The sequence below is a fragment of the Myiozetetes cayanensis genome, unplaced genomic scaffold, assembly GCF_022539395.1.
Source record: "Myiozetetes cayanensis isolate MyiCay16 unplaced genomic scaffold, myiCay2020 scf2-11, whole genome shotgun sequence".
NCBI lineage: Eukaryota > Metazoa > Chordata > Aves > Passeriformes > Tyrannidae > Myiozetetes > Myiozetetes cayanensis.
In genome coordinates, this window is record NW_026087411.1 from 112,016,950 (window position 1) to 112,077,897 (window position 60,948).

A 60,948-nucleotide genomic window follows, 5' to 3' on the forward strand; every position below is an offset into this window, starting at 1 on the left:
ACTACCCACCAAACCCACCCCAGATGTCTCAGAGTTCCCAGCACACCTTCCCAGCACACCGTGGGTTGTCCTTTCTACCTGCAAAGAGGTAGAATTTCACCATTCTCTCACCAGACACCTCAGTCTTCCTTTGAGTGCAGCCCCCTCTCTGTGCAGTCCCACCCACACCCTTCCCAGAGCCATGGTAGGGGCTGATGTTATCATCTGCTCCCAGGACATCTCAGCAGCACAAGTGCTGAAGCTGAGGGTCCCTGCTGGATTCAGCAGTAGCCCAGTCTCCTGGGACATCAAACCCTGTGTCCACATCAGCTGGGCTCTTTCCTCACACCCACCATCAAGATCCCACCCTGTTGTCCTGGAACAGCACAACAGGTTCCCACTGGCTTTGTAGGATCATTCCCTTCACTTTCATTCATGTATCCTTTAAGTGAACATTCAACAGTCACCATGAATATCACTGATCTCAGCAGCTCAAAGCTGTTCTGCTGTTCTGCTGTTCCTTTGGCCCAGAACATCTTGAACAAGACTGATGGTGTTGTGGAGCATCATCCATGAGCTTAATATAGTAAAGATAGAGGAGAAACAGCAAGAAGAGGAGAAAGATCAATTGATAAATTATATTTTTCTTACCCATGATAAGACATGACTTCAGTGGAAGCAGTGAACTGGAGATGTTGGTCACAGAATCAGAAAATCTTCAAATAAATGCAGAGATGAAACCCCCTGTTATAATACTGAAAGTTAAGGAGATTTAAAACTCCTTGTGCTCTTTCACTTTCCATGCTACCTCATTATTTTGTCAACTTGGAGGGCTCAAGGAGAGAAGTCTTATTGACTCTTTGAGACTGTTTGCTGCTGCTGCTGCAAATTCCAAGCAGGTCATGCCAGGCTCCCCCAGCCCGTGTGCTGCTGTGCAGGGGGTGTCACAGGACATGTTGCAGGAGGATAACGGTGACATTGCAACAGCCCCAGGAGGCACCTCAGCTTCTGCCACTGCAGCAGGGAGGGACGAGGGGCAGCCCCAGCACCCCCACACTGATGGGGCACTGCCTGGTTGGCCAAGATCAGTTGTTTCAGTAGCAATAAGTGCATGTCCCACCCATCGGGGCTGAGTACCCTTCACAGGAGAGGTGATTACCCTCATGGAGGTAGAGTCCTGGGAAAATAAGCCTCTGACTATGAAAACCAGGACATGGTTCCTGCTTCCCGAGAGGGAGCATCTTCAGGGAAGCTCCATCACTCCCACAACAAACCCCCTGCACCAACAGGAACTGACAGGCTCTGTGTTCCCACTCACTGCAAGGCAGGAGCATCCCCAGGGACACACACACTGGGCACCCCCAGCATCCCCACCTGCTTCTCCTCACAACAACCCACCTTTGCCACCCCCACAGCCAGCAGGCACAGCACCCCCTCCATCCCAAGGACACACACACACGGCCGGCCCACCCCTGCAATGCCAAACTGCTCATCTTTATTCAAGCTGGCAAAAGCAGCCTCTGCCCCACAGAGCCCACGGCTGGGACGAGATGTCTCCAGCCCAGCAGCAGCCAGCAGGAGCAGCTGCCACTGCTGCTGTCCCAGCAGCTGGGCCTGGCAGAGGCAGGGAGGGGAGAGGACATCAGGAGATGGTTCCAGGAGCCAGAAGCAAGAGGAATGTCCTGCTTGGAAATTTCAGGGCTTCAACCCCACACACTGTAAGTAGAAAGCATAGAAGCACATTCTTTACTTTAACTTTTCTTCCCACTCTCTCCCACCTCTCCTTCATTGCCAACAGGTGCATGGAGATAACTTCACAGAGGTGAATTCCAGTTGTCTTGGCCCTGGGCTCTCCTTAGTGGTGGCAGCCTTGGCTTCAAGACTGTTTACAAATATCAGGAGCAGGATTCTTTTTCCTCACACTGTCCCAGACAGAGATAACCTTCTCCTTTGGGCAATACAGCTGAGTCCTCTGCTTTTACAGTGGGCCAGCCTTGTGGGGCTAAAGGCATGTGGGAAGGCACTGCCTGATCTGGAGCTACTTCAGCCCCACTCATGGCACATCCAAACGCACAAGGGCTTTTCCTTTCTTTCCCTGGCTTTTATCTCTGAGCATGAACACAAGAATCTGTGAGGTAGGAGCTGGTTTGAACGAAAATATTAACTTTAACCACCAATAGGAACAAACCATTTCCAGAACTTACAGTTTGCAGCAGTGACTGAATGCTGTACAAGTTCCCACGTATTTATAGGGGAAACGACAGCCCCCAAAAACGCAGAATCCTCCTCGTTTTATGCATTTGTCTGTTTTTCCAGCTGCCATGGAAAACAATGCACAGGGAAAGAGTTAAACAATAATCTGGGAGGGAAGTGTGTGACTGCAGAAAGGTTAACACCTCACCCGTCTCCCCTTTCCCCCTCTCACCTGCAGCTCCCTGGACCAACAGGAGGAAGAAGGGGAAGAGCAGGTACAGGATCCGCATGGCTGACACCTCTCCCAGGGCTTCACAGGGTTGCTGAGGGGACACACCAGAACTCCTGGAGAGGAGAGCACACAATAATATGCCAAATTGCAGAGGGACTATCACCAGTGACAGGGGACAGTGTCCTCTGTGGCCTGTTCCAGAGGATGGTTGTCAGATAAGCACCTCTTGTATACCCTGGGAGCAGCTATGGAAGTCTTGGCCTGTTGGGCAATCCATCAGATGATTTCCCATCATGTTATTCTCAGTGAACTCCATATGAATTCTCTTAAAGGACACATGGCAGAATTAATGCCATACTGTTGGACTTGTAAGCAAAACAGCATTCAAAGGCTTATGGAAAATGCAAACAGAATATTTTGCCTTGGAAACTGTACTCCTTCAGGCCTTTTCCATCCAACACTTACCTCTTGAGGAGCAATAAATATGTTTCTGGAGAGACAAAGGCAAGGATGGGACAAGACAGACTTGCAAATGCAGTTACCAGATGAAACACAGAATTTCTACTGCTGTTGTTCTCACATCTCTGCCTCTCCTCATCCAAGGGCCAAAGCAGAGAGGGTTTGCCTGTCGGGAGGTGCTTTTGCCAACACTCAACACAAAGCCAATAGTCAAACCAGGATCGAGAACTGACCTAGGTTCTGTAGTTGAGGGAAATTCATGTCCCTGGAGATGCCCAGCATTTGGTGAGGGAGGCTCCTTGTGAGTCATTTATGGTCAATAGAACCACAGAATGGTTTGGGTTGGAAGAGACCTTTAAAGATCATCCAGTCCAACCCCCTGTAATGAGTAGGGATGCCTTCCCCTAGATCATGGAATCATGGAACAGCTGGGGCAAAGTAACCTTCCAAATTAATGGCAGCCTGAAAGAATGGAAGCTCTGTGTTGCTGTTTGAATAGCATCTCCCTACTCTCTCCAAGACAGTCCCCATGTGTCACAGAATGTGAGGTCTCATGGACGTCCCTCAAGCCTCTGGACACGTTTCCAGTCCCAACTGAAGTCAGGAAACCAATTTACTTCCAGTACAGTATGGGCACTGATAATCACTGTCTCATACAGCAAATTATTCCTCTTTCATGGAAAGCTCTGATGGCTTAATTCGACACAATTAGAAAATTTCAGGAACTGAGGAGAGAGGTGTAATGGGCAGTTGTCCATAAAGAGTCCCTGCAGTCACCTACCTGATGAGGATCTTGGTGTTCAGGCAGTAATAGGATCCACGTGTGTTCAGATGCCCTTGGGGTCAGGGAGTGCTGCTTTACCTAAAACACCCTGGTTTTATACCCCTCCTGGTGGGTGGGACATGCACTCATTGCTTCTGACACAACTGCCCTTGGCCAACCAGGCAGTGCCCCATCAGTGTGGGGGTGCTGGGGCTGCCCCTCGTCCCTCCCTGCTGCAGTGGCAGAGGCTGAGGTGCCTCCTGGGGCTGTTGCAATGTCTCCCTTTTCCTCCTGCAACACATCCTGTGACATACAGGGCTGGGCAGGAGCTGCCTGGGATGGGCAAGGCATCCTGGTTGGTGCTGGGAATGGTAGCAGTGAGGAAAGGATTTCCTTCTTTGTGTCCTCTCATTTCAGAGATTCTATAAATATTCAGGTAGCCTGAGGTGTGCAAGGCCAGGCTGAATATTGCAAACCTGCAGATCTTCGTACAGTGAGAAGAAAGTTTTACCTTTCATTTCACTTTAAGAGATCTGTCTGGGTTTTTTGGAAATAACATGGAGAAAAGAAAAGCTCATGTACTCTAGGAGAAAAGGGAGTCTTCTTCTTCCTCTCCCTCTTTCCATTTCTGTGTCTACCCTCTGCAACTCATGAGCTGACTGTCCACAGCACCATCAGTGCAGCTTGAAATGTTCTGGGCCAAGAAGCCCCTGGGATGGGGGAACAGCTTTGCTCTGCAGAGGTGAAGGGTGCTCGTGGTGACTGCTGTGAGGTCAGGAGAGGAGAAAACAGGGAAGGAAAGACCACAGCAGGATTGGACCCAATAATAGGAACAATTTCTCCAGTGAAAGCATGGTCAGACACTGGCACAGACTGCCCAGGGCAGTAGTTGTGGCCCATCCCTGGAGGGATTTAAAACCACGTAGATGTGGCACTTGGGGACATGGGTTAGTGGTGAGCTTGGCAGTGCTGGGAGAGTGGTTGGACTCAATAATCTCAGTGGGCTTTTCAAATCTTAACAGTTATGTGGTTCTATGATTCTTGAAAGTGAAAGCATTCTCTGCACATGGACACACACATGTATGGAACAAATCAGAACTAAAGTCTGGGGTTTAATTTTGCAGACAGGAAGAGGCCACTGCCTTTGATTGTGCACAGCTCTGTCATCCCAGACTGCCTGCACATAGGCAGAGAGGACAAGACAGCCTGTTTACTCCCCTTGGGTAAACAAATTTGAACATCTCCAGGCCAGGGGCAGTTTGAGACATTCCACAGCTCACCTAGACCAGCAGGTCGATGCCTTCTTCCTCCTCCTGCCTGGTGCTACAGGATATGGAGCAGCACAGCTCCTGCACTGTCCGCAGCAAGGGGGGCTGAGCACAGTGGAAGAGGACAAGGAGCAGCATCAGGGACAGGTCGTGTGGGCAACCATGGCCATGCCCACCCAAAGGAAACACCACCCAGCACAGCTCTGCACATGAACCCGTGGTTTCCAGTGCCAGGACACACCTGTGACTGGCAGGAAAAGGACAAAGGCCCCACTTCCCAGAGGGAGCATCTGCAGAGTAGCTCCATCACTCCCACAACAAACACCCTGCACCAACAGGCACTGACAGGCTCTGTGTCCCCACCCCAATGCCAGGCAGGAGCATCCCCAGGGACACACACACTGGGCACCCCCAGCATCCCCACCTGCTTCTCCTCACAACAACCCACCTTTGCCACCCCCACAGCCAGCAGGCACAGCACCCCTTCCATCCCAAGGACACGCACACACGGCCCACCCCTGCAATGCCAAACTGCTCATCTTTATTCAAGCTGGCAAAAGCAGCCTCTGCCCCACAGAGCCCATGGCTGGGACGAGATGTCTCCAGCCCAGCAGCAGCCAGCAGGAGCAGCTGCCACTGCTGCTGTCCCAGCAGCTGGGCATGGCAGAGGCAGGGAGGGGAGAGGACATCAGGAGATGGTTCCAGGAGCCAGAAGCAAGGGGAATTTCCTGCTTGGACATTTCAGGATCTCAGCCTCACGTGCTGTACAAAGAAAGCAGACAAGCATATCAGCTGTGGTAACTTTTCCTCCCACTCTCTCCCACCTTCCCTGCAAGAACCATCCAGTCTGTGGTGCAGGAGACTCAGGCTCAGCACAGGTGAGGCCCAGTCCTTCATGCAGACAGTTCGGACCTGGCTTCATCATCATGGCTGGGCTTCGTGAACGAAGATTTGAGAAGGGCTCTACCCACGCTTGCTACAAGCGCGCTGATGGCTAAAAAGGCCAATGCGAGATAGACAAGTCCGGTTGCAGAAGGCACAGCAGAAAGACTCCCCAGGTGATATCGACGAGACGCGATTCTTTCTGCGTTGCCTTTTCTCCTCGAGAGTGACCCTGCGTGTGTTCTCAAAAGCAGCAGCAGTGTTATAGATGGTGTGTCTCCAGGCCTCCCGATTGGAGGCCAGGGTAGACCAATGGTGGTGATCAATATGGCCAAAGCTGAGGGATTGTTTCAGGCAGTCCTTGTATCTCCTCTTCGGGGCTCCTCTCTTGCGGTAGCCAGTGGCAAGTTCCCCATAGAGCACGATGTTAGGGAGGCGGTAGTCCTGCATCCTGGGGATGTGCCCTGCCCAGCGCAGCTGTGTTCTCAGCAGCATGGCCTCAATGCTCGTGACTGCTGCCTGTTCAAGGACAGACGTGTTGGTCACATAGTCAGTCCAGTGGATGTTTAGGATTGTACGGAGGCAGCGCTGATGGAAGCGTTCTAAGAGACGCAAGTGGTGCCGGTAAATGACCCATGATTCGGATCCATATAAAAGAATAGACAGTACAACGGCTCTGTAAACGCTGATCTTTGTACTTTTCTTCAGGTGTTGGACCTGGCTTATCTTAGTGGTGGCAGCTGTGATGGTTCAGACTTGGTTCCCTACCAAATGCCCAAAGACTCAGTAGCAGCCCCCCCCTTTCCCCTCCCTTCTTCTCCCAGAGTAAAGGAAAAAAAACTATGTAAATTGAAGAACCCGAAAATTCAGCTAGTTATATAAAAAAATATATATTTGATGTATATTACAGTAAGATGCTATGTACACAGCAAAAAGGAATTCAAACACCTCCTGAAGGGATAGGGAAAGGGGAAAGGGGAATAAAAGGGAACAAACAAGGGACACCGAGCAGATATATGCAATCAAACCCGAGAATTAGTAAAATAACTAGTAAAACTAATCTCACCACGTCCCTTAGAAAAAAGTAGGATTGGCACACACGGCCAGCACTCTGCTATCCTCCACGTGGCAGGCCAGCGGTCGCTGCAGGCCTCAGCCTTAGATAAGCGAGACCAACGCAAGGACCCACTGTTCCCATACCCCGCTGGAAGAGAAGAGAGTGAAGGCCTCTCTTCCCTTCTTATTTATACCCCGATTTACGTGAAAATCCTATGGAATACTGGGAACACTGCCTCTTCCTTGGTTACAAACTGGTAACCAAGGAAGGCCTAGATTAAAACCACCACAGCAGCCCTGACTCCCAAGTCTGAGCAGATGCTGCAAAACCTGGATCATGTCCCGGGTGTTGCCCAAGGACCACAAACTTTTCACTCTTTAGTGATTTTGGTGAGTCCTCTGGAAAGCCTGGATGAGCCTCCTGGCACTGGAGGAGATTGGGGAGGCACTGGCTGACCTGGGGCTCCTGCAGCCCCACTCAGGGCTGGCCCAAACCCACAAGGGCTTTTGTCTTCCTTCTTGGGCCTCTCCCACAAACCATAAATGCAGGAGATTATTTAGTGGGCATTAGCTAGAGATAACTTTGTAACAAACCTTTCTGTGGAAAAAGGAGTAAAAACTTTCTTCAGCCAGGGATCTCTTACTTACCTTTTGCAACACACACTAACTGTTGTACATTTTCCAGCAGGTCTTGTACCAGAGGGGCATTTCGCCACTGCGCAGAATCCCCCGCTTAGTCTGCATTGGATTGTGTCCATTGCTGTGGGGAAAGACTCAGAACAATTAAATCAACAGTCTGGGAGAGCTGTGTATATTTGCAGAAAGGCTGACACTCCCCGTGCATCTCAGGCCAATATTCGTGCTCAGCTCCAACCTCCCCGCAGAGGAGGGGGCATCTTCAAGAGCAGCATGTCTCATCTAGAAGGACTCTTTCCCCCTAAATTGGTGCACACAAGAGCAGAGAATGGGAAGGACCAGCATGAGGTCAAGGAGGAGCCTTGCTGGCTCCCCACAGCATTCCCAACATTACCTGCACCAGCACAGCTGGAAAAACAGGGGACTCCTCACATCCCACATGCCTGTCCTGGCTGTGCCATGATTGGTGTGACCTGTGAGGGAAAGTCCTTGCAGAGCCCTTGCAGGGATCATGCAGGGATCAACATGTTTTGGGACACGTGGTTGATGCAGCACTAAATGAGAAGGGACAGCTCATGCCCCAGGCAGCCCACCAGTCAAACCACCCCTGGAGCTCTCTCCCATCCCTGTACAGGACAAGAGAACACCCAGAGACACTGAAACAGGAACATCTAAGTTGAAACCTGAAACCATCCCTCTTCCTGAGTCACAGAAGAAGCCTGACTTGTATTTGCAGGAGCTCCATGCACCCCTTGTTTATGTCTGTTGGAAATTCACTTGAAAAGCTCCAGTTTCCTCAATTCCATATAACATTTGCATCCTTCCAAGTAATGTGATCACTTCTCAGGACATGGAAGATTCCAGGGATGGGGCCAAGAGCTTCCTCAAATCCCCTCTTGCCCTCTCACCTGCAGCACTCTGGACCAGCAGCAGGAGAAAGGCGAAGAGCAGGTACAGGATCTTCATGGCTGATCCTCCTCTCCCAGGTCTTCACAGGGCTGCAGAGGGGACACCAAGGCAATGAGGACATGAAGGACCCCAGGGGGTACAGAAGCCTGGGCACTGGGGTTCCCTGAAGTGCAGATGGGCTGCCTCCAAACACAGCACATGATCTTTCCTCCACCTTTCTCTTAACAATTCTGAGGTCTATGCCACCCTGCAAACCTTGGGAGTGTTTCCTCCTGTCTGTCTCTGGGAAATCCATTCCCTAAGATGATCCATATCCAGTAATTTTCTCTAAGGTGTTCCATAGGCTTTCCCCAGAGAACAGACTGCACACCTCGGGCCAGTTGTTGCCAATTCAATTCAAATAAATGTCCAGTCAAATTTGGAAACTGAAGAGATGACATTGCCATCAACAGTTACAGAAGTAAAGGACTTTTACTCCCTCAGGATTCATGAATCAAACCCATGCCACAAACACTCTGCCAAATAACCTCTGCTTCCCTGGGATCAGGAAAGTCCTCCCAGCTTGGCTTGGCACTGCCCATCCCCAACTCCAGACCTGTCCCAGGATTCCCAGCAAGGACACTCCCCAGCTTCACTCTGGCCACCCCTGCCCCATGCAGTTCTGATCCAGGGATGAGCCAGAGGGCAGGGAAGTCTCTTGGTGCCCAAAAATGGAAACAGAAATCAACCTTTGGAGTTACTGACACCTGAAATGGTAGGAAATCTCCCTACAGCTGTGGAAAAAGTATCTCCCTACTTTGCTAATGTAAGCCCCTACTCCACCAAGAAAGAGGATCTCAGGTCCTTCCTGCAGCATCCAGGCACATTTCCTCTACTTAGAAAACCTTTGTTTCACCTTCCATATGTTCTCACCTCTTAGATTCATATGAAGGCTTTTATTCTTTTTCCCAGACATTTCTGATGGCCCAATAACACACCTGGATACCTCCAGCTGTTTGTCCTTTAGGTGAGTCTGTGGAGATGGGCTTTGAGCTGAGAACCTGAATGGGGAGGTTTCCAGAAAGAGACCCCACAGTCACCTACCTGATGAAGTTCTTGGTTTTTAAGAAGCACCAAACTCAATGGGAATCCCTTGTATCAAGATTCCCTTGGGATCTGGAATTCTGCTTTGCCTAAAACCCCTGGTTTTATACCCCTCCTGGTGGGTGGGACATGCCCTTATTGCTGTTGACACAACTGCCCTTGGCCAACCAGGCAATGCCCCATCAGTGTGGGGGTGCTGGGGCTGCCCCTCGTCCCTCCCTGCTGCAGTGGCAGAGGCTGAGGTGCCTCCTGGGGCTGTTCCAATGTCACCCTTATCCTCCTGCAACACAGTCCTTTGACACAGGAACTGGACAGGAGCCTGTGGCAGGAAAGCCCCACTCTGATAAGGTCTAAAATCCAATCAAGGAACACATACTGTGCAAGTTATCAACTGCTGGCGCCCCAGTGTTGATTTGGTGTTCAATTAGGCTAAAACCATCCTGTTTCAGCAGACTTTGAATACACCCCGTGACTTTGAAGCAGGATTTGACAGATAAACAAGCCTGCAGGCTTGTAAATCTGTGACTACCACTCTCTCACTTCATAACTATAAAATCCCAGTCCAGCTTCCACTTGGCAGACTCTTTCAGGTACTTCCTCGAAGTCTGGAGCTTCTCCCATGAAGCAGGGACACCTCTTTATGGTTACTGCCCAGGGGTTAAGAGCAAGAGCGATATACCCGCTATCTCATATGGTGAGTTATATCAATCTCCACCTAATAATTGTTTCTTTTGCTTCCTTCAATACAATTGCTTTAACATAATTGCTTTGCTACACTGCACTATATCACTTTGTTATGCAATACCCTACTAGTAGTTTTTTAGCTTTTAAACTGTGTAGTAAAGAATTCTGATTAAGATCTTTCGTCTGTTCACCTGTTTGTTAATTTGCCATAATAAATAATTCATTTGTATAAATGTATCCGTTTTGCCATCATTAAAACCTGCAGGACAACATGGTTTAATCACACCTCTATAATTCATTTAAATTTAAACTGTTGACACAGTCCCAGGCTAAGATAGGATTTAGCCACATCTAAACCTTTCTCTGAAAAGGAGTTCGGAAAGCGAGGGAGTCCTTTCTGCACCTCGTGATTCATCAGCAAGGCTTTATATTAACATTGTCTAAGCCTTCCACTCTCCCGTGACTGAGTCCCTGGCGTGGGGGAACAGCTTTGCTCTGCAGAGGTGAAGGTGCTCGTGGTGACTGCTCAGGGTCAGTGTCAGGAGAGGAGAGCACAAGGGGAGGAAAAGCCCATGGCAGACAGGGCTGATCTGAGCATTCCTCACTGATCTCTCCAGTTCTGGAAAGCAATGGCAGTGGATGATCATTGGAGACAGTCTCTTCTACCAGGTAACAGTCATCAGGACCAGAGAAAATGGCCACTAGTAGCACGAGTAGAGGTTTAGATTGGCTATTAGGAACAACTTCTTTGTAGAAAAGGTGGTCAAGTATTGCAATACTCTGCCCAGGGCACTGGTGTAGTCCACTTCTCTGGTGGGATTTACAAGTTATGTAGATGTGGCACTTGAAGATATGGTTTAGTGGTGAGACACAAGGGACACCTGTGACTGCCAGATCAGAGATAAAGGTCCCACTTCTCAGAGGGACCATCTGCATAGCAGTTCCATCACAAACCCTCTGCACAAACAGGCACTGCTAAGCTCTGTGTTCCCACCCCAATGCCAGGCAGGAGCATCCCCAGGGACACACACACTGGGCACCCCCAGCATCCCCACCTGCTTCTCCTCACAACAACTCACCTTTGCCACCCCCACAGCCAGCAGGCACAGCACCCCCTCCATCCCAAGGACACGCACACACGGCCCACCCCTACAATGCCAAACTGCTCATCTTTATTCAAGCTGGCAAAAGCAGCCTCTGCCCCACAGAGCCCACGGCTGGGATGAGATGTCTCCAGCCCAGCAGCAGCCAGCAGGAGCAGCTGCCACTGCTGCTGTCCCAGCAGCTGGGCCTGGCAGAGGCAGGGAGGGGAGAGGACATCAGGAGATGGTTCCAGGAGCCAGAAGCGAGGGGAACGTCCTGCTTGGACATTTCAGGGTCTCAGCTCCACATGCTGTATAAAGAAAGCAGACAAGCATATCAGCTGTTGTAACTTTTCCTCCCACTCTCTCCCACCTTTCCTACAAGAACCATCCAGTCTGTGGTGCAGGAGACTCAGGCTCAGCACAGGGGAGGCCCAGTCCTTTGTGCAGACAGTTTGGACCTGGGTTATCTTAGTGGTGGTGGCAGCCCTGACTCCAAGTCTGAGCAGATGCAGCAAAACCTGGATCATGTCCTGGGTGCTGCCTAAGGACAGCAAATGCTTCACTTTTTGGTCACTTGGTTGAGTCCTCTGCAAAGCCTGAATGAGCCTCCTGGCACTGGAGGAGGGTGGGGAGGCACTGGCTGACCTGGGGCTCCTGCAGCCCCACTCAGGGCTGGCCCAAAACCACAAGGGCTTTTGCCTTCCTTCTTGGGCCTCACCCATAAACCATACATGCACGACATTATTTAGCGGGCATTAGCTAGAGATAACATTGTAACAAATCTTTCTGTGGAAAATGGAGAACTATCTTTGTCAGCTAGCGATCTTTTACTTACCTTTTGCAACACGCTCTAAATGTAGAGCATCTTCCAATTGCTTTTGTACCGTAGGGGCATTTCCCAAAATTGCAGTGGCCCCCGCTTAGTTTGCATTTGAATTTGCCTCCTGTTTCCATGTGGAAAAATACACACAGAGAACAATTAAATCAAGAGTCTGGGAGAGCTGTGTATATTTGCAGAAAGGCTGACACTCCCTGTGCATTTCAGCACAATTGTGCTGTTGTGCTCAGCTCTAACCTCGCAACAGCCACATCTTGAAGAGCAACATGTCTCACCTTCAAGGACTCTTTCACCCTAAATTGGGTGTACACAAGAGCAGAGAGTGGGAAGGAGCAGTGTGTTGGCTCCCCAGCTGCTTTCCCAACACTGCCTGCACCAACACAGCTGGAAAAACAGGGGACTCCTCACATCCCACATGCCTGTCCTGGCTGTGCCATGATTGATGTGACCTGTGAGGGAAATCTTTTCCCAGCCCTTGCAGGGATCATGCCTTGGGGTAATGAGGTTTTGGGACACTCAGCTGATGCAGCACTAGATGAAAAGGGACAGTTCTGTGCTCCAGAGACCCAGCAACCCAAACACCCCTGGGGCTCTCCCAGAGACACTGAAAAAGCAACATCTGGGTGTAGAGTTGGAGCTTGAAACAAATCCCCTTCTTGACTCACAGAAGTAGCCTGGCTTGTATTTCCAGGAGCTCCACACACCCCTCGTCTGTGTCTGTAGGAAATTCACTTGAAAAGCTCCAGTTTCCTCAATTCTGTATAACATTTGCATCCTTCCAAGAAATGTGGTCACTTCCCAGGACATGGAAAATTCCAGGGATGGGGGCCAAGAGCTTCCCCAAATCCCCTCTTCCCCTCTCACCTGCAGCACTCTGGACCAACAGGAGGAGCAAGGCGAAGAGCAGGTACAGGATCTTCATGGCTGATCCTCCTCTCCCAGGTCTTCACAGGGCTGCAGAGGGGACACCAAGGCAATGAGGACATGGAGGACCCCAGAGGGTGCTGAAGCTTGGGCACTGGGGTTCCCTGAAGTGCAGAGGGGCTGCCTCCAAACACAGCACATGATCTTTCCTCTACCTTTCTCTTAAGAACAATTCTGAGGTCTATGCCACCCTGCAAACCTTGGGAGTATTTACCGGTGTCTCAGCCTCTGGGAAATCCATTCCCTAAGATGATCCTTTTCCAATAAGTTTGTCTAAAATCTTTCAGAAACTTTCCCCCGAGAACAGACTGCACACCTGACCCCAATTCTTACCAATTCAATCCAAAGAAAGTCTCCATTTGCCCAGCAAAGATCTCATGTACCTCCTGCACCATCAAAGCATCTTTCCAACCTCTCCTATACTCAGGCAAGCTTCATTTCACCTCCCACATATTCTCAAATCTTAGACTCATATGAAGGCTTTTATTCTCTTTCTCAGACATCTCTGATGGTCCAATAACACACCTGGATACTTCCAGCTGTTTGTCCTTTAGGTGAGTCTGTGGAGATGGGCTTTGAGCTGAGAACCTGAATGGGGAGGTTTCCAGAAAGAGACCCCACAGTCACCTACCTGAGGAAGGTCTTGTTGTTCAGGCAGCAGAAAATCCAACAGCAATTGTTCAGCTACAGATTTCCTTGGGATCATGGAATTCTGCTTTGCCTAAAACAGCCTGGTTTTATACCCCTCCTGGTGGGTGGGACATGCCCTTATTGCTGTTGACACAACTGCCCTTGGCCAACCAGGCAGTGCCCCATCAGTGTGGGGGTGCTGGGGCTGCCCCTCGTCCATCCCTGCTGCAGTGGCAGAGGCTGAGGTGCCTCCTGGGGCTGTTCCAATGTCACCCTTATCCTCCTGCAACACGTCCTGTGACACACAGGCTGGGCAGGAGCTGCCTGGGATTGGGAACAGCTTTGTTTTGCAGAGGTGAAGGGTGGTGAGGTGCAGAGGTGAGGCTCAGGGTCAGTGTCAGGAGAGGGGAGCACAGGGGGAGGAAAGGCCAAGGCAGACTGGCCTGATCTGAATGTCTCTCACTAAACCCTCCAGCTGTGGAAAGCAGTGGCATTGGAAGCTTTTTTGAGATTGATCCCTCCTCCCAGGGAACAAATGTCAGGTCCAGAAAATGGCCCCAATTGCACCATGGAGGTTTAGGTCAGGCATTAGGAACAATTACATCACTAAATGTCCCATCAGGAACTGGCACAGGTGCCCAGGGTATCGTGGAGTCCTCATCTCTGGGGGGATTTAAAACCACGTAGATAAGGCACTGGGGACATGGTTTAGAGGTGCTGTGGTTGTCAGGGACAAGGGACAAAGCTCCTACTTCCCGGAGGGAGCACCTGCAGAGCAGCTCCATCACTCCCACAACAAACCCCCTGCACCAACAGGCACTGACAGGCTCTGTGTTCCCACCCCAATGCCAGGCAGGAGCATCCCCAGGGACACACACACTGGGCACCCCCAGATGCTTCTCCTCACAACAACCCACCTTTGCCACCCCCACAGCCAGCAGGCACAGCACCCCCTCCATCCCAAGGACACGCACACACGGCCCACCCCTGCAATGCCAAACTGCTCATCTTTATTCAAGCTAAAGAGGCAAAAGCAGCCTCTGCCCCACAGAGCCCACAGCTGGGACGAGATGTCTCCAGCCCAGCAGCAGCCAGCAGGAGCAGCTGCCGCTGCTGCTGTCCCAGCAGCTGGGCCTGGCAGAGGCAGGGAGGGGAGAGGACATCAGGAGATGGTTCCAGGAGCCAGAAGCGAGGGGAACGTCCTGCTTGGACATTTCAGGGTCTTAACCCCATGTGCTGTACAAAGAAAGCAGAGAAGCACATCAGCTGTTGTAACTTTTCCTCCCACTCTCTCCCACCTTCCCTGCAAGGACCATCCAGTCTGTGGTGCAGGAGACTCAAGCTCAGCACAGGGGAGGCCCAGTCCTTTGTGCAGACAGTTTGGACCTGGCTTATCTTAGTGGTGGCAGCCCTGACTCCAAGTGTGTGCAGATGCAGCAAAATCTGGATCGTGTCCTGAGTGTTGCTCAAGGACAGCAAATGCTTCACTTTTTGGTCACTTGGTTGAGTTCTCTGCAAACCTGAATGAGCCTCCTGGCACTGGAGGAGATTGGGGAGGCACTGGCTGACCTGGGGCTCCTGCAGCCCAACTCAGGGCTGGTCCAAACCCACTACGGCTTTTCCCTTCCTTTCCCTATAAATGCAAACCGTAAATACAGGTCATTTAGTAGGCATTAGCTAGAGATAACTTTGTAACAAATCTTTCTGTGGAAAAAGGAGAACTATCTTAGTCAACCAGGGATCTCTTACCTACCTTTTGCAACACACTCTAAATGATGAGCATCTTCCAATTGGTTTTGTACCGTATTGGCATTTCCCAAATCTGCAGTCTCCGCCATTTATTTTGCATCTGAATTTGCTTCCTGTTTCCATGGGGCAAGACACACAGAGAACAATTAAATCAACAGTCTGGGAGAGCTATGTGTGGCTGCAGAAAGGCTGACACTCCCTGTGCATTTCAGTCCAATAATTGTGCTCAGCTCCAACCTCTCCACAGCCACACCTTCAAGAGCAACATGTCTCTCTAGGATTCTCCACCACTAAATTGGGTACAGACAAGAGCAGAGAGTGGGAAGGAGCAGCGTGAGGTCAAGGAAGAGCCTTGTTGTCTGCCCACAGCATTCCCAACACTGCTTGCACCAGCACAGCTGGAAAAACAGGGGACTCCTCACATCCCACATGCCTGTCCTGGCTGTGCCATGGCTGGTGTGACCTCTGAGGGAAATTCCTTGCCCAGCCGTTGCAGGGATCATGCCTTGGGATAATGAGGTTTTGGGACACTCAGCTGATGCAGCACTGCATGAGAAGAGGCACAAATGCTTTCTGCCCCAAGCAACCCACTGAACAGCCCTGGGGCTCTCTCCCATGCCTGTACAGGGCAAGAGACCATCCAGAGACACCCAAAAAGAAATGGCTGGGTGCAGAGTTGGAGCCTGAACTCAAGCCCATTCTTGACTTGCAGAATAAGCCAAGCTTCTACCTTCAAGGATTCTCTCAGTCCCAAGTTTGTGTCCTACTGGAAGATCGCTGGATAAACACTTTTCTCATCAATGCCCACTGATATTTGCATCACTCCCACTAACACTGTAACTTCCAGGGACATGGAAAACCCCAATGATGGGGGAATCACAGGTTCCCCTGACTCCCCTCTTGCCCTCTCACCTGCAGCACTCTGGACCAGCAGCAGGAGCAAGGGGAAGAGCAGGTACAGGATCTTCATGGCTGATCCACCTCTCCAAGTTCTTCACAGGGCTGCAGAGGGGACACCAAGGCAATGAGGACATGGAGGCACCCAGGGGGTGCAGAAGCCTGGGCACTGGGGTTCCCAAAACTGCAGAGGGGCTGCCTCCAAACACAGCACATGATCTTTCCTCTACCTTTCTCTCAAGAACAATTCTGAGGTCTGTGCCACCCTGCAAACCTTGGGAGTGTTTCCTCCTGTCTCAGTCTCTGGGAAATCCATTCCCTAAGATGATCCAACTTCCAACAACTTTCTCTAAGGTCTTCCATAGGCTTTCCCCAGAGAACAGACTGCACACATGACCCAAATTCTTACCAGTTCAATCCAAACAAAGTTTCTATTATTTGCCCACAAAGAAGATCTCAGGCCCGTCCTGCAGCATCAAGACACCTTTCCAGTCTCTCCTCTACTTAGAAAACCTTAGTTTCACCTCCCACATGTTCTGGGCTCTGAGACTCATATGAAGGCTTTTATTCTCTTTCCCAGACATCTGTGATAGCCTAGTAACACACCTGGATACTTCCAGCTGTTTGTCCTTTAGGTGAGTCTGTGGAGATGGGCTTAGAGCTGAGAACCTGAATGGGGAGGTTTCCAGAAAGAGATCCCACAGTCACCTACCTGATGAAGGTCTTGGTGTTCAGGCAGCAGCAAATCCAACAGGAATAGCTTGTGTCCAGATGCCTTTGGGGTCTGGAGATGCTGTTTTGCCCAAAACACCCTGTGTTTATACCCCTCCTGGTGGGTGGGACATGCCCTTATTGCTTCTGACACAACTGCCCTTGGCCAACCAGGCAGTGCCCCATCAGTGTGGGGGTGCTGGGGCTGCCCCTCGTCCCTCCCTGCTGCAGTGGCAGAGGCTGAGGTGCCTCCTGGGGCTGTTGCAATGTCACCGTTATCCTCCTGCAACATGTCTTGTGACACCCCCTGCACAGCAGCACACGGGCTGGGGGAGCCTGGCATGACCTCCTTGGAATTTGCAGCAGCAGCAACCACTCTCAAAGAGTCAATAAGACTTCTCTCCTTGACTCTTCCAAGTTGACAAAATAATGAGGAGGTAACAGGGAATGGGCACAAGGAGTTATAAACCTCCTTAACTTTCAGTATTATAACAGGGGGTTTCATCTCTGCATTTATTTGAAGATTTTGTGATTCTGTGATCAGCATCTCCAGTTCACTGCTTCCATGGAAGTCATGTCTTATCATGGGTAACAAAAATATAATTTATCCATTGATCTTTCTCCTCTTCTTGCTGTTTCTCCTCTATCACTACTATATTAAGCTCATGGATGACGCTCCACAACACCATCAGTCTTGTTCGATATGGTCTGGGCCAAAGGAACAGCAGAACAGCAGAACAGCTTTGAGCTGCTGAGATCAGTGATATTCATGGTGACTGTTAAACGTTCAGTTAAAGGATACATGAATGAAAGTGAAGGGGATGATCCTACAAAGCCAGTGGGAACCTGCTGTGCTGGACCTGGACCACAGGGTGGGATCTTGATGGTGGGTGTGAGGAAAGAGTCCGAGCTGATGTGGACACAGGGTTTGATGTCCCAGGAGACTGGGCTACTCTGAATCCAGCAGGGACCCTCAGCTTCAGGACTTGTGCTGCTGAGATGTCCTGGGAGCAGATGAAAGCATCAGCCCCTGCCATGGCTCTGGGAAGGGTGCCTGGCCAGCGGGGAAGCAGAAGGTGTGGAAGTCAAGGATGGAGGGCTGAGGGTGATCTGTGCCCTTGGGATGGAAAGGATCCATCCCAGCCATGGAATCACCAGTTGCTGCCATACCCTTGTGTGCAGGGACACACACGTGGTGTGACTGCACAGGGCAGGGGATTGCACTGACAGGAAGGCCGAGGTGACTGGTTGTTGGGGGAGAATGGTGATGTAATCCCTGTTTCCTAAGGCAGGCAGGGAGGAGAACTCTGCTTTCTCCCTGTTGGAATACATTTCTGGACTTTTCTAGGCTGGAGTCCAAGGGACCCTTTGGACAGGTCACCTACTGGAAGACCTGCTTCCCTGCAAGGCACACAGAGGTTTTCTGAGGGCTGGTTGCAGGATCAGGCTCCTCCAGGAGGGCTGTGGAAGGGAGAGGGGCTGTGGAGCTGGTAGAGGGGTTGATGCTGTAGGGCTGGAAACAGGAGGGAGCCAAGTGGGAACTGTGCTGCAGCACTGAGCTCCACTGCAGATGAGGGAGGTGGAGGTTCCCAACTGGGAGGTTTGCTGGGAACTCTGAGACATCTGGGATGGGTTTGGTGGGCAGTCTTGGCCATGCCCACCAAAGAAACACAACACCCAGCACAGCCCTGTGCATGAAGCCATGGCTGTCAGGGACAAGAGACACACATAACCAGCAGGACCAGGGCAGGGCTCCTGCACTCCCAGATGGAGCATCCCCAGAGCAGCTCTATCACAGCACCACCAAACCCCCTGCACCAACAGGCACTGACAGGCTCTGTGTCCCCACTCACTGCCAGGCAGGAGCATCCCCAGGGACACACACACTGGGCACCCCCAGCATCCCCAGATGCTTCTCCTCACAACAACCCACCTTTGCCACCCCCACAGCCAGCAGGCACAGCACCCCCTCCATCCCAAGGACACACACACACGGCCCACCCCTGCAATGCCAAACTGCTCATCTTTATTCAAGCTGGCAAAAGCAGCCTCTGCCCCACAGAGCCCACGGCTGGGACGAGATGTCTCCAGCCCAGCAGCACCCAGCAGGAGCAGCTGCCACTGCTGCTGTCCCAGCAGCTGGGCCTGGCAGAGGCAGCGAGGGGAGAGACATCAGGACATGTCCATCAGAAGACATCAGGAGCCAGAAGCAAGGGGAACGTTCTGCTTGGACATTTCAGGGTCTCAACCCCACATGCTGTATAAAGAAAGCACACAAGCATGTCAAGCTGTTGTAACTTTTCCTCCCACTCTCTCCCACCTTCCCTGCAAGGACCATCCAGTCTGTGGTGCAGGAGACTCAGGCTCAGCACAGGGGAGGCCCAGTCCTTCGTGCAGACAGATTGGACCTGGCTTATCTTAGTGGTGGCAGCCCTGACTCCAAGTGTGTGCAGATGCAGCAAAACCTGGATCATGTCCTAGGTGTTGCCCAAGGACCACAAACGTTTCACTCTTTAGTGGTTTTGGTGAGTTCTCTGCAAAGCCTGAATGAGCTTCCTGGCACTGGAGGAGGTTGGGGAGGCACTGGCTGACCTGAGGCTCCTGCAGCCCCATTCAGGGCTAGTCCCTTTCCTCCCCTGGGCTCTGCCTTGGAGCACGTAGATCACTAAGCCATTAGCTTGTCATGGGCACTCAAAGAACTTCTGCCATAACAGTACCTTTTGCAATTACAAAACTTACTTTTTGCAGCAAAAGAAAAACCTTGAACATTTTCCCTGGATGATAAAGGGGAAAGAGCACTTCAGAAACCCGCAGTAGCCATTTTCTCGCTCACATTCCTTCTTATTTCCTGGGGCCAGGGAGGATCCTGCACAGTGAAAGAGGTTGAATAAAATGAGTATGGGATAACTGTCTTGTTCCAGAGCAGCTGGCAGTGGCTCTGCATCTCAGCCTCCTGTGGGCATTAAGCACCAATCCAAACATCTTTACCTCTCCAGTCAGGCTTTATTTTTTCTGCAGCAACATGAGTGCATGTGGAGAAACACAGGGAAAGAGCAGTGGGAACTATGGGAATTGCTGTGATGAGTCCTCATTTGCCCAACTCTTTGTAAGAGACAATCCCTCCCAAATATTATGTATATCTGAGAAATGTGGTCGCTTCTCAGGAACTGGAAAACCCCACAGATGGGAGCTCAAGCCTCACCCATGTCCCCTCTTTCCCTCTCACCTTCAGCACTGTGGACCAACAGGAGGATGAAGGGGAGGAGCAGGTACAGCATCCGCATGGCTGGTGCCTGTCCTGGGTCTTCACAAGGCTGCAGAGAGGACACACCAGGAACCAAACCATGGTCAAGAATTTAGGGCAATCCTTGTACCAGAGATGCCAAGCTGGAGTCTCACCCAGCACTCTCCAGTACCTCAGCCAGCCCAGGGCTGGCTGTTTCAATCACCCCTGCTTCATTGAGCTCAGGAAAGTACCTCCCAGTTCACCTGGGGAGTGCCCATCCCCAACTCCAGACCATTCCCAGGATTCCCAGCAAGGACAGTCTCCTACCCGGTGCAACAGTGAGCCAGGGAAGAGCAAGAGAGCAGGGAAGGGTCTGAATGTCCTGGAAGTGACTCCTCAGTCACCTACCTGATGAAGGGGTTGGTTCAGAGCACACCAAGGCAGCAAAGGGCTGTAACAATCTGACCTGGAGTCACACACGGAAGAGTCACAATTGAGGAGTATCACTTTGCCCAAAACACCCTGGCTTTACACCGTTGCCAGAGGGTGGGACATGCCCTTATTGCTGCTGACACATCTGCCCTTGGCCAACCAGGCAGCGCCCCATCAGTGTGGGGGTGCTGGGGCTGCCCCTCGTCCCTCCCTGCTGCAGTGGCAGGGGCTGAGGTGCCTCCCGGGGCTGTTGCAATGTCACCCTTTTCCTCCTGCAACACGTCTTGTGACACCCCCTGCACAGCAGCACACGGGCTGGGGGACCTCCTGGAAAATCTTTGGGATGGAGACAGTAATTAGTTGGTGCAGACACAGCACCAATCCAGTCTGAGATGAACCGAGTCCTTCTTTCATAGAATCATTCTGGAATTGTTTGGTTTGGAAGGGACCTTAAAGACCATCTAGTTCAATCCCCCTTGCCATGACCCTTCCACTAGCCCAGGTTGCTCCAAGCCCCATCCAGCCTGGCCCTGAACACTTCCAGGGATGGGGCAGCCACAGCTTCTCTGGGCAACCTGTGCCAGGGCCTCACCACACTCACAGGGAACAGAAACATTTCCTTAATGATGTGGCCTGCTGTGGATAATTAGTCAACTTAGAGGTGTCTTCCTAGAAATTGAGAGCTGGATTAAGTTACCCAGTGACACAGGGTGGAGGTAAAATGCCAAGAAACAAAAGCCTGGCATCTCTACCAAGTGCTGTATACCCAGTTGGAAGTTTGGAAATGGACAGGGTGGCCTCCTTGGACAGAGAAATCTCTACCAGCACAAGCAGAACCACATCTTATGAACACACATATTCGTGGACACCCACATGTATTTACCCACAGGGGGATCACAATCACTTAGGCACTTTGCAGAGAGGGTGAGGACAGCCTTGGCAGAGAGCTGCCAGTCTAACCTCAGGCTGTGTCCAAGGGGTTGGAGGGGAGAAGACCCCCTGCTCACACCCTGCAGGGTGGCCCTTCTGGTCCATGGGACCTCTTCATGATATTCCCTTGATAGGGAGCTGGACAGCTACCCTGGCAGACCTATTTCCCTGTGGGGTCCACAAAGATCTCACTGAGGTTGTCCATGGGATCATCTGAAGTTCTTTTGAGGACAAGGGAATCCCTCCCTGCCATGTGGTGGGATGGGACATGGAGCAGCACAGCTCCCAGCAAGGCCTCCAGCAAGGAGTGTTACAGTGTGCTGGAGCAAGACGAGGAGGAGCCCAGGGCCTCCAGGGTGGGGAGTGAGGGGTTTCAACTATTTCTGTTTACCAAGAAAAGATTCCTGCACAGTAAGAAAAAAAAAGGATTTTGCCATCTGAACCCAGTTCCACAAAGGGAAGCCTCAGCCCTCTGGGGTTTGTGTGTCAAACCCAGGTGGGATCATGACCTCAGCCCATGCAGCAGACACCCTTGTTTCAGTGATTTCAATGCAAAGTTTATTTAGGAGGAGGGGGAGCAGTGCAGAATACATTTGGATTTACTCTAAAGCTTTTTGCATTGGAAGTGAAAGGTGCGTTAGGCTTTGCAGCAGGATCCAGTGGTTTTAGCAGTAAGGAGATCCCAAGTAAATTCCTAGGTTTAGAAGAAATTTTCATTGCTCTTCAATGTTTGGTTCATTGAAGTCTTGTACATCCCATGGCCTGCACAAAGAAAAAAAAATAAATTCAGATTTTCTTTCTGTTTATAGTCCCTCTCTATTTATTCTCAATCCATGTGTATTTTCCTCTTGAGTATAAGTGTTTTCCAAAATATATAATATGTGTAGTCATGCTGGGACAGCCCTGTGCACTCACACCTATGAGTAAGAAATATTTCTCTGTGGCCTCAGGAAAAGCAGGGAATTGATATCGGGGTGAATGCATTCATTCCTGAGTGAAAATAGAAGGCTATTTTTCACATGATAATTTCTTTTTACAACAGCGTTGCTCTTTTTGCACACACTTGAAGGCACTCAGGCACCTGTGGTCACCCACAGCACAGCAACCCAGTTCTGGAAATACCAGACTCTGATATTTCACTCTGGCACAGGAGCTGGAAAGGGATCAAACAGAGCTGAGATGACACAAGGTTGACATCTCTGATGGTATTTTATCCTTCTTGCTGGAGCAGAGCACGATGCACATCTCAGGAGAAACAGCACTGTTCATACAATCATAGAACATCCTGAGCTGGAAGAGACCCCACAAGGATCATCAAGTCCAACTCCAGACCCTCCACAGGACACCCCAATGATCCCACCATGTGCCTGAGAGCTTTGTCCAAAAGCTTCTTGGACAACGTGCAACACTTGATTGTCCTCATGGCTTTTTTTCCCCTTTATATTTAATTTAAATTCTCAGTAACCCCTTGGGATTTAGGACACAGAAATAATATTTGTCTGTTCACGCTTCAGATGTGCCTTGGGTGAACACGAAACTCACCATTTACAGCAGGAGCGGAACCCAAAGCAACTTCCGACTTTAACCAGATGGGTGGGGCATCTTCCAAAGTGACAGGTCCCTTTTCTACAGAGAAACATTTCCCTCCGGGGTGAAGACAAACCTGCAACAATAACAAAACATTTCCTTTCCTCTGGCTCTGCAGGGCAGGGCAATGCAGTGGAAGGGTTTTCCATCCCTGGAGCTGCCTCGACCACCAAGTTGCCTTAAGTGGCCCAGATTTCGGTCATTTTGAAAGGCCATGTGAGAGGTGAGGTTGCAAAGCAGGTCTACACCTTCCAGAGGTGGGATCCTCAGCTCACAGTGCATCGAAGTGGAGGTGGAGAGTGAGACAGACTTCCTGACACACTCTCAGGACTTCAGAAGCTGCAATTTCTCCTCCTTTGAAAAAGTTTTCAGCACTGAGTTGTTTGATTAATTCCTATCTGGATTCTAGTAGTTTTAACCAGGAGCAGTTAAAACGTGCTTGGGAATTTTGCTTCAGGTGCACAAAAACCCCTTTCTTGCATCTCTTTCCCATCTTACCTGGAGAAATATGGAGTGTCAAGAAGAGGAGAGAAAAGAGCAGATAAAGGATCTTCATGGCTGTGGATTCCCCCTGTGTAGGGAAAACGACCAAGAAAGATGTTTGACAGACAGTCCCTGGGATCTGCAATCTCCTGAACTGTACAAATAACTGTGTTAATAAAAAAAGCAACTATATGGTCTTTTTCTTCAAGCATTCAAAAATAATCAGTAAGACCCATATGACATCATGAGTGCTTTGTGGGGCAACATGTTTTCAGGACGTGATCGTTAACTTGCTCTAATAAGTTGATTGCTCACAATTCTTTCACATTTTGAAAACAGATCTTAGCCAGAAGAGAATCATAGAACCCCAGAATGGTTTGGGTTGGAAGGGCCTTTAACGATCATCTCGTTTCAACCCCCTGCCATGGGCAGGGACATCTTCCACTATCCCAGGTTGCTCCAAACCCATCCGACCTGACCTTGAACCCTTCCAGGGCTGCAATCATAAGTTTATTTTTAGCTAAATGTTTTATCTAGTTGATAAGAACCATTAGGCAAAATGAGGTGATGATACAGGCAAACTTATAAAGTTCAGAAAAACAATTAGTTCATTATGCAATATCAAAATTTGTCAAGACATAACAGCTGGAATAAATGATTTTTGTCAAAATCTTCAGTCTTGGTCTAAAGGTAGAAGTTCTAGAATGGAAATGTACAACCAAATCAGTTCCCATTTGATAAATAAAATCTGAAAAAAACCGTGATGCTTTCATTGAAAGAGTTAATAGTTTAAACCATTATCAGCAAACTAGGATAAGATGACCAAGAAGGGACTTATGGATAAAGAAGTGGCAGTTAATGTTGTATATCTTGGCATTGGGGAATGTTCTGATCTGTCACAAATTATGTTCTCTTAAGCAAGGAAAGGAACGGAGATTGTCTTGAAATGTCATATTTCTGTAAACAAAATTGACAGAAGATAGCCTAAAACTATTTCAAAATTAATTAGAATGTTTACACAAATTAGAATTTTACACAAATGTCTATATATTTGAAAATATCAGGAAAAACAAGGAGATACAGTTAAAATTCTGAAAATGAAATAAGGATAAAATATATATTATATATTATAGAATATAAATATCTATAATATGAAAACTTATTATATATTGTGTTAGTATTATATAATTATTTATAATATATTTAATATTAAAATATTATGTATATTTAATGGAGAGAGATATATAGAGATAGATAGATTTCCATTGAAGAGGCCACCAATTTTTCTGGACCACAGACCTCTCTAAAGGAACCTGACCCAGCCAGACATTTTCTCTATGAATTAGTAGGCAGAGTATTTTTATCAAAGTCATCTAGATATTAGTACATACTTGAACTACTTATTCAACCTTTCCAATTTTCAGAAAACTTATATTTACCTTTTCCATTGACATACAAATTAAAGTTAATAATGCAGAGGTCTGGGGTTTTATTTTGGGGTTGGATTGTTGAGGGAAAGACAAAAGCTTACTTTGAAAAAAAAGACTAGAAAGAACTGAGATGTTACCAGGTATCAGGTGAGCCCAGAAGCCAAAAAAGACCTGCTCTTGGTCCCTTCCCTCCAGAGGACTTTGGCTGTGGGGCTGCGATCCTCTTTTATAAGGTGTTTCCAAAAGGCACTGAAAACTGCTTTCTCTTCTCAGCTATACATCGAACCAATCAAAAACTTACACTTTTTTTCAGTGGCACCTAATCCAACCAGAAACAAGCTGCTTTTTGCTTCCCGATGGTAAAACAGGGTTTCTCTCTCAACCTGTTGAAACTTTTTTCCTGGAAAATCCCAGGTTATTCATGCAACACTTCTTGTGACACCCCGGTTTGTGTAAGATCCGTTAACCCACCACGGTATGTGTCAAACATCTTGGGACACACGTTGAACTGTCCCTGCTTAGGAGCAACATAATCCATTGCAATGCAAAGCATCTGCCAGTTCCTCTGCCCTCCCAGCGAGTTTATTCTCTGTTCCACAAGTATAGAATCACAGAATGGGTTGGCTTGGAAGATCATCTTGTTGCAACCCCCTGCCATGGGCAGAGACACCTTCCACTAGTCCAGGTTGCTCCAAGTCCCGTCCAAACTGGCCTTGGACACTTCCAGGGATGGGGCAGCCACATCTTCTCTGGGCAACCTGTGCCAGGGCCTCACCACCCTCACAATGAAGAATGTTTTCCTAATACCTAATCTGAACCTACTCTCTTTCCAATTGAATCCATTCCCCCTTGTCCTGTCACTCCAGGTACCTTGTAGTCTCTCCCCATCTTTCTTGCAGGTTCCTTTCAGATACTGAAAGGCTGAAATTAGGTCACACCAAAGCCTCCTCTTCTCCTGCTGGACAATCCCAATTCTTTCAGCCTTTCCTCACAGCTGAGCTTCTCCATCCCTCTGATCACCTGGGTGGTTTCCTCTGGCCTCACTCCAACAGGTCCACATCTTCCTGTCCTGGGGGCCCCAGAGCTGGAGGCAGCTCTGCAGGTGGGGTTTCGCCAAATTAGATATTAGGAAGAAATTTTTCTCTATGAGGGTGGTGAGGCCCTGGCACAGGTTGCCCAGAGAAGCTGTGGCTGCCCCATCCCTGGAAGTGTTCAAGGTCAGGTTGGATGGGGCTTGGAGTAGCCTGGGATAGTGGAAGGTGTCCCTGCCCATGGCAGGGGGTTTGGAATGATGTGACCTTTAAGGTCCCAGGTCATTCTGTGATTCTACAATATGAAATAGTTTTTTAGATCATATTTTAGTTTGCAACTCACTTCAGTCAACAAATATTGTTCATTCAGTATTTTAATGTGACACATAATGTAGTTAATAATAGGTAATGATATATTTACCGATTTGAATGACAATTTGGTGTTTCTAATTGACCAAGAGCTCTGCAAATGATACCATGCCTTGCAGAACATTTAGTGTCAAAATTAAACTGAAATATTTTAATTGCTGCCTGATTCATCAGTTTAGTTACTAGTGTTGTAATTTTTTCAATTCTTTGATATTAAATTCTAAAGTACAATCATAGAACAGTTGGAATTAGAGGGGACCTTTCAAAGGTCATCTACTCAAACCCTTTTGCAATTAGCAGGGACAACTTCAATTGCAGAAAAGGCTGTTCAGAGCCCTGTCCAAGTATACAGGTATCCAGAAATGTGCAGAAGTGTGCACTTATAGATATATACATGCATGTGAAAACATGCCTAAAAATTATTTCCCTTAAAAGCATACCATGACATAGCTGTTTATTCTCTCTATATTTTTATAAGTGAGCTCTTTCTGCAGTAGGAAAAAAAAAAAAAGATAATTGAATTTTTGGTGTGTCTGTGAACTTCTGGACACAGAGCTGAAAACAGAGGGAATAAAATTGCAAAAGTTGCAGTTTCTTCACCTCTTGCCAAGTGTTTGTGGTTAACTTGCCTGCCAACTGTTACTGTTACTCAACCCAATTCCTCAGGGAAACAGAGGTGCAGCAATAATTTTTACTGCCTCTGTGGTCCTGTGTTCAAGTGATGTCAAGGGCTTGGTTCTAACACTGAGCATCCTTGACACTGTTTAATATAAATTCTGCCTGGTCACAAGGCCCACTGGTGCCATTAAAATACCTCTGGCTGGACATGGGGAAGGAAGAGGCAGAGGAGGGATGGAGCATCTTTGGTTGCCCAAATCTCACAGGGGCGAGGGAGGCCTCAGCAGGATTTTAGTTTGTGGCTCTTCGAGTGGATAATCTTTCCATTTCCACCTGAAGCTCCTGTTTATAGGAGCAGAAAATAGACAGTTTTATACATCAGCAGGGGCGTATCAATGTTTTGCCCTTCACATTCTCAATGTTTTTCTCCAGTGCCTTTTGCTGGTAGAACTGTTTTACAGCAGGATCACAGTAGTACCAAGTGCTATGTTGGTAAGTAATTCTCTCTACCATTTACTTTCTCTCTTTTCTTTTTTTCTTTTTTTTTTTTTTTTTGATGCAGAGGGAAACTCTTTTCATGGAGAGTTTTTTTTCCTAAATCACATGTTTCTTTTTTCTTGTTTCATCATAGTTTAGAAGATGATCCAGCTAGATTTCTCTCTATCTCCAGGGCAAGTTTTCACTCCAAGCTGTAGTTCACCAGTGATGTCACATTCCCTCACCCTTTTCAGGTCCAGGTCACTCAGTCCTCTTTGGAGGAGGAGAAACACTATGATGGGGTCAGCATTTCATGTACTAATACAGTGCTGAAGAGCTGCTCTGCCTGATGCAGGAGGGATCCACTATTAAGGGAAGTGTCCTCCCAAAGAGGTTGCAGAGTGTCAGCAGGAGAAATGTCTTTCACTGTTTTTAAATCGAGATGTTTGGGCAATTTTGCCAAGATCACTTATGAGAGAAGAAGGAGGATCTTATCTCCATCTTAGGAGTTTGTATCTAGCACAGAAGATGAGTCAATTAGGAGCAAAAAGGAGAATATCAAACTCTGCTCCTAGTAGTTTTCTCTTTAAAAAAAGGCAAATATTAGGGATGTGTTTCAGTAGCATTACCCCTATTTAAAATGCCACTACACCTGTCTGCTGTTTCATCCCTTACCTCCAGAGGACACTTTGTTCATGGCAATGATCCTCCAGGCACCTGGAAGTCATCATATGCAGGCATGGATGGAAGATCAGGAGTAAAAGGAGGCTGAGCCCTAGCAACCTGCCAAAGGGCAGATGGTTTAATGTGCTCCAAAGAGGAGCTGGGTTGAACAACACTGGTGGTTGGGGGCTGAGTTAGCCCCAGACTGCTCCTCAGTGACACAGTAACATCACCCCTTTTAACCTCTTTCATGTGCACCAATCCAAATTCCAGCCATAAGATACAGTCAATGCAGAGGAGACCAAGATATGCTTTGATGGCACTGTAGAGTGTTTATTAGAGAAATTCAGACTCCTCTAGAGTAGCTACAAAAGCTGCTAGCAGCAGTTTCACTGCCAAAGCAGATCCACCAAAAGGAGGATAACCAGTATTTAGATGTTCTATAGTGGTGGATTTGCAAGGCACGTGCTGCATTACAGTTAACAGGTAAAGTTCTGACCCAAGTCACAGAATAAACTGAGTTGGAAGGGACCCACAAGGATCATCAGTCTGACTCCTGGCCCTGCACAGGACATCCCAGCAATCCCACACTGTCCCTGAGAGAGTTGTCCAAACGCTGCTTTGAGCTCAGGCAATCTTGGGGCCGTGACCACTGCCCTGGGGAGCCTGTTCAGTGCCAACCACCCTCTGGGGGAAGAACCTTTTCCTAATATCCAGCCTAAAACCTCCCCGACACAATTTCAGGCCATTCCCTTGGGTCCTGGTCCTGGTCACCACAAGAAGAGAGCATTTGAATCAATAATAAATGCATGCACAGTCATGAACTTCAAACTGTACACAAACTGTACTTAATCAAGCTCAAGACTTTAATCATGTTGTTATCTTGAGTAAACAGGGAGAATTTATTAGATTAACATATATATGAACAAATCTGACTTCCTTATTGTTTTTGACTGGACATCTAATTAAAGGTACAGGGGGACCAGGGCAGAGTCCAGTCTCTTGGTGTAAGTACCACACCATGACTGGCGGGTGTGTACGTGATCAAAGTTCCTTGGCACGGGCCACGTAGCCTAGAGTTCCTAAAATTCAAAGAATCCCTGTAAACTGAATTATATTTTCTAGAGACAAATGGCACGAGTGATCTCACCAAACTTCTAAGATGTCCTAAAGATGAAAATCTTCCTTTATAGACAATGGATTGGAATTGTTCTATAGATTTTTAGTTGGAGTGCAGACATTTAGAATAAGATTGCTAGAAAAAAAAGATTTAAAAAACACCAAAGTAATAGTAAGGACAGAAGCAACACAGAAACGTTGCATGAGGAGATGTTATGCAACAGCATCTCCTGCAGACTGAAGAGCCATAAGCACTAATTCTGCAGAACACCATAAACAGGAGCTGTGTCGGTAACAGAGGCAGCATTTCCCCCTCAGAGGTTTTTTACATATGTTGGCACCTCTCCTATCCCACCCAACAAGTCAATAGGAGTCAAACCCTCTTCAGTTTGGCAGTGTATTCCACTGGGCACTGATCTGTGCACATTCAGCAACTGCTCCTGAAGGGACAGCAGCCAAGTCACTATATTGCACATCCATAAATTTTGGAAATGTATTTCTTAGACCCTTTCACTTTCCTTCTTTGTACCTTTCTTTCTGGTTTGTGTTGCTCTCAGGGATTTGATGTAGTCCAAAATGATCCTGTTTTCCCCCTGCATAAGGTCCCCTAAAAGTGGTACTTCTCAGATGCCTCCAAGACTTCTGAAAGAAGCACCTGGAGATACCCTGGCTTTACCTACACTGCTGGGCCATGAGGGTGAGGGAAAAGAGACAGAAAGCACAGATTCTGTCTCTGACATCTCACTTTAAAACATCATAATACCTTCAAAAAGCAGCCTGGAAACTACTGGAATGTATAACACAAACACCCATCACAGAGAGAAGCAGGGGTTCATCCCTGACAGATACAATGGTCACTACAGGATTGTTCCAGGAATTTGGTCATTGGGAAGCAGGGGATGGGATGACCTACCCTTTCCCTGATGGTGCACCAGGATGAATCTTCCGGCTGTAAAAGCCACCAGCCCAACTGTGTGTTACTGCCCATGATGGGAGCAGTTCTATGAACTATATCCTCCAAAAAAAAAAAACCCCGAGGTTCAAGCACACAGACATCACCAGAACTGATTTTATTAAAGGAGGGGAAAGAAGTTGTTGCCTGGTTCACATTTGTGCTGACATTTGCTTCACTTCAAGGGAAGACTGTGAGAGCCTTTCATTGCAGCAGGAACGGGTGTCCCCAGGAGCGATGGGTCAGGATGTTTTAGAAGCCATTGGATAAAAGCAGGAAAGGGTTTCCAAGGGGAATCTAGGGAGTCCTCAGCTTCTCCACCCCCTGCATGGTAAAGAAGAGTCTCAGGTTACCTACCCACAGGTTTTCTACTGTTCCCCCTATCCCATGGCACCACAGCAGAGGCTGCCATGGGATGTGAATTCCCCCTGAGGACCCCTCTGTGCAGCAAGTTTGGCACTGGAGAAGCGAGACACGATGGTGGCAGGCAGGAGCTGTGCCTCCAAAATGCTGCTCTGGAGAAAAGACAAGGAGGATATCAGTCATTCCCACAGCCATCCCTGCGCTTCCACATACCTTCTGCAGCAAGAATATCCATTCTGACATGTTCCAATCCAGTAGTATGGACGGCGACATATCCCTGGGAAGCAGCGTCCATTTTGGGCCTCACAAGGATCACGTCGAATGAAGGGCTGACCTGCCCAGCAGAAAGAGAAGAGTCATTTACTATGAATAGGAGTAGAAGTGGATGCACTCTCTCTACACAGCTCACTCCCTTACCTGCAGCCCCTTGGAGCATCAGGAAGAGGACAACCAGGAGCTGGTAAAGGATCCTCATGGCCACAGCTGGGATGTGAATTCCTTACCTGTAATGAGCAGAGAGCACAAGATCAAAAGACACTGGATGGAGGGTCCCCTCCTGACTGGGAGATGAGGAACTGATTAAAACATGCCCTGAGAGACCAAAGCCAAAATCTCATAAAATACACTGGGTTTGGACAAAGAACAGAGTGGAATCTGCATCCTTGGAGATATTCACAGTTTCAGTGAATGCATCCCTTAACAACCTGTCCTAATTAGCACCATTTTGAGCACAGATCCAGACTAGAGACTACTGGGACTACCTTTGAACCTAAAGTATTCTGGGATTTTATGATGTTTTGGTGTTGTTTTTTTGGTTTTGTTGTTTATAAAATATTTGTTTTCTTGCACTGAAAAAACGATACCCCGGATCTGTTCAACACCAGGCAGGTTACTCTGGTACCAACATAGACCCATAAATTATTCCCCTTCAACCTACTGGAGTTTACAAAGAGTTCAGAGACCCAGCCAACCATAATCCTCAGAAAACTCTAAAATAAAGACATCTGTATCAACTAAGGTGACAACTCACTCAAAATGTTACTGGCATTCTGGTAAGATTTGTGGCTCAAAAGGCAGCACTCAACTGCTGTGCTGGATGGGTCACTGCTTCTGTAGGAAACTACACAGTTCTGTCCCTGATGCCTCAAGGGAAGGTTTCTAGATCTCCCTTTCTCTCGGAAATCAGCAACCCAGTGTCCTCCTTCCCGCCCTGCAAGCAACCAACCAACCCTTGGCCCTGTAGAACACACAGAGATCAGACGCATTCACTGGAGTAATAAGAAGGAAGGGGTTAATCAAAGCTGAGACTCAGACTTGAGATTAACAAAAGAAAAAGAAGTGTGTAAAGATGAAGAGGTGACAGTGCCGCTCCAGAACCAGGCAGAGTTACCAGTGCAGGAGGTGAAGGATCAACGCTGCTCTCTGTCTGTTCTTCTCTGGGTGCACCAGCTCCAAACTTGCATATAAAGGGTTGAGCATGTGACAGCACAGTCATGGGCCAATGAAAAAAGAGCCTTTTCTGGCCAAATTTGTCCTGTATGTTGGTTTCTTTCAATGAGAAATGAAGGTCCACTTTGAGACTGCTTTCACCACAAACTCCCTGATCTTTGTGCAACCCATCTTGGACCATCCACGTTTGTGTAAGATACGTTAGACCACAGGGTTGCATGAAATATCTGGGAACATGCAATGACTGCTCCTTCTGATCCTGCAAGCTCCTTTTCTGTAGAATCATACAATTCTAAGGAAGGGACTTCAAAGCTCATTTCATTCCAACCCTCTGCCATGGGCAAGGACACCTTCCACTATCCCAGGTTGCTCCAAGCCCTGTCCAGCCTGGCCTTGAACACTTCCAGGGATGGGACAGCCACAGCTTCTCTGTGCCAGGGCCTCACCACCCTCACAGACAAGAATTTCTCTCTCCTTATGAAAGAATCACTCAAGGTTCAACTGCATGAATACCAGCAGAACTGGTTTTATTAAAGGAGGGGAAAGAAGCAGTTTCCACAGCGTTGCCTGGTTCACATTTGCTCACATTCGCTTCACTGCAAAGGAAGATTGTGAGAGCTTTTCATTGCAACAGGAACTGGTGCCACTGGGAGCGATGAGATTAGGATGATTCAAAAGCCATTTGACAGAGGCAGAAAGGAGAATCCAGGGAGTCTTCAGATGCTTCACCTGCTGTGTGGTGAAGACGAAAGAGTCTCAGCTTCCCCACCCTGCTGTTCTCCCTATCTCATGGTGCCACAGCAGATGCTGCCATGGGATGTGAATTCCCCCTGAGGACCCCCTGCGTGGAGAAGTGTCAGGCAGGGAGGTTCCTGGGGTGTATGGAGGATAATTCACGTTGCAGCTGACAAGTGAACCTACTAAGGGTGAGGCCCTGCTGGACCTACTGTTTACAAACAGAGAAGGGCTGGTGGGAGATATGGTGGTCGGAGGCCGTCTGGGGCACAGTGACCATGGAATGATGGAGTTTGCAATACTCAGTGAAACAAGGAGGGGCACCAACAAAACCTCTACCCTGGTCTTCTGCAAGGCAGACTTGGGCCTATTCAGGAGGCTGGTTCTGAGAGTACCTTGGGAAACAGCCCTTACAAACAAAGGGGTCCGGGAAGGGTGGACATGTTGGAGTTGGTTTTATGTCTGTAAAGGGCATAATCATGGTGGTTAAAAGAACCTGTATTATAAGTGATTTTTAGGTGTGATATTAACGTCGAGCTGCAGCTGCAAGTATCACCATGTAGCAAGTGGTTGCCATGGACGTCGAGCCCAAGAGCGAGTGTCAGCTACTATTGGACAATTCGTGGAACCACAGCAGCTCGACCAATCCCTGTTATTCCCTGTTGTCATGTTATCCCTGCATACATATGTATGTCCTCCCTATGTTTATGCATTACCCTGTACCCAATCCTAGTTGGAGGATTAGCATGCTTCTCCTATTCTCCTCCCATATTCCTGAACCTTCCTTCCACAACCCTATATAAACCCTCCATTTTCTGTTAATAAAGATTCAGCCTCGTTGTTGCCCCTGCACTGAGCTAGCAGGTTGTCGTCTCTTCTGTTATATAACACCAACATGGACAGACCTCAAGAAAGAAATCTTGAAGGCACAGGAACAGCCTGTCCTAATGTGCTGAAAGATGAGCCGGCAGGGAATGCTGGCCTGGCTGGGCAGGGAGCTTTTGCAGGAACTCAGGCAAAAAAAGAGGGTGTATCACTTTTGGAGAAAGGGGTAGGCAACTCGGGAAGTGTTTAAGGATGTTGTTAGGTTATGCAGAAAGGAAATCAGAAATGCAAAAGCTCCATTAGAACTTAACCTGGCCACTTCAGTAAAGGAGAAGAAAAGCTGTTTTTATAAATACATCAGTAGCAAAAGGAGGAGCAAGGGAAACCTGCATTCTTTATTGGACACAGCGGGGAATGTAGTCACCAAAGCTCGATTCCCAGGGCAGGATTTCCTCAGTGGTCCTGCAGCCCCGGGTCTCATCAGCACTGGGATTCACTGTTCTGGACACAGCAAATCCAAAGGGCACACACATGTCCCACGACTGGCTCCTTTGCCACCAGCACCGGGAGTGCAGCACCCAGACTTGGGGTGCCCTGGCAGGGGCAGCCCCATCCCCAAGGGTCCCAGGGAGAGCACTGGGTCCCCCCATTTTGGGAGGGGATGAATGGCAGGATATGTGAGGAGCTTCCAGGGTGGAACTGTGCCCATCCCCGAGGCATCAGGGCGCCGAGCACCGGAGAGGGGATGGATGAGGCCGTGGCTAGGTAGATTAGGGTGGGCAGGCAGCCCTGGTGCCAACAGCAGGAACAGCTCGTCCCTTCTTCCCCCCAATTAAGCGACAGATTAGGAGATCCTCGTGCTGCCCGCCAGAGGGGGCCGAGTGCTTGTTTGATTGTTCTCTTTCCTAATGAGCTCCCGAAATAAAGCAGCATCCCCAGGAGGGTGGGAACAGCCCGGGAGGGTGGAAGCACGGCAGGAGAGAAGGCGAAGCAACTCGGTAGGTTGGCTGGAGCCCCTCTGCTCTGGATCCAGTCTGGGAATGCTGGGGTGCTCACCTGGAGCTGGAGAGGGACTTGGGACAAGGGCCTGGAGGGACAGGACAAGGGGGAATGGCTTCCCACTGCCAGAGGGAAGGGTTACCTGGGGTACTGGGAAGGAATTCTTGACTGTGAGGATGGGGAGGCCCTGGCACAGGTTGCTCAGAGAAGCTGTGGCTGCCCCATCCCTGGAAGTGTCCAGGCCAGGTTGGACAGGGCTTGGAGCAACCTGGGATAGTGGAAGGTGTGCTGCCCATGGCAGGGGGTGGAACTGGATGAGCTTTGTAGTCCCTTCCCACCCAAACCATTCTGGGGTCTGTGAAAATACATAAGTCAGTGCAAGAAAAGAGGATTTGTTACAATCCCTAGAAAAAGGAATCAAGGTCAACTTTTCCAATCAAGGAAGCCATGAGCCCAAGCCCATCAGGAGATTCCAGATGAAGGAGGCACTGCAGGGAAGGAGGGGGAACGTGACCTCCAAGTTTAGACAGGGCCTATGTGAAAGGCACAAATAAAACCTTTTTTTCCAAACCACATTTCCCTCTGCTTCTCTCTCCCTCCTCTCCACAAAGAGGAAATTCCCAATTAACAGGAAAAAAACCTCACTGACATCCTGCTTTGTGGCAGATGTGGAGCAAAACGAGTAAGTCACTGATCCAAGCCTTGATATCGTGGCCACTTTTGGAGCCAGCCACGGGGAATTATACCTGAATTTCCACAATGCCCCCACTTCTCCTCCAAACTCTCCTCGCAGCCAAATACTTTCTGTTAATTATCAGAGTGACTTTCCTGATGTAACTCACTGCAGCCATTGAACACACCTCAATTGACATTGCAGGAAACTTTGAGTGCAATTACAGGGACCCAGGATGGGCTGCCAAAGCTCGGTCAAGGGATGGCTCTGCACATCTGGCAACACCGGGCGAGCACTCAAGGGAAGAGCTGTGACCCAGCCCTGCTCTGTGTGTCAGGGAGGAAGGCTCCTCCAGCACATGGAAAAGGGTCCAACAGCCAAAGGCACCAGCAGGCGTGACACTGCCACCCACCTCAGCTACTCCTTCCTCTCCACACGCCTGTGGTTGCTTCTTTGGGACCTCTGTGCCCACATTGATCTGGGATGGGGAGATCAGCTTCCTGCTCCTCCACTGCACACCCAGGAGGAGGCTCCTGGTTTTTGCAGATGTCTCAAACCACCAGCTGGGAACAGAAACCTCCTGCTTCAGGTGGGGCAGGGGATATAGAGGGATATGGGCAGCAATAAGCTGGGAAGAGCAGGCGTTGTTGTCCTTCACCTGCATGACAAGGAGGGCTTCTGCTGTGGGATAGGGCAAGGAATCCAGGAAGATGGACACGACCTGGCTGTGTGTGATGGCACGTGGAAATCACCGTGTGCTGGTCTGATCCCACAGTGTGAGTCCACCTCTCATTGATTAACCTGTAACCCCAAACCAGGCAACACCTTCCCACTTTCACTTTCGCCTTTCCCTGGAATAAAACGCCTGATTTACAGGAATTCAGCAGCAGCCGCCGCCCCACGGCCCTTTTAAAAGAGGAAGCAGCAGCCACAGGAGAGCCGGGGCTGGATAACGAGGGGAGCTGCGCTGGGCTTCTCCCAGTCCGGGAGCTTCGGGCACGGAGGGAGACGGTAGGACCTTGGGGCTGAGCTGCGGGGCTGGGAGGCGGGATCAGCACAGAGCGGGAACTTGTTTGTCTTGTGCTTCCCATTCCGCGGGTTTTCCTATGGCTGGGGAGATGGCAGGGAAACCGAAGAGGGGTCTGAGGGCAGCGAGCGGGTGTTCCGTGCTCCGAGCGGGGCTGGAAGAGGCCGCCTGTGCTCGCAGGCGGTTTGGGGGGGCTCGGGGGACCCGTGTGCGCTGCGGGAAAGAGGCGGTGGGGGGCGGGAGCGGGGGGAAGGAGGAGGATCCGGGGGGCTGCAGGGGCAGAGCGGTGTGTGCAGAGGTGCCAAGCCCGGCCCAGAGCCGGCAGCGGGGCTGGCTGGGGACAGATCCCTTGCGGAGTCCCTTCCTTTGCAGCCCCTGCCCGGCTGGAAAGGCTCCCCGCAGGCGGGGCCGATCCTGCCCTTCCCGGGCACCCCCAGCCCCAGGCGGGGTCCGGGGGGCTTCGCTCCCCTGAAGGCAGGAACGGGGGGTGCTGGGGCCGTGCTGGGGCTGGGGGTGCTGCCTGTGCCCCGCGCCGCTCCTTAGGGAGCAGGGCAGCTCCGGGGGGGAATGGGGACCCTGGCCTGGGGGGACACTTTGTCCTTCTCCTCCGCCTGGAGGGAGGGTGGGATTCACCTCTCTTACAGTCGAAACTTCACCCCCAGAGCGCTCGGATCCCCGCTGCAGCCCCCTCAAAAGGCACAAGCGCTTCCAGAGCCCATTCTCCCTGGGGTAGGGCTGAGGAAAACACTCTCGGGCGGCTGTTCCCGAGAAACGGGGTGCAGGCATTCCCATGGCAGGTCCTGCTGCCAGCCTTGCCGCTTCCCTCGCTCTCTTCCAAGGAGGGAAGTGATCCCGAGTTGTCCTATAAGCATGCTCAGTGGTTCTCTGCACTAACACAGTTGCATGTGGCTTTTCCCCTGTTGCCTAAACGGCTGTGGGGAAAAAAAAGACTCCAGCCAAATTAGGTAGGAGATAAGATAAGGATACAAAGGCTGTAATGAGCCCCCAGGCTTTCCGGAATATCCCCTAATGTGCACTCGAGTACAGGTGTTTTCAGTTTTTATAATGATTTTCACCCAATCTCCGTCTGGCCACTGCCCAGGTTCTGCCCCCTCCACACCCCCTCTTCTTCATCTTCATCTTCCTCAGAGCACGTAAGGTTCTTGGAGATCTTCCAGAACTCTAGGCCTGAAGGTTGTTGCGTCTATGGCTATATCTTCTTGCATAGATTTTAGGGTGTTCTCTACAATTCCACCTTGAAAATGGGACTAAATTGTTGCGGGTTGAGGCGGGACACGACACGAAACCCTTGTGGATCCAGAGGCTGGAACCCTTTATTGCACGATGTCTGCTACTTTTATACACTTTTTAGGCTACACATGTCAACTCTCCACTGGTTCCCACATACATAAATATTCTTCCATTGGCCACTAACGGTGTTATATAACTCTGCTTACTGCACATGTCACGAAACACATTTTGCTGTGTTCAGCACATTTTACCGGAAAACCATATTGTTACAACTTCCGGGTCCAGGCGTAATTCTCCCCTGAACAAAGGTTCCTCCTAACTTTAACTCTTCCTGAATCCCCCAGGCCAGCTGGGGGAGAACCACCACACTAAATAGGCCAGTGGAATTTAGGGGAATTGATATGGGAATGGGTTATAGGGTTTGCTTTGTGTGGTTGGTGTGTTAAAGGGTAAAAATATTTTAAAATGTATTGCTACTTCTAAAATCTACATACACTATATTACTGCTTCTAAAATCTACAAAATTAAAAAAATCGAAACTCCAAGGTATCACCCTGATGCTGAAGCAATAGGAAGCTGTGCTGGGCCTGCAAAGAGTGCCTGGGGGCTTGTTCAGGGTCTAGCTGAGCTGCAGTTCATGATCAGCAGCGCAGCCTCCAGCACCTGAGACTAAGCCATTGCTGGCAGTGCTGCAAGGGGAGTGCAGCTGGGAGGGGACAGAGCTGGGACAAGTGGCCTGAGGGGACAATATCCAGCAGTGACTGTGACCCAGCAGTTGCCTTCCCGAGCAGCCGCCCCGCACCCCGAGGCTCTGCTGCCCAGGGAGCAGCAGCACATCTGCCCCCCGAGGGGAATCAGTGACTAAAGTGCCTCCTTTGCTCTGCCAGCACTCCCGGTTTTCCTCTGGTTCCTGAACTCCCCTGACCTCACCCCAGCCGTTTTTCTTTGCTCTGCTTTTCGCCTTCTCTGCCCCGTCCCGCCAGCAGGAGTGCAGGAGCTGCTGGGGAGGCTGAGAGTGTGGTGGGATCCAACCCCAGGGCCATTTCCCTCTTCAGCTCTCCTAGAGCCCCTTTAGGCACTGGAAGGGGCTCTCAGATATCCCTGGAGCCTTCCCTTCTCCAGGTGAACACCTCCAGCTCTCCCAGCCTGGCTCCAGAGCAGAGGGCTCCAGCCCTCGGAGCATTTCCGTGGCCTCCTCTGGACTCGCTCCAGCAGCTCCACATCCTTGTGCTGTTGTTCCCCTGAGGTGGAGGCGGCTCTGCAGGTGGGGTCTCAGCTGCGTGGGGCAGAGGGGCAGAATCCCCCCTCCCCTACTGCCCAAGCTGTGGGGCACACAGAGAGTTTCTGTTCTGGGTTTAGCCTCTCACCCACCAGCACTCTGGAATTCTTCTCTCCAGGGCTGCTCTCCATCCATTCTCTGCCCAGTCTGTCTTTGTGCCTGGGCTTCCCAAGACCCAGGTGTTACTGGTCCCCACAGAGCAGAGATCAGTGCCTGCTCCTCCTTTATCCCTTAGGAGGAAGTTGTAACTGCAGTGAGATCTCCCATCGGTCTCCTCCAGCTGAACACACCAAGTGCTCTCAGTGTCCTCACGCAGTTTTCCCTCAAGGCCTTTCCCCATCCTCATTGCCTTCCTTTGGATACTCTCTAATGGCTCAATACCTTCCTTACATTATGTCACCCCAGACTGCCCCAGTGTTGCAGGTGAGGCCTCCCCAGGGCAGAGCAGAGCAGGACAATCCCCTCCCTGGCTCATCTGGCAATGCTGGGCCTGATGCCCCCCAGGACAGGGTTTGCCCTCCTGGCTGCCAGGGCACTGCTGACTCAAGGCCAACTTCTTTTTTTTGCCTTAGCTCCAAAAGGTTCCCTGCTTAACCAAGCTGACCTCCTGCGTCATCTGCTTGACTTCCCACATTTGGGAATTTCCTGCTCCTGCCCTGAGGAGGTGGTGCATAAAATGGAACCAGCACTGATGGAGCCCAGCACCTTCCAAAGCCTCTTCCCAGGGGCCCTCCCAAACTCTCTCCCTGAGCAGCCTGGAGTCTTTTCGCCTCATGTTCAGGGTTGAAGGTTTACTGGCACTTTTCCTTCTGTCAGCAGAGATTTTACACTCGATAGCTTTGTGGTGGCTGTGGCCAAGACGGCTGCAAAGGTCGCTTCCCTCATGAGACCCTCTCTCTAAATGAGCAGAAAATCCTGGGGGGCACCTCTCCGAGTTGGCTCCCCAAGTCTCCAGTCAGTACTGACGGGCCAACAGGATGCCCCTGACACAACTCTGGGCAGGGACACCTTGGATTTTCCTCATGCCCGGGGTAAGAACCATGTGTGTCCCAAGGAGCAGCTCCTGGGGGAACAGGCACGAGTGGGGTGAGTGAGGAGCAGGAGGAGCACCGGTCCCACCTGTGTGCCCGTGCCAGGGTTGGGGTGAGTGTGTCTGGGGACGGGGGGTGCCTGTGGGCTGAGTGTGTAGGTGCTGCCTCTGTGTGCTGGGAGCACCAAGGCGGAGCAGCCAGAGAGCAGGAGAGCTGAGGGGCTGGGCAGAGGGTGCGGGATGCAGACAGGAGTGTGGGATGGGCAGAGGGGCTGTGCTGGTGCTTGAGGAATCCAGGAATGCCCTCGGCTCTCTGCACTTATGGACTTAGGAGTCCTGTTGAAAGGATGTGGGCTCTGTTGAAGGCGGCACCTTGTCCATGGCAGGTTGTGTGGCCAACTTTGTGTGTGTTTCTCTGGGATACACACTCAACTTCAGGGCTGACCCCACAACAGGCACATCCATCGTCCTGGGAAGGAGACCCTGGGTCTTGTGACATCCCAGCCTGGGTTGCAGCAGATGGGTAGGAGCATCCCCAGGGCCAGAGCTGCTGCAGAGCCTCTTAGAGGAGCCTGGGCCCTCTCACAACAAACCTTAGGGAATATCTCTTTTCTTCCCCCATAGCCATGGCTTCAAAGGATGACACTCGAAACGTGCTTGAAAAACTAAAGAATCCAGTAAAGAAACTTCAGAAAAGACTGGAGGCTGAAAATTCACACCCCAAACTACAGGGGACAAACAACTTGAGCTCCGGTAGCCCCCAGTACAAAGAGGATGTTGTCAGGATGCAGGACATACTCCAGGACCTGAAGGACACTTTTCAAGCAACTGAGCCTTCCAGTCAGTCCAAATCCACGTCAGATGGCAGCGAATCCAAAGCAAATGAAGCCACTGCAAACCAAGAGTTCCTCCATTTGCTCAAGCGCCTTGGACTAGAAAGTCACTATCCAAGAAGAATGGGGACAGGAGATTTCCTCACCATCCACAAGACATCTCTGCATGACAGCCAGCCCAGCAAGGACCAGGAATTGCCATTTCACTTCTTGCAGAAGCTCTTAACCGTGGATTATCAGGTGAGGTACCTGACTTGCAGGGATGGGAGCAACTCAGGACTTGCCCCCGTGCCAGAAACCACAGAGCGAGAGCCCGAACCCTCAGATTCCTTTGAAAACTTTCTCCATGGTTTAAAGAGAGCAGCCTCTGAAGTTGCAACCAGGGAGGGCCATGTGCACCCCATGGACCTGCAGATGGCAATTTTCCACTGTGCTGATGACTTCTTGAGACAGTCCATTGCAACCAAACTCGCCTTCTGCCAGCTGGCGCTGCCTCTGCTGGTGCCCATGCCGGGCACTGCCCAGATCGAGTTCCCACTCTGGGCCCTCAGCCAAATCAAAAGGAGCTGGAAGGAGGTGGAGAAGTCGGGACAGCAACCCAGAATGAACAGTTACAATAACAAACTCATTCGTCAGGCAGTGACATCCATTGTGTCCTTCATCCGCATTGGCACCTCTGCCTCCTCTTCCAAGTCTCAGCTCCTCAATGCTCTGCTGAGCAAACAAAGACACGACACTTTTTTCCACCGCCATTGCAGAGGCAGCACCAGGGAGTGTTTGCTGATGGGAGGTGTTGTGGAGATCGCCTGGTACTGTCCCCGGGGATGCCCGGACGACACCTTTGAGCGCTGCGTGGCTTTCTGTAACCTGCATGGAGACGCCAGGGATCATGGAGCACAGCTGCAGTTCTTACAGGAGATCTCTGCTGTGAACGTGGCTCTTGTATCTGAGTCTGAGCACATGGACGACAGAGGGAGAAAGCTGCTGCGTGAGCTGTGGCAGTCGCAAAGGCCTCTGGTTTGTCTTCTCACTGAACAAGAGAAGGCTGCAGATGGACAATCCAGCAAAAACATAACAATAGGGATCAAGAACAGAAACGAAGCAGAAATGTTGGACAAGCTGAGCAAAACAATCAGGAATCTCCTGGAAGGGTCCACCCCACGTTTCAGCCTGGAGGGCTGCCTGGACAAAGCTCACCAGCACGGATTCTTAGTGGATGAAGATCGACCCGAGTGTGTGACAGCCAAAGCCAAAGCAAAGGCAACAGAGCTAGTGACCCTTCTGAAAAAGAGAAGTTGTCTGAGATCAAATCCCAGCTTCTACCTCTTCAAGGAAAACTGTGGCACCAGTGGTGCAAAAAGGACAAAGAACTCACTCGCTTGCAGGAGAAGGGGAACAGAAGCATCGAGCACCATCGCAGCCAAATTGAAACCGAGAAGGCAGCAATAAGAAGAAAGCAGCTAGAGCAAGCTTTCCCCCTCAATCAGCTGATGAAACCATTCCTTGGCTTTCTCCATTCACAGGCAGCAGATACGCAGAAATACTTCCTGCAGTGGATGAAGGTCTTTATGGACGACCTGTCTTCTGGTCGCCTTGAAGAACTGAGGAGAGACTATCACAAGTTGTGGTCTGAAATCCGCACAAGAAAAGAAGGCCAGGAAAAAACCCATAAGTTAAATGCCCTCTCTGAAGAAATCAAAGATTCCTTCATTGGCCTTGAGCACCTTTTGAGAGAGGTAGGGCAGATTTATGAAGCTCTCCAGTCAATGAGCTCAAAGCATGAAAATGTTGTCTACCTGCCCAAAATTGCAGCAGATCTGATGGTTTCGGGGTATCCTGTGGAGCTGATGGATGGGGATGCTTCTTACCTCCCCCTGCGCTGGGTGGCAGCAATCTTTGACAGCCTAATTGAGAGGCTGGGGGACAAACGAGTGTTTGTTCTCTCCGTGCTCGGCATCCAGAGCACAGGGAAGTCAACCCTGCTGAATGCCATGTTTGGGCTGCAGTTCAACGTCAGTGCGGGGAGATGCACCCGGGGAGCGTTTATGCAGCTCCTTCCACTGGACGAGCAGCTGCAGGAGGACGTGGGCTTTGATTACATGCTGGTTGTTGACACAGAGGGCCTTCGTGCCCCAGAGATGGCCAGTAAACAGTCCCTGAATCATGACAACGAGCTGGCCACCTTTGTCATTGGCATCGGCAACATGACCCTGATCAACATCTTTGGGGAAAATCCCTCAGAAATGCAGGATGTTCTTCAGATCACTGTGCAGGCTTTTCTGAGGATGAAGGAGGTAAATCTTTCCCCAAGCTGCCTCTTTGTCCATCAAAATGTCGGAGAAGTTACTGCCAAGGAACAGAACCTGGAAGGACAAAGATGCTTTCAGGAGAAGCTGGATGAAATGACTGTGGCAGCTGCCCAGCAGGAATTCTCTAACGTCTCCTCCTTCAGCGACGTCATCCGCTTTGATGTGAACACCCACGTTCACTACTTTGCTCAGCTGTGGGAAGGAAATCCCCCAATGGCACCACCCAACCCCACCTACAGCCACAACGTCCAGCAATTAAAGAGGAAAATTCTCCAGGCCGCCAAAGAGGAGTCACAAGGCAGCATTTTGAGGCTCTCGAGCCTGAAGGTTCGTATTGGTGACCTCTGGAATGCTTTGCTGAATGAGAACTTTGTTTTCAGCTTCAAGAATTCACTGGAGATTGCTGTGTACAGGAAACTGGAAACTGCCTTTAGTCAGTGGACCTGGAGGCTGAGGAGTCACATTTTAGAGGTACAAATGACACTCGACAACAGAATTCGGAATGGGGACTTGCAGAAAGTCACCAGAAAACACCTTGAAAGGCTTGTGCAAGAGACAAGTGATGCCATCATGAGAGACATGGAAAAGTATTTCAGGGAAGACAAAGACTCTGAGATACTGGTCCAGTGGAAAAGCAGCACAGAGCTGAATCTGAAAAACCTAAAAGAGAGACTTCTTCTTGAAACTGAAAAGAAATGTGAGAGTCTTATTGAACTGCAGAAGACCCAGAGTAAACTGGATGCAAGAAAGTTAGAATATGAAGACGAGCTCCTGAGAAGGAGCAGGGAGTTGGCTCTGACTCTGAAAGGCAAGAGCCTCAGTGAGAGAGAACTGAGAGAACACTTTACTGCTGTCTGGGACAAGTGGGTTGATGAAGTCTCCTGTGCTGCTCCCCCTCCGGAAAGGGTGGATATTGATGCAGATATAGAAGAGGTCCTTCTGGAGCACTTTAAGGAGCCTGGTTTTCATGCACGGATCAATTCATTTCCCAACACCGGAGAATTTCGTTTGGATGTGAACAAACATATCACAATGAAAGAATTTTTTGACGATTATCCCTATCAGGAAAGCATTCTCTATGATGATGTGAACAACTTGAAGGGCATCACAGACAACATCATAACGTGTGTGAGGGCAAACATTGATCAGAAGGAACAGAAGAAAATGGATTACAGTCCAAATTTTATTTATGAAATATTCAGTGAAGTTCAGAAAGGTGTGAACTCCATCCCCAGAAATGCATCATGTACATTTAACAGAGATTACAGCACTAGATTTATGTCTGTACCTGTGCAGAATGGCAGGCAAAAGGTTTAAAGCCATGCACGAAGCATTCCAGAAGGCAAATGACCCAGTCACATACCTGAGCAACAAGAGAGAGTATTTCTTCACACAGTTCCAGATTTCGTGCCAAGGAGCCATTTCTGTCACAACTTTTGCTGGTTTCCTTCGTGAAAATATTTCCCTATCTCTCCTCTATGCTGTTTATGAGAGAACGGCTAAAGCCATTGCTGGAGACATGCAGGGGAGATTCCCAGATTTCCAGGGCAACAGAGCCAATCTGGAGGTTTGTATCCTGAGATTCCTGGCACAAGAAGAAAATTTTGAGTATTTCAAGCAGTACCTTAATTGCCCAGAAGAGTTTTTTCAGAGATACATTGAGAGACGTGTTGCAAGTTACTGTTTAGATGAGAACAGGAGACTGGAGAAGTTTTTAGCCTCCTCCCTTGATCTTCTCTATGGAAACATCCTGTTGGCTGTTTCTTCTTCATCCAAAAAGGTCAAAGACAGAAAAGACAGAGAGGACAAAACCTCTGTCTGGCTGGATGAATTTTGCAGGGAACTGAGAGAGGTGATCAACTTGCCCAGAAGTGACCTGAAGTGCATTGAGCATCAGGAGATCACAGACATCGAGTTACTGAACAAAGCCATGACGGAAGCACTGGATGCCCTGAGGGACAATCTCAGGAGAAAATTTGCTGCTGCTGATCTGAGCTGGTTTGAAAGGCAGCCTCACACCATCCTGGCAGAGCAGTTTTCGGGATGCTGGGAGCAGTGTCCCTTTTGTGGGGCTGTCTGCACAAACACCATGCGGGGACACGATGGGGACCATCAGCTTGTCTTCCATCGACCAGAATTTTTGACAAGACGGAAGTGGCAGGGAACGGAGCACCTGGTCATTGATATTTGTTCCAGCAGCGTTGCAAGTGACTGTAAATTTGGCTTTGATGGTCACAAAATGTGTCACTACAAGAGGTACCGGGATGCAGGACCTCCTTATTCCAATTGGAAGATTCTTCCGGATCCATCCATGCAAGCGTACTGGAAATGGTTTGTGTGTCGTTTCAGAGAAGATCTAGAAACCTTGTACAATGGGAAATTTCAGGGCAAAGGAGAAATCCCCGAGGCCTGGCAGAGCATTACCAAGGAGGAAGCACTTGCCGAGCTGGAGAAGCGTTAGGCCAGATGGATGGGAAGGAAGAACCTCCATGGCTTTGCAGTTTAGAAGAACAGAGTACAAGGCTGTCCACAAAGTCCTGCTTCAATGCTTACTCTCTCAAGCCACATGAAGACAATAGTATCCAACTGCTCACAAATTTGGGTGAAATAAGGCATGTTACTCAGCCATCGCTCAGAAACTCCCTCGCTCCATGAAAACCCTTCTTCCCTTCCTGCCATAAACATTTCCCTCTGCTTTGTCCTTGAGCAATACAAAAACACTTCCTGTGAGTGATCAGTCTCATGTCCAAGATGGAGCCCAAGTGCCAGGGAGAGATCAAAGGCAACACTAGGAAGCACCAACTTGATGAGCTGCTTCAGTGTAATCCCTTGGAGGCTTTGGTAATGAAGGAGCTGGTTTGGACCAGCCTGGTCCCTGTGTCTTTTCTGTCCAGGGGAGCCCCAGCTGGGGGTGACTCCAGCATCTGTGCTGGTGACAGAGGGGTGGCCCTGGGCCAGGGTTTGGGGGAGGGGGTGTGGCAGGAGAGGGTCTGCTCAGTTCAGGGGGTCTGGTCAAGGACCTCCCTCACTGTCTCCAGGGACAGTAAATAGGGCATGAATCCACAAAGCAGGAGCTCCAGGGAAACCAATGTGAGTGGCAGGTGACAAGGGAGGCAGCAGTGGAACCCAAGTGTGGTGTGTTCCATGGATGGAGGGCTGGGAAGGTTTATCCCAGCCGAGGTCTCTGACCAGGAACTGCTCAGCTGGGAAACCGCAGGACAAAAGGGAATGAGCCCAAACTCTCCCCAGCCCCAGAGCTGAGAAAGCAGCCACGGAGCCAGGGACAGGAACCAAAGCTGGGCAGGGGGAGCATGTGCTGCAGGACTGAGGGTACTGGGGGGATCTGGGTTGGGAGCAGATTTGGGTGCTACTGGAATCAGACTGGGAGTGCAGGTGCCCGTGGCCATGGTGTCAGCTGTGGGCTGAGGGGTCCCAGTGCAGCTACTGGAGTGAGTGGGGGTGGCCTTTGGCCTGGGCTGGGCTATCAGGCAGTGCAGGGTCCCTCACTTGGTCCCCTCACATGTGCCAGCAGCTCCCAGCTCCTTCTCCAGCACAGCTGAGATGGTTCTCTGCACCTTTCCACGTCTCTGCCAGGCCACCCTGGCCACCGCCTCCCTCAGGGGGATCGTCTGGCACCTCCTTCCTTGCAGACATTGCTGTGGGAAGGAAAAGAAGCAGCTTTAAGGCCTTTTCCTACCTGAACAATTCCAGAACTTGGTGCCTTCCAGCGACAATGGGATGCAGCAGCTCTGCCGTTCTGCAAGGGTTGGACCTGAGGTTGTATAAAGGACTGATAAAAGGTAGGATCTGCTTTGCCTTTGCCTGGAGCATGGAGCTAAAAAGGCCTGCTGCAAAGGCCAGGCTGCTGCAGGAGCAGAGCTGCCTGCAAAAGCTACAGGAGGCACAAAACAAGCTACAGGAAGTATCCAGTAAGCTGTCAGAGGCACCCAGTCAAGCGACTTTTATCAAGAAAGATGGTCTGTTGATAAAAAGTTGTTACAATCAAGTACATGGCAAGGGCTTACCCTCCCAAAGGAATACCAGGCAACTCTTGCTTGGATACTGGAGAACCAGCCAATGCACTCAGGTACCAGGCAAACTTTGCTTGGATACTGGTGAACCAAACAATGGGCCCTCAAGGGTCTGCCACTGTTAGGATATTTAAGGCAGTGCCCAGGATGGCATGGGGGGGATTGCTGTGGGACCTGCTGCCACTCTGTTACCCTGCCCACTGGTTTGCTCCTAGGAGGCTACAAGACCACCAGAGAAGCAGCCTACTTTTTTCCTACTTTTCTATCTTCCCTCTTTGTCTCTGCCCTCTTCCTGTTCTAAAATGTTATAAGTTACTTTTTCTCTGGAATTTTGAAGACGGCAAAAATACCTGCAGGACAAAGAAATATAGCAAGAGATTTTTGTTGCAGTGCTGGGTACCCATTTCCAGCACAGGGTGCACCCTTGAATCGTGCAAAGAGCACACTGCTGTTTGAAAACCGTGCTTTTTGTACCCTTTGATATCAGTTGTTGAATATTCATTTTACTGTCTGCTTGTTGCCTTAAAATGTAATTTCTCTGCTTTGGAAGTGGGTGTTATCTTTTGGCTGGTTGTAACATACCTCCCCTGGGCTCGTACAGGGGGGTCTTGCATCATCCTCACATTGCAAGGCATGGAGGGTCTCTCTGTGTATCCACATGGCACAGAGGAATACATTTTTAATCATAATTTGTTCCCTGTTCCCGGCCGCAAAAGGTTCCCTGGTGAGAGGTCCAGATAGGACCCTTCACCTTACAGTCTCCACGGTATGCCTATAAGTTAGTAAATATACAGAAATAGTTCTTTTCTTAGTACCCTCTGTTCATTTTAATTTGCTTGGAATAAAATCAGTTCCTCAATTTTTCACATAAAATAAAGCTGAATTATCATTTTGGAATCAAGCAGCTGGCCTCGTCAGTCTCCACGGTATGCCTATAAGTTAGTAAATATACAGAAATAGTTCTTTTGTTAGTACCCTCTGTTCATTTTAATTTGCTTGGAATAAAATCAGTTCCTCGATTTTTCACATAAAATAAAGCTGAATTATCGTTTTGGAATCAAGCAGCTGGCCTCGTCAGTCTCCACGGTATGCCTATAAGTTAGTAAATATACAGAAATAGTTCTTTTGTTAGTACCCTCTGTTCATTTTAATTTGCTTGGAATAAAATCAGTTCCTCGATTTTTCACATGAAATAAAGCTGAATTATCGTTTTGGAATCAAGCAGCTGGCCTCGTTTTGTGCCATAATCTCGCTTAGGGAATATTTGGAACCTGGTTCCTCTCAGTATTTGTGGACTGAGACTCACTCTGCCTGTCCCCACCTGAGCGGATCGGAGCAGGTTGCAATGTCCCTGCCTGGCTCAGGCGACAGGGGCAGCAGAGGTGACAGCGGCAACCACGGTAAGCCCGGGCTTTTGAGTTTTAGATCCGAGCTGCACACGGAGGTTCCCGAGCCCAAGGACAACCGCGCAGCTGCCCCAACCCTGCCCAGACCCTCAATTCGGCGAGCGAGGGGCTTTGCCAGGACCATCTGCGGGAGATTTACGCAGCTCCAGGGACCTGGAGTGGCAGCTGGGGCAGGAAGGGTGCATCCACACTCCCGGCTCCGGGTTTTGGTTTGGGTTGTTTGGGTTTGTTTGTTTTTTTTTTTCTTTGTTTCTTTTTGTTTGTTGGGTTTTTTTTTCCTCCCCCCAACCTGACCAGATCCAGCAGTTCTTTACAAATGGTCAGAAGGCGTATGTGCTGGTGCTGCCAGCAGGAGTGTGGTGACACAGACAGAGCGCCCCAAGGAGCACGGCAGCGTTCCAGGGCATGGCTGCAGGGGCTGTCAGGTGTTGGTACAGTGCAAAAGACCCCTGGGTGAACAGGTGAGGGATCTGCTCTGTCTGGTGGCACAGCTTAAGGAAGAAGTGGAAAGGCTCAGGAGTATTAGGGAGAGCGAAAGGGAAATAGACTGCTGGAGTTCCACCCTTGCAACCCTGAGAGAAGCTCAGCAGGAGTCAGGGAAGCCCTGCCCCTCTTGCCATCAGGCAGGAGGACACCTTGTAGATGGGGGGGAAATGGAAACGGGCCCCTGCTCGGGGAGTTAAAAGAATCCCCTCCCGACCCTCATCAGCTCCCTAGGTGCCCTTACAGAACAGGTACGAGGCCCTGGGTCTGGAGGGTCAGGCAGGTGACACTCGAGACAAAAGTCTGTCTGCAGGGTCTCCCGGTTGCACTCTGTCAGTCAGACAGATCACACCCTCAGATGTAAAGAAGAAAAGCAGGGTAGTTGTAGTAGGTGAGTCCCTTCTGAGGGGAACTGAGGGCCCTGTGTGCCGACCTGACCCATCCCACAGGGAAGTGTGCTGCCTCCCTGGGGCCCAGGTGAGGGATATTAGCAGGAGACCTGCCAGATGTCTGCTGGGGGCTCAGTCCAGACGAAAAGAAGAAGCCTGGGAGGTTTCTGAAGTGTGTGGGGAGAGCTTCTTGTCACAGCTGGTGAGCCCTGCTGGACCTGCTGTTTACAAACAGAGAAGGGCTGGTGGGAGATGTGGTGGTCTGAGGCCGTCTGGGGCACAGAGACCGTGGAATGATGGAGTTTTCAATGGTCAGTGAAACAAGGAGGGGCACCAACAAAACCTCTGCTCTTAAATTGAATCATATGTCTAAAAATCCTTAAAACCACCTCAGACTAAAGGAAGAGGAAGAACCTCAAACTACTGTGAAGTCTTGGAGTCCTGAATTTGCAACAACTGTGTCCATGAGACAATGTCCTACTCAGATAAAAATAAATATGTAAGACAATAGGTGTTGCTGGCAGTGTCACCAGCTTCTACTTTATAGACCTTTTTGGCCATGAAACCAGGAGAACCAGAAACCCTGCTGCCCAAGAGGGATGCCAAAATTGTGTAAGGAAGGGCACAGGAATGGGATGTTTGTCTTCACAGGACTCTTTTGTGAATGATTTTAAGAAATCTCAAAGCTGGGAATATCTTCCTCAAGACCAAATATCAGCTTTATAGCTGCTTGAGTGCCCTGAAAGGAAAGGCAGCTCAGATGTCCACCTTCAGGTCAAATTCATCTAAATTTAGGGTTTCCTCCTGGCTGGGTAAAGTCCATGTGGGATAAATCATGGCTTTGCAGTCGGTGAAACACAGATAAATGTTAATGCTGCTCTGGAGACGTACAGCTGAATTTCTGCTCTCTGGTTCTCCAGGTAGCACTTTTATCCTTGTATTTCAGGGGCTTTGGAAGCAGCTGGCTTGTTTGTTGGTGCCTTTGCTGAGCTGGAAGTCTCTGAGGTGGGAGAAGTTCAGCCCAGCCCCAGTTCCTGGAGGGAGCAGGGGCAGCTCGCTCCGCTTTGCTGCTCAAAACACCTGGCAGCAGATTTGATTTCCAGGAAGGTTTTGGCTGATTCAGGTCTGGGCAAGTTTCCACATGGCTGGCCAAGGCCACTGAATGGACAGCAGGGCTGCTCCCAGATGGATTTTATTGCAAATTGTGGAGGTGCTGTGAGGGCAAACATTGGGCAATCGTACCAAAGGTCTGTCATCCTTCCTGTCATTTGCACAGAGGACACTGGAGGAAGAGGATGGCAGAGAAAAAGTGAAGGATCCTTGTGGTCTCAGGTTGTCTGGGGACAGCCCATCATCAGAGGTAAGGTATGGCATGGTGGAGGTGATATATGGACACACAGGGTTTAACCCAGTAGCTTTCACACTGTGATCTAGAGTGATTTGGGGTGCTTTGGACTGGCTGAGATATCTCCTTGGGGCTGGTGGACAAGGGTCAGGAGAGAGGACACCAAAGCAGGGAGGATGGATGGGACACAGGAACATCTCAGGCAGCACTTAGTCTAAGTGTGAACAAAGGAACTGAGACCTGGATGTTCCCAGAGGACAAAGTCTGTGACCTGCTGAGTGATAAAAAGCCAACTGAGATTTAGAAGAGTCCTTCCACATGTTCATACTAAAACATTTTATATATAAATATATCTATGTTAGTGTGGGTTTACTAGGAGGGCTGTAGAGAAATGGGAGGGTAAGAAATATCATCATAGAATATGTCTAAGTTTAAATAAATAACTATTAAATTAACATCCTGAATATTCCTGAGTAAAGCACAGATTAGATTATTTGGATTAGTCTTATCTATTTGCATATTCTTCAGTGAGGATAAACTATAAAGCAGTTTAGAAAATTCAGCCCTTATTTCTCTTAGAATATTTGTAAATTATAAATATATACATGCATATATACAGACATAGAAATATATATATATATATATATAGTTAGGCACACACACACATATATATATATATATACACACATATATGTGCTTGCAAATGTTGATTTTTGGGGCTCCACACAGTACCTTTTGCAGTACAGGAAGAAAGGAAACTGAATAATTCAGCTGTCAAAATGCTTTCAGGTGACAATATTACAATATTAATTGATTTGTATTATTCATTCTTTAATTACATGTGTTTAACTACCAAGAAACAGTGCATCACTTCTGTGTTCTTGAGTAGCCAAAATAATATTTTGAGTCAATAAGGTAATTAAAATAACAGTTTAATTATAATATTAAGATATAATATATATATAATTTAATTATGATATTAAGATATTTAAAGATATTTAAAAATATATTTTGTCAAAATTAATTAGTTGAAGACCTTATCCCAGTCCGGATTCATATTTGAGGCTGGATCTGTTTTGTACCACTTTGGGCAGGTGGCACAGTCACAAAGTGGGAAAACAGGAAGAAAGAGTAATTTTATCCTATTTCAAGGTCATTTTCAGGAGGTAACCCGAAAGGTTGAGTTCAGAGCTCTGTGCCTCAAAGATTTCAGCACTGGCTCTTCATTGCCATCTTGTGGGAGGCAGGTGACCTGGGTAGGATGCTTTTTGGAGTAGAGGAATGTTGGGGAGTTTTTCTACTCTTAGTGGTATGATAACGAAAACACAACTCTAGGCTCACAAGGTGCTTTCAGAATTCAGGTTATACCAGTGCTGCCATCAGTCTCTCTGGTCCAAACCCTCTGGGGACACATATTTCATCACAACATGTTTTGTGGAGCTTGTTTCCCTTGACCACCTACAAAGTTGGGTGCGTGGGAGTGGGTGCTTCCATGAAACTTTTAGTTATTCAAACAATAGTTATTTCCTGTAGCATAAGCAGAACACAGATGTGGTAAATGTATGAGAATGAAAGTGTGACAAGAAGGTCAAGGGAGGGGATTCTGCCCCTCTACTCCACTCCTGTGAGACTCAGAATAAAGACATGGAGCTACTGGAGTGAGTCCAGTGGAGGCCACGGAGGGCTCCAAGGGCTGGAGCCCCTCTGCTCTGGAGCCAGGCTGGGAGAGCTGGGGGTGTTCACCTGGAGAAGAGAAGGATCCAGGGAGACCTTAAAGCCCCTTCCAGTGCCTAAAGGGGCTCCAAGAGAACTGGAGAGGGACTTTGGACAAGGGATGGAGGGACAGGACAAAGGAAAATGGCTTCAAACAGAAATAGGGTATATTTAGATCAGATATTAGACAGAAATTCTTGGCTGTGAGGGTGGTGAGTCCCTGGCACAGGTTGCCCAGAGAAGCTGTGGCTGCCTCTGGATCCCTGGAAGTGTTCCAGGCCAGGTTGGACAGGGCTTGAAGCAAAGTGGGATAGTGGAAGGTGTCCCTGCCTATGGCAGAGGGTTGGAACGAGATGATCTTTAAGGTCCTTTCTAACCCAACCTACTCTCTGATGAACACAGAGGGTTCTCACCTGGCTTTCACACAGGAGAGTCATTCCAAAAACAGAGCTTTCCTAATGTAGCCCTTCGGAGGCTGTGGAGGCATTTCCAGGCCTCAGGGACGATCTCTTTGCAGTCAGAACCAGCACATGGCCATGGGACAGCCCTGTGGAATTAGATCCCTGCTGGATCCAAACCAGCAGCCTCCAGTGTGTGTCCCAGGACACTTCCTCCACCGCCCACGGTGGATCGATGTGTTGTACACAAACCAGGGTGGTGTCAGGTGCTTTTTGGGGGAGAGCCAACTCATGTGCCAGAGAAAGAGAAGGGAGTTCATGAGCGGTCACCATTCCCCATGGGCTGCTGGGAAGTGACGTTTCAGCTGCTGGGAATTGCTGTGAGAAGTCCATGTCCTTGGCCAGCTGGTCCGTGGCAGGTCTGTCATCAGCAGGAGTATATAAAGACAGTTCTTTTGGGGCAAGACATCACTTTGGGGAGCCACCCTTTAGGAAGAAGCAGGTAGGACAGACTGGCCCCTCTGCTGAAGTCCTCTTGGATGAGCTGAAGGTGTAGTTTCCACACCAGTTTCAACCAGTGAGGAGAAAACTGCATAATTTTTGGACAAAATTCATTGCTTCTCCAAAAAGAAATTCATCATCCAATATGTGTATCTGTATTAAATTTAATTTAATTATAACTTAATTTCTCATAAGCATCTGAAATGGACAGTGCTTGGTGTTTCAGTAATGCATTTGGCTGATTGTTACAGTCAATAATGGTGATTCCTAATTATTACATTAGTTTGCATTATTTTCAGAAGGTAATTGGAGTCTGCAGCAAGAAATGGTGGTGGAGAGACACTTCAGGACTTTCAGCTGGCTCACATATATATAATGGTGTTATAGGGAGAAGGGAGGAAGTTAATTTTGGAGGAAGATAATTATTTTTTTTAAAATTGTTTGAAGTTTTAACATCCAGAGTTATTAGTATGGGATTCAAATATAAGGGTCTTCACTAAAGCTGGTGTAGGCTATCACTGCAGTTGATGGAAGGAAATTAACAACATTAATGTAATTCTTTTAAAATTTATAGCCATAAATAATTTTTTTTAATCTTATGCAACATGCTTTCAAATATATCTTCCCCTAAAAACTGACATTTCAATAGATTTATTCCAGAATGTTTATAAACATTGCATAAATGGCAATTTTTATTTAAAAAATGCAGCTTATATTTCATAAATAGTGTTTGTACTGGATGATGACAGATGCAGGTTAAATGCTCAACTTCTTTCTGATTTTTTCTTGGTAGCTGTTGGATTTGGTGGCTCTGAATTTGGACATGAAGATCTTTTCCCTTTTATTTGCCGTTCTCCTCTTAATGCTCCAAGGGACTTCAGGTAAGAGTTATGTAAAATGGAAGGAAATGCATGGGGAAAATCATGAGTATGGAGAGATTAAAGTAGAAATGGAAATAAAATAAAATAGAAGTGAAATAGAAATAGTTTTATGCCCTTTTGCCCAAGGCCAACTAATGCTTCCAGCATGCTGGACAAATTTAATGGTGAACAAACACCAGCTGAAACCCTTGGATGAAAAATCAAGACTTTGAGTTGTTTATTTTTTTTTGTTTTGTGCAGGTTTCATGCGCGCCCCCAACAACGAGGTGCAGTGCAAACAGGCTGGGGGTGTTTGTTCCACCGACCATTGTCCCCCACCCAACACAAGGTCCTTTGGGCGCTGCCAGCGAGGGATCCCTTGCTGTAGGACCGTGGTGAGTTGTGGATGTGATGATCCACGGAATCACTGAATGGTTTGGGTTGGAAGGGACCTTAAAGCTCATCTCATTCCACCCCCCTGGAACAGACACTAGCCCAGGTTGCTCTGAGCCCTGTCCAACCTGACCTTTTCTTTTTTTTTCCAGGGATTTCTTGGGGTAATGGGTTTATTATTCATTTTCCTACACCCAGTCTGCCCTTTAGATGCAAAACTCCTCCAGCAAGGAAACAGAGACTCTGTGCACTCAGATACAGGATGTCCTGAGGATTTCCTCACTACTTCCCCCTGTACCATTAATGATTCAGCTCAAGTGATTCATGGGAAAGACCACAGTGAAACCAAAATATTTGCTGATTGTTTTGAGCCACCTGGTCTGCTCAAAGATGTCCCTGCTCATGAGCTTTAGGGTCCCTTCCAGCCCAGACAATTCCACGATTCTGTGTTTTGTTTTGGGGTTTTTATCCCTTGAATTTCTTACTAGAATCCTAAATTTCAGCCTACATCTTTACTCTGATATGAAACTGCAGAAACAAATATCCATGGAAATTTACGCTCTGCCTCCAGTGGTTCTAATGTTTCATTTTCTGTTTCTTTTTTTTTTTGTTGTAAGATGCTGCACTCTTATTTTTGGATTCTTTAATTTAAACTTTGTTCAATGTTAGTAGCAGAGATGTTATAAACAAAGCATGAGCAGTAGAAATTCCTTTCCACACCAGAGATTCCAAGATGAGTAGGAAGCTTTGAGCATAGACACTGGTCAATTCATTATTAAGTAAAATAGCAAAAGCAATTTAGTATTAAAATTCAGCAGCAACAAGACTGTTAGTATCCTACCAAGCACTGAAGATTTGGATCCAGGAATATCAGCTCTTGGTGCTCATTCAATCCCTTGAAATCCTTTCCTAGACTGCAAAATGTGACAGTTTCTTTCCTTTATTTTGCAGTATGATTAGTGACCACTGACATCTCAGATGGGCTAAGCAAAGCTTCTGGAAATTTAAGAGATGCATGTGCACACAGGAAAACACGAACAACAGAAAGAGAACAAATTCCTCCACAAACAGTCTTAGTGACCTGAAGGATCTTGAAAGCAATTCTTGAACCACCCAGAAAACAACAATATTTCTCATTTTTTAAAATGTTTTGTAGTTGAAATTATATTGTGTCAATTAACTTCTATCCCAGAGAGATCAGGCACATTCAGAAGTCTGTAGCCCTCAGAACAGCTATTCTTTGTCTTATTTCCTTTTAGGGTTAGCAATAATTTGAGTAGTGCTAGAAGACAAAGGCTCCAGGAGACACTGAATTCTCATTTGGGGGTGCTTGTACTTCAAAGTCTGCATATCTCAATAAATTTTAGTAAACTTGCTCCAGAGGAGTTGTGTTTGAGCCTTGTACCTGTGAGGAATTGTCTTGGTGTGTGTTTGTGCTGAAGGATCTGGCTCCCATCTCACCCAGGGTCAGTGTGGGATGTGCCTTGTGGTTTCTTGTCCAAGAAAAGAAGAAGGAACCAAACCCACACATGCACAGGAATATGGCCTGGCCCTGTTCATTATTAGGTTGACCATTAACAGCCTTCAAGGTTGGGTTGGATGGGGCTTGGAGCAACCTGGGATAGTGGAGGATGTCCCTGCCCATGGCAGGAGGTGAAACAAGGTGATCTTTATGGTCCTTTCCAACCCAAACTATTCCATGATTCTGTGATTCTCCAAACCCACTGTGATTAGGCTTGTAGGAAGCTGGCACAAACTGGTCATATTGAATCCTGAAACCACCCATAGCAACTCCTGGCATGGACAGCATGGATTCTTTGAGTCATCCCTTGTCTCAAAGCCTTTTGGCCTTTGCATTAGCACTGTGGGATAACAGGAATGGGGAGAGGAGGGAGGGGATGAGTCTTGAGGGGGATGAGCACTGGTGCACACACTCTGGGCTGATGGACACACAACACACAGCCTCCAGACAGCAGAGCACAGGGAAAAGCAGTTTGACTAGTTTAGGATCCAGGGAAATAAAATTCCATTGACATGGTACTGGTCTACGCTAAATAGAGACAGCGGGAGCAGAATGATGTGAACGTGGTGAGGCAGTTTAAAGCCCAAAGGAAGTTGGCCTTCTGCCAACCCTGGGGTTTCCCTGCATTGCCATTCCCAGCATTTCAGGTTGGGCTGGCAGATGTAACTGTGTAGGGGGAGCAGAAAACTGAGTCTGTCTCCTGAAACCCAGCTCTGGAGGTGCTCTGGGCTGGAATGGCAGCAGGAACGGGCTCTTGTGCTTTTGGAATTATTAATATATATGTTGCCACACAAACTGCTGCAACACAGGACGATTTAACAGGACTTAATGACACATGGACTTAATTTAGTTAAATAAAATTCATTTACAGGCAGATGTTTACAGACAATAAGAACAACAAAAGCCACACTGATATACATGAGCAGATATCAGCAATGGGGTTTCACAGGAACTTGCTTTTATTAGAGTTGAAGTTGCAAATATCTATATTGGGGTACAAGAACTCGTCCTCAGATCTTCCTGTGCTCCTGAGGGCCTTCACCCCCATGGGAAAGGCTCCTCAGGGTTGCACCGAGGACAGGATCCATCGATGTCAAAAGATGGGAGATGTCTCAGATGTCCAGAGCTCTTGTCTGAGTGGTCAGTGAGGTGTCAAGTTTAGGAACTGGGTGTCCTGCAAAGAAAAGTCAGGTGCTTAGATCACCCAGCAAACTAGTTAATTCTACCTGAACACCTCACACTGCTGGAGGCATAAGGTAACACATGGGATTAAAGACAACTGGAGATACTTGTGATCTGAAACTCTGTTTCTGGTCATAAGACAGTCCAGATAAAATAGAGGACGTTGGCTGCCACCTCTCAGCACACACCACAGCTACTCAACTGTGGGTGCTGATGACCCAAAATACATACCAGGATACAGTTTAAGAGTAAAACTGGTTTCTAAATAAAGAGCAACACTGGAGAAGGTGGCTGATCCCCTCACTTCTATCCATGCCCTTCATAGAATCACATGATGGTTAGTGTTAGAAAGGATCTTAAAGACTATCTAGTTCCAACCACTACCATGGGCAGGGACACCTTCCACGATCCCAGGTTGCTCCAAACCTTGTCCAACCTGGCCTTGGACACCTCCAGGGATGGGGCAGCCACAGTGTCTCTGGCAACCTGTGCCAGGGCCTCCCCACCTGCACAGTAAAGAATGTTTTCCTAATATCTAATCTAAACCAACTCTCTTTCAGATTGAATACACTCCCCCTTGTCCTGTCACTCCAGTCCCTTGTAAATAGTCTGTCTTTTTCAGAGAGAGCAGCCTGGAATTTTTTTAACACCACAAGGCTCTGCCTTTTTGCTGCCTGACACAAACCCCGGCAAATGAAGGTGTTTTTTGGAGGGCGTAGGGGGCTGGAGAAGGGGCTCGATGATGCCAGTAGAGGGAGAAGCCCATTAATTCTATTTGCTCTTGATGCAGCAGCATTGCTTTGCAGGGACTCTTCTTACCATTTGCAGCATCTGAGCTTCCCACCACGGCAGGTCCCGATGTCAACCAGAGGAGCAGCGCATGGAACAAAGGAGCAGGAGCCCCGGCTTTGCCGGCAGGTGAGGGTGTCAGAGGTGTCCTGGCTGGAAGCTGAAAGTAAACAAGAGAATATTCATGTTCATTTGTCACAGCAGAGGATTGGAGAGCCGAGGCATCGGATTTATCTGATTTGGTATGGGGTTCTTATCATCAAATTGGACTTTATCCCCAGTTTGAAAGGTTTGACAGCTGTATTCTAAATTGGATCTACTACCTAATAGTAGGTTCTATCTACAATCTATTTCAATCAGTTTGTCCTGGTGGTTCTCACGTCCTCTCTCTTAATCACATATTATTCAAGGATTATGTGTTTTTGATATCACTCAGGTCATTTAAAAGCCATCCTTAGACCTTGGTTTCCCTTGTCTCTTAAATTAAAAAGCCCTGTAGTTTTATGGGTCTTTTCTGTATGCAAGTCTTCATGAAGAGATATTAAATAACTTTTGGCCCTTTCCCAGAGGCTCTACTGAAGCCATCTCAAGGATCACTGTTTTTTTGACATAAAGAATACATTTTGTGATGCATAAAATAGGGAAAGTCCAAGAAAGCAATCCCAAATCGTGTAGCACAGGCTTTGTCTAAAGCTCCTACAAGTGCCTGGATTTGACCCATGTTTCTTTTTTGAGTAGACAGACATTTGATGGTCTAGGAGAGTAGCTAAAAATTTGAGACTACTGCAAACTAAAGCAATCACTGAGATAGATTCAACTGCTCCAAAAACCCTCAAATAGCCTGGAATGATGCATGTGCTCAATACCCATTTAATTCACGTGGATAATGCTGAGTTCAGGTAAAGACCCACAACCATAACTCCTTTTTTCCCAAAAATACAGGAAGTCTTCTAATCTGGAATACACTGTCTGGAGGTGTGGGTGGGAATGTGAGAAGAGAAAGCTCTCACATTGCAGCGTTGATTCTTAAATCATAGAATTGTTTAGGTTGGAAAAGCCCTCTAAGACCTTCGAGTCCAACTGTTTCCACAGCGGTGACAGGTTCACCAGTGGCCCATGTCCCCAAGTGCCACATCCACACGGCTTTTAAATCCCTCCGGGGTTGAGGACTCCACCACTTCCCTGGGCAGCTGTGCCAGGGCTGGACAACCCTTTTGGGGAAGGAATTTTCTAATATCCAATCTAAACCTCCCTTGGTGTAACTTGAGGCCACTTCCTCTCATCCTGTCCTTTGTTTTCTGCGAGCAGAGCCCGACACCCCCCTGGCTTCCCACTCCTGTCAGGGAGTTGCAGAGCCAGAAGGTACCCCTTGAGCATCCTTTTCTCCAGGCTGAGCCCCCTCAGCTCCCTCAGCTGCTCCTGGTGCTCCAGCCCCTTCCCCAGCTCCGTTCCCTTCCCTGGTGTCATCTGCAAATTTGCTGAGGGTACATTGATAAATTATTGATAAATATTAAACGAGACTAGCCCCAGTACTGAGCCCTGGGGAACAACACTGGTGACCAGCCCCAGCTGGGTGTAGCTCCATTCACCACCACTCTCTGGGCCCAGCCATCCTGACAATTTTTAACCCAGAGAAGAGTGACACTGTCCAAGACAGGAGCAGATAATTTCTCCAGTACAATGCTGTGGGAAACAGTGTCAAGGCTTCACTAAAATCTAGGTAGATACCTAATTCACTGAAAGGCCATAGAGGAGATTAGGTTGATGAATCAGGACCTGCTTTTCCTAAACCTGTCCTGGCTGAGGCTGATCCCCTGGATGTCCTGTAAGTGCCACATGAAGACACTCAAAATGAGATCCTCCAAAATGTTCCCTGGCACCAAGGTCAATACAGAACAGCTTTTTTTTTTTTTTTTTTCCCCATCATGCCATCATATGGCTGGAATGCAAGATGCTAGAAAAAGACCATGAGGAAGACTATCAAGGACCTCAAATCCAGTATTTTAAAGATTAGGACTATGAGCCAGGAAGGGGAATTGTAATATGAAAGTCTTGATTTCCAAGAGCACGGAGGTAATCCTGAACCTCGGCACCAGGATCTAATGACCTTCCCTGCACGTGCACCCTTTTAGCCTCCATCTCCTCTGTTTCCAGCCTTACCTGGAGCAGCCTGGAAGAGGAAGAAGAGAAGAGCGACGAGGAAGAAAAGGATTCTCATGGCTGGCAGCCGGTAGTAAGATAGGCTTTGCAGGAATGGAGACAACACCAGTGTGAACAGAAGCTGTCCGAGACCGAGCACGGTTGGTGTCTCTGCTTATAAAGGCTCTGGGAAAGACACGGGGTGGGGAGGTAGAGGAGTGGCTGCCTGAAGAACAATGAGTTCATTGCCCTGTTACTATGGAGACTGGTGATGTATGAAGGTGTTGCAACCTACCACGTTAGGAGATGCCTGACCTGAGCAATGACCACGTCTCCCAGCTGACCCGAGCAGCCAAACCACCCCGTGCCAGCTGGTGGGCTGCGCCCCGGGAGGACAAGGGATTGGAGGAGGAGGGAGGTGGGTTCCTGTGATCCACAGGACTGTAAACCATGTGGAACTGATGGTGCCCTGTGACTCCTGTCCACGGTCTTGTGACAGCCTGTCCTTCCCCCAAGCCACCAGGCACAGTGAGCAAAGGCAGCCCAGCGTGAAGCAAGGAGAGAAAAGACCCTCCTCCTTGGAGACAAGAGCATGTAGTGACAGGACAAGTGAGAATGGCTTCAAAGAGAGCAGGTTTAGATTAGACATCAGGAAAAAATTCTTCACTGTTGGGGTGGAGAGACAATGGAACAGGTTGCCCAGAAAAGTTGTGGCTGCCCCATCCCTGG

The 60,948-nt window shown here is 48.8% G+C and overlaps 5 protein-coding genes across 6 annotated transcripts; 2 read left to right on the forward strand and 3 right to left on the reverse strand.

Moving 5' to 3' along the window:
• Nucleotides 1-14,635: 14,635 nt before the first annotated feature.
• Nucleotides 14,636-20,717, reverse strand: LOC126640174 (gallinacin-3-like). Its single transcript, XM_050315739.1, is given in 5 exon segments — nt 14,636-14,857; nt 16,283-16,292; nt 19,718-19,844; nt 20,205-20,292; nt 20,613-20,717. Coding segments are annotated over 4 exon segments (417 nt in total). The 5' UTR covers nt 20,263-20,292; nt 20,613-20,717.
• Nucleotides 20,718-22,122: 1,405 nt separating this feature from the next.
• Nucleotides 22,123-25,259, reverse strand: LOC126640276 (antimicrobial peptide THP2). Its single transcript, XM_050315911.1, has 4 exons — nt 25,204-25,259; nt 23,652-23,724; nt 23,109-23,229; nt 22,123-22,328 (listed from the first exon to the last, which is right to left on the reverse strand). The coding sequence occupies exons 2-4, from the start codon at nt 23,707-23,709 to the stop codon at nt 22,280-22,282; spliced, it is 228 nt and encodes a 75-aa protein (XP_050171868.1). The 5' UTR covers nt 23,710-23,724; nt 25,204-25,259; the 3' UTR covers nt 22,123-22,279.
• A 10,975-nt stretch (nt 25,260-36,234) lies between these two features.
• On the forward strand, nt 36,235-48,325 carry LOC126640231 (interferon-induced very large GTPase 1-like). Its single transcript, XM_050315848.1, is given in 4 exon segments — nt 36,235-36,350; nt 40,551-42,044; nt 42,047-44,334; nt 44,336-48,325. Coding segments are annotated over 3 exon segments (4,974 nt in total). The 5' UTR covers nt 36,235-36,350; nt 40,551-40,552; the 3' UTR covers nt 45,530-48,325.
• A 4,884-nt stretch (nt 48,326-53,209) lies between these two features.
• On the forward strand, nt 53,210-55,611 carry LOC126640232 (gallinacin-8-like). 2 transcript variants are annotated; one of them, XM_050315849.1, is made up of 4 exons: nt 53,210-53,383; nt 54,128-54,215; nt 54,456-54,589; nt 55,539-55,611. In XM_050315849.1, the coding sequence occupies exons 1-4, from the start codon at nt 53,225-53,227 to the stop codon at nt 55,545-55,547; spliced, it is 390 nt and encodes a 129-aa protein (XP_050171806.1). In that variant the 5' UTR covers nt 53,210-53,224; the 3' UTR covers nt 55,548-55,611. The 2 variants fall into 2 exon arrangements, with proteins under 2 accessions (XP_050171806.1, XP_050171808.1); XM_050315851.1 differs by having other exon boundaries at nt 53,210-53,335.
• A 1,434-nt stretch (nt 55,612-57,045) lies between these two features.
• On the reverse strand, nt 57,046-60,406 carry LOC126640521 (gallinacin-9-like). The gene is made up of 3 exons (XM_050316359.1): nt 60,241-60,406; nt 58,111-58,240; nt 57,046-57,283 (listed from the first exon to the last, which is right to left on the reverse strand). Exons 1-3 carry the CDS (start codon nt 60,296-60,298, stop codon nt 57,268-57,270), a joined length of 204 nt encoding a protein of 67 aa, XP_050172316.1. The 5' UTR covers nt 60,299-60,406; the 3' UTR covers nt 57,046-57,267.
• Between the last annotated feature and the right edge of the window lie 542 nt (nt 60,407-60,948).

Coding starts and splice junctions, on each gene's coding strand:
- LOC126640276 (XM_050315911.1), bottom strand. CDS start 23,709: ATGAAGATCCTTTATCTGCTCTTTTCTCTCCTCTTCTTGACACTCCAT. Junction 23,230..23,651: donor GACACTCCATATTTCTCCAG/GTAAGATGGGAA, acceptor TTATTGTTGCAG/GTTTGTCTTCACCCCGGAGG. Junction 22,329..23,108: donor TTCCGCTCCTGCTGTAAATG/GTGAGTTTCGTG, acceptor TTCTTTGTGCAG/GCCATGGGATGTACAAGACT.
- LOC126640232 (XM_050315849.1), top strand. CDS start 53,225: ATGTCCTTGGCCAGCTGGTCCGTGGCAGGTCTGTCATCAGCAGGAGTA. Junction 53,384..54,127: donor TCCTCTTGGATGAGCTGAAG/GTGTAGTTTCCA, acceptor TTTTCTTGGTAG/CTGTTGGATTTGGTGGCTCT. Junction 54,216..54,455: donor AATGCTCCAAGGGACTTCAG/GTAAGAGTTATG, acceptor TGTTTTGTGCAG/GTTTCATGCGCGCCCCCAAC.
- LOC126640521 (XM_050316359.1), bottom strand. CDS start 60,298: ATGAGAATCCTTTTCTTCCTCGTCGCTCTTCTCTTCTTCCTCTTCCAG. Junction 58,241..60,240: donor CCTCTTCCAGGCTGCTCCAG/GTAAGGCTGGAA, acceptor GTTTACTTTCAG/CTTCCAGCCAGGACACCTCT.